Source organism: Phaseolus vulgaris, chromosome 10, assembly GCF_051622355.1.
Source record: "Phaseolus vulgaris cultivar YP4 chromosome 10, ASM5162235v1, whole genome shotgun sequence".
Taxonomy (NCBI): Eukaryota; Viridiplantae; Streptophyta; class Magnoliopsida; order Fabales; family Fabaceae; genus Phaseolus; species Phaseolus vulgaris.
Genome location: NC_143507.1, coordinates 38,200,527 through 38,253,180, shown reverse-complemented (window position 1 = coordinate 38,253,180; position 52,654 = coordinate 38,200,527). Strand labels below are relative to the sequence as shown.

The window sequence follows — 52,654 nt, the reverse complement described above, 5'->3', positions numbered from 1 at the left end:
CGGTACAACACAAAGGTCCAACCGAGGAGCTTTCAAAAGGAAGATCTTGTCTAGAGAATGAGAAACGAAGCAAGGAAGAATGACGACTTGTTCTCATCCAATTGGGAAGACCTTTTCCGTGTCCGAGAGGTTGTAACTGAGGGCATACCACCTAGAGTGGCTATCAAGAAAAATTGTATTGAGGACATCGAATGCCACGCACCTCAAGTTCTATTACGATTAAACAAGCAATAAAATTTACACACTCTTTTCTCATCCGACTGTTTTTTCCTTAAGGAGGATTTTCGCTCGAACAAGTTTTAACAAGGTGTTTCTCTTCATTTGTAATTAAACAAGTCAAATTCATACATCTCTCAATGCTCGGTTCAGTCAAAGACATAGCCCTAAAAAGCATACCCTGCCAACTCCCTAAAGACTTGGTGCGGTTAAGGATGTAGCCTTAATCGACATACCCTACCAACACCTAGAAGACTCGGTTCAGTGAAGGACATAACCTTAATTGACATACTCTGCCGACACCCTAAAGACTTGGTGTGGTCAAGGATGTATCCTTAACCTAGAAGACACGGTTCAGTCAATGATGTATCCTTAAACGACATACCCTGCCGACATCCTAACGACTTGGTGCGGTCAAGGAAGCCTTAACCTGCATACCCTACTGACACTTTGAAGAATCGGTTCGGTCAATGATGTGGCCCTAACTGGCATACCCTGTCGAAACCTCAAACCATTCACAACAAATGCAATCAAACTATTTACTTAACTTGTGAATTTTGTTCAATTAAGTTATTCCGACTGATTACTTAACTTGTGATTAATTTGTTCAATTATGAAGACAAAAATGAAGGAACAACTGATTCATTAAAGCAAGAAAGTTGGAGGTCACACCCCAGCCTCAGAGGACAAAAAGAAAGGGTCACATCTCGGTCGAAGGAAACAAAAAGCTAAAGTCTAAGGCTTACTGTTCTTCGTCTTCAGCACCCTCGGTCGGGGCAGGTTGAGTTGCACTTTGCAAGGCCTGCACCTTATTGCTCGGCAGAATCCGACCCTCAAATACATCCATGTTTGGGTCAAATTCGTCGGATGATGGTGGACCGTTGTAAAGGACGTGAGCCTGGCGGACGACCTGGAAAATACATTGGCTCAGCATGGTCAAAGTATCATCAATGTTTTTGTCAAGGTCATCCTCGATCGCCTCCTTCTCGGCTTGCAATTCAGAACTCTCGGCCTCCAATACCAAGATTCTATTGCCAGCCTTCTTCAATTTGGCGTTCTCAGCCCCCCTTTCCTTTTCTCTATGCTCGAGCTCGGTCGCTTGAGCCTCAATGATCTCCCGCTTGGCCACCTCCTGAGCGAGCCTTCCCTCGTAGGCAGACTTCGCCTCGAGGGACTGCTCAAGTTTCTCGAAGCCTCGATCAACTCATGCTTGAGCCGAGAAATCTCCTCAACTCAGTGGCCTCGGACGTCAGCACTCATGCGGGACAAGACAAGCCATGGACAGATAATCTCGATGCTGCCTTGAAGCAAGTCATCCTCGGGGACGACCCGAATCAACTCCTGCATGGAATGGATCAGACCGATCTTCAGCCCCTTGGAAAATTGTAAGTCATCCCCCAACACCAATAGGGGTGACCTTGAGACCTGGGGAGTAAGCTTAACGACGGTAGGGGGAATGGGCCGGTTGAAGTCATCAGTCAGCGGGGAGTCGATGTTGATGGGGGAGTGGCATGGAGGAGGGGGTGTCAGCATTGCGCCCGATGAGTGGGTAGTCGTGGCTATGTTACCCACCTCCCTCGACCTCTTTTTGGTCCTGTCAGAGGGACAAGCAGCCAAGGACTCGATGCTCAAACGACATTTTCGTTGCGCGACCTTCTCTTTGAAGGCGTTGATCAAATTATTTGCCTGAGGAACTTCCTTGTTCATGATTTCTGCATCAATAAGAAGAAAAACATTAGTTCAAGACTAAATATTCAACCGTAGGTAAAGACTAAAGGTGAAAAGGTCAACAATCTTCATGTAGGGAGTTTTCTCGTGAGCTTATTAAAAAGAGAGAAAATCTCTCGCTCCTCAGCACTCGGGGTCAGACGATGAAACTCCTTAAACTTTAAAGAATTCCTAGTCCAAAACATAGGAAACCTCGACCGACCAGCTTCATCAAAAAAATACTTCATGCCCTTGGGCTGGATGAAAACTTTAAAAAAAAATTCTTTGAAGTTTTTGTAAGATGTGGTGTATGAATTGAACAAAGCATTACCCGCCCGGCTGATTAGTGAACGCCAAATAACAGGCTCAAACGGGTGGGAGGTATAATAACTTAGAAAAGATGAAAGAGTAGGATACAGGCGAAAAACATCGCATATCAAGTGGAAGGCTTGAAGGGACGTCCAAGTGTTTGGGTGAAGTTGGGAAGGAGCCACGTTGAGCGCCTAAAGGATGCCAATCGTGAAGTTGTCAAAAGGAAGAGACACATGTAAGTTTGAGAATAAACAAGAATACATACAGAAAAAATGATGCTCGACAAGAGACCAACCCAGACATATGGTGTCGGCCAGCAAGCAGGGTTCAACGGTCAAAAAGTCAGGACGAGCATTTGCCTTTAAAATTGGGACTTACCTAAAAAATCAGAAATAGGGGTCTTGGTCCTAAAGGCATAGGTGATCCTAGTCACCTTAGGATCCACCCAGTCAAACCCTAGAAGGAGAGATGACTGCTCAGGAGAACCCGACCGGTTGGTAGCACCTCCCGGGTCGTCCCCCTAGCCACACTCTCTACAGGGTGCAACACTTGGATTGCACCGACTGGCAAAGGCTCAGTCGTGGAGGAGTTGGACGAAGAAGATGAAAGAGAAGAAGACGAAGGGTGCAAAGGACAAAGAGAAGGGGGAGCCGAAGAAGAAGAGGTAGGACAAGACAGGAAAGACATGACTAACCTTTTTGAAGGACGAAGAAAGCAGCTCAGAAAGACGAAGAGTGTTCGTGTGTCGGAACGAAAATTAGAATAGTAGTGCAGTGTCTCGGCACTGTTGGGACCACTATTTATAGCCCTTGGGAGTCTCGGGAGACGAAGCGTCCCAACCATCTCAACCGTTAGACCTCCCTCGATCCAACGGTCCTCGTTCATTGGCGCCAAAAAACCTCTCATTAATGCATGTCACGTCATTCGTTCAGGAGCCGTCAAACGTTACGTCAAGCCTTGGGAACCTCAATCGTCACGTCAAACCTCAGGAAGCCCAACCATCACATTAGTCTCAAAGACTCTTCGGATTAATCATTCTCGAGCCTGAGGGAAAATGTACGGGTGAGGATCGCACGACTGATCACATGTCTCGGTCCCCATCACTGGGTTGACCAATGTCAAGGTCCCCATCAATGGGCCGACTGACAACACGAATCCAGTTACGCTTAAGTAGAGTTAATGAAGCTAACCTATGATTAAGAGCTAGGTAATGTATTCCTAAACATGGTCCAACTCCTTAATCTAGCCCTAAAGAAAAGCCTACTAAAATAATATAAATAGCACAAATTTCAAAATCCAGGTACGCACTAGTGCAAAAAGAAGAAAAGGATACGCTTTATTTAGTGCGGCTTTTGAGCTACCCGCTTTCGTAAAAAAACGCGGTGGCATTTTTTAAATTATTTTGATTTACGAATGCGATAAATAACCGCACTTGTAAATCAAAGTGCTTGATTTACGAATGCGGTTTTACCTTTAACCGCATTCGTAAATCCTTTTTTACCCTAAATTTTGAAGCGCGCCACACATAATTTCAAACTTTATTTCTCGTCTTTGCCTTCGTTTCGCGTTCGCACTCTGAGTTCGTCTCCTTCTGCTGCATCTGCATTCCATTTGTGCAATGTAAGTTTCTTGAACTCTCTTTCTTCCTCTTCATCTTCACAAATATATGCATAAATATTTTTCGTTTTTCTTATATATGTTTTTTTCCTTGCATTGGTGGTCTCGGAGCACTGTTTCGTTGGCTGACATTCGTTTTTCTTACATTGTTTGGTTTCTCGCATTGCTCAGTACTCTTTCATTGTCTTCGTGGTTTCTTGTGGATTTTTTGGTTTGCTCCGTTGCTGCTTCCCTGTCCGCCGTCGCTTCTGCACCGTTGTTGGCGCTCCCGTGACTCTTCATCAACGTTGGCTTCACACAAGATTGACGATGTTTAAAAATTTTAATTTTTTTTTAATGATTTGGCATATACAAGTGCGGTTAAAGCAAATAACCACACTTGTAAATGGTATTTATAAATGCGGCTATATAGCCGCATTTATATTTCTTGATTTACAAGTGGGTGTTGATCAAATGCGGCTATAAAGCCGCATTTATAAATTCGAAATAGCCGCATTTGTTTTATGTTTCTGCACTAGTGACGTCATCATATACCGTGCTCTGACTACCGAGTGTCAAATATCATTACTGACTTGAGCGTCGGAGTGTCTTCTACAAGTACCATCCGAGTTTGGGTTACGAGAAGACCGAGAGGTGAAGTGAGTAGAGAGGAGGAAGGAGCTTGTAAGGAGGAAAGCTGAAGTACAATACGACCGACCGACTGATCGAGGAAGGAGAAGAGTGATCTCAATAGTTCTCTGAACCCAATCTTGTTCGAGAACAAGCTCCATATCAAAAGTGCAGGATTTAGGGTTTAGGGTTAGATATTGTTTATTTTTTTAAGGCAAGTTGGTTTCTGGATAGTTTCAAAATTGATTATTTATTAGTTTAATTATGAATAGTCACAAAATTTAAGCATAGACAAGGATATAATTAAAGTTGTTAAGATAATAAATAAATTGATGTAAAATATTTAACATGTGATAAATTTTAAGGATATAATAGATAAACAATCTTAATTCTTTTATATAAAATAAAAATATTCATGTACATTTTATTTTTGGACTAATATTTTGTAGTATGTTAAAGTCATCTTCTCATGTAGTATGTTAACATCATTTGGCTGTAACAAATTTTCTTAGGTTTCTCCATTTCTTTGAATTATTTAAAGGTTTTCATTCATACGTTTGAGTTACGTTTCATCAAACTTATCATTCAATCCAATTAAAATAGTTTGGATTGGTTTTATCAAATTTATTTAAAATGTTTGGATTGGATAGAATTAAGTACATGTCATTTTTTTTATTAAATCTGATTGAGTATTAAAAAAAATATTTTACAATTTAAAAAAGACATTTTTCTTTATCAATTTATTTTGATATATTTTTTAAATATTTGTATCATACATGTATTTTGATTAACTAATGTATTTAAACAAATTAAATTAATCTCAAACTAAAAAAAAATACAAATCTAAAAATCTAAGAAGAATACACATTTTGAAATTCATTTCATAAGTTAGGAAACTTTGATTATATAGTGTATAGAATTCCACACTGTATATAGAAGAACTCTTGTCTATAAGAACGAATTTTTAGAAATATATGTTTAGAAACTATTAATTAGAGAGAAAGTTGAGTGTATGTAGTAAGTTTACTATTAAAATAAAATGTAGACAGTTTTTAAAGATGAATTATTTCATAGAGATATTGAGATATTTTATGTAGTGTTCGTTTCCAGGATTTCAGTATTCATATAGATGGAAAGGCGAGGATGTTTTCCATGATTGTCAATTATTTGCGAGTTTTATTCTCATAATGTCCATGCTTTGGTGTATTTGTGGAGCATTTACCAATAATGTTAGATCATTGATGTAAGAACTAGTGAGTTAGAAAACGTTTGAAAGCAAGAAAATTGATGTTCTGAACATGAGCATCGATTATCCTTTGATTTTCAGTTTCATAATCGATGACCCATTAGCCTTCATGACTTACACTATTGATTGTCCAAGGTTTTTTTAATGAACATTAATGTTCCACAGACAATAATCAATTTTGGTTAATTTTTGTCTCACAATCGATGTTCCATCACCCATAATCGATGTTATTTATTTATTTTCTCTCACATAATCGTTGTTCTACTCCCTTTGTTGTTAGCATATTGTCCATGCTTTTTTCACAGAAAATCGATCTCAAGTGTCACATAATTGATTGTCAACCTTTTTTTACTTAAATTTTCATTAATTTTATAATTTTTAGTAATTTTAAATATTGTATAAAAATATTATGAATCCTATAAATTCAGATTGTTACAACTAACAATGCTTTAATCTATAAATAATTATGTTTAATGGTAATAAACTCATTAATCAATTAAAATAATATTTTTTTAATTTGTATTTATTCAGAATTTTAAAATAATTTAATAATTTTTTTATTTCATATTTTTATTCAAGTATGACATTAAATAATTTAGAATTTATATTTATTTATAATTTTTAATAATTTAGGAATTTATTTATGAAAAATATATGTCTCAAAATTTGTAAAATATTTTACATTAATTTTAATTTTTTTATATATAAAATAATTTAATTATACTTTATTTTAAAATTTAATTTTAACCACAAAGATAAATTTATAATATTACACTTTTATCTATTTAAAAAAATTATTTTATCAATCATACATATCATATCGTTTACTAACTTTCATAAAATTTTCTCTTAATTTTTATCATCTTTATCTTAATCCAAATAACCTCACTTTTCATCCACTTTTACCTCAAATTCACATCTTCAAATTCAAATAAAGTTTAAGAAATACTTAGACAAAAAAATTAAAATAAAGAATATTATGTAATAGATGCGTTAAGGTTATGAGCTCCACCATCAAAAATAAATATTCAACTTAATTAATAATAAATTTAATTAGATTAAGTTGTATTTCATCAAATATTCAAAAATATCAAATTTAAAGAGTCTTAGTTAAGATAATTTTGTACGTGTCTTGTATGTGTTTTTGTGTATGTGTAGTTCTATTATTTAGACACAATTAACACTTAATAGTTATTTTATTTTTTATATTTATATATTGGTTGGAATAAATTTATTATATATATATAGAAAAAAGTTGTCAATCTAAATAATTGGAAATGGAATAACAATTTTATAATGGTGTTATTTTAGTGAAAATAGGAAGTACATAGCATTTTTTTATATTAAATATAAGAACATATGAAAATTTTGGAAATATTCATTATTAATTTTTGTATACCTTAATGGATTGTCAAGTCTATTGATAAGATATATTTTATGAAATTTTATATGTTTATTGAGTTATTAATAATCTAAGTTATATGTGTTTGTGGGAAAAAAATTAATGTGCAATGGTTGGTTGAAAATGTTTGTTGAAAATTGGACTAATTTTTTGATTTAAGAGACACAATAATAAAGGATTAGAATAGTTAAGAGTATGGTTTGGTATGAAATATAAATGGTTCTTGCATCATGGTTCATCACTTTGTGCCACTCACATTTTGCTCATGATCTTGTCCTCCTAACCCCCACATGATGGTGTGGTGGTTGGTTAGGGTTTACATCACCCACCATCTATTTTTGTTCTCTGTCTCTTCTCCTCCCCCCATTCACCTACCCTTATGGACCATTTTCATTCATTTTCCCCTCCATCATCCTTGTCATGGACTTTCCACTGGGCCTGGCCCACCCTCCTTCAAATGGACCCACCCATTCATTAGTACATTCGTCCCACTTTTGTCTCCATCTTTCTTTTCACACTCCCCACAGTGCTTTGTGCCCTTTAGGATAGGCCAAGTTTCCATGTCAAAACCACATCTGCATGCAACTTTTGTCCTCCTTTATTTTTTAATTTGTTGAAATTATTAAGTCTAAAGAAAGTCTAGATCAGTTCTTTAGTGTGGATTATTATAAAACTCATTCAATTTCCACATTAGAATCACCTATAATGTATGTTGTATGATTAAATACAAATTGTTCTCTTAAAAATTAAATTAACATCTATCTACAATTTCAAAACTCAGAATCAGCATTTACCAATGTGATCCCATCTCTTCCAAAAGTGAAGCAATGGTGTGCTTTGTAGATGAACTTATTGTTCTTACCGTTTAGAGTTTGTTTGTTTTTAAAGTCAGAAAACTAGAAATGCAAAAAAATAATGAAAAGTTAGACAAACTTGATATATGATTCTACTATAGTAAAAAAATATTCACAATATAATACTCAATTAAGATAGTTGAGTGTGTATATCTGAAAAACTCGGATATATTAAAAAATAACATTTTATGTACAATAGAAATCAATCCAATATTTCATAACCTAATATTTGATAACTCAAATATTTGATAATTATTTTATTAGATATTTCACTATATCCAAAACGAGCATCAGCGTTGTAAAATCTTTTAGAAGTGGGTCACTTATAGAAAATAAAAATAATAGTTTGACAACTCTTGAAGTTATATACAACTTTTGATGTGATTGATTTAAAAATAAATATATATAATAAATAGTAAATTTGTACTTAAATGATATAAAAAATATTAAAATAATAGTATTGAGAATTGTAGTGTGGTTGTATAAAAAATTAGGATTATCAATGTATAATTACCCTATAAAAAAAACTCATCAGCTCTAGTAGCAACAAGAAAGTCAACTTATCTAATAACTTTGTCATCTACCTCAATAATTTCATCATTAAGAACAATAATCATTAAACCATGTGAAATGAAAAAGAGACATTAAATTTTTTTCAAAAGCATAATATATATTTCTAAACAAAATCAAATATATTTTTCATATTATAAAATTAAAATATTAATAATATATATATATATAACTTTTTATATTATGTCTTTTAATTTAAATAGTTTAATTTTTTTATTGCCACTTCCTTCTAGATAAAGCATTAATATTAATGAGATCGAAATAGAATGTGATTGGAGAATGAAGTGTCGAGTTGCGAAGATGTTGTTTAATGTTGGAGATGACTAAAAATTCTATAATAGATAACTTTTTCTGCATGCATGTTCTTTTTTCTTTTTTTTTTCTTTTTTTTTGTTCTTGAGGAGGGAATAAATACTATTTTGCATGTATTGGGGTAAGACTAGAGAATAAGATCAGCATATATGATTTTTTTTTCGTGGTGTTTAAAAGTTATATTTTATTTTTTCTTAATTTAAGTTGGACGGAATATATTCTTTTTTGAAATAAATTCCTTATTACTTATTCTGCTTATATTGAATATTTAGAAAGGTCCTACATAAAAGGTGCTTAAAATGTAATAGTATTTAATTTCAAATTGTAACCAATTAACTATAATAGTATTTATGACATTATTTTTATAACTTATTGAAAAAACAACAATTTACAATGTAATTTGATCAGCACAATTTTAAAATTAATTCATTTTAATAAAAGAATATTTTTCTATAGTGTGGTGGATAATAACCTACTTTTTTATAAATTATAATTTGCTTATTTCAATCTTCAATTATTACAGACTGTGTAATATTATTAGGCTGTCTAATGTTATTAGGCTTTAGTCTGGTCCTACTAGAATTTGGCAAATGTCTCTAACCTACTTGTTTCAGGGAATTGTATTTTCTCTATTGAAAGTTTAGTTATTTAATTTTCAAAATACACTTTTTATTTTATTTTAAGATAAACATGTTTCATAATCAAGATAATTTTTTTTATTTATATAAATTTATTCTATAAAAAAGTACAATATTTTTTACTTAAAATGTATAAATTAATTATATTTTAAATTTTATAATTTAAGTTGTAATATAAGTTTATTTATAACCATTAATTGAGAAAGAGGGTTGATAAAATAAAATGTACAAATAAAGATAACATAATAATATTTTAAAACAATTTAGAGATGTTTTTTTTATTAGTTCTGAGTAAGGTTGAGAATTGATTGAATCAATTCTAACATAATCCGTGACTCATAGTTTGATTATTCAAAAAAAATTGTGAAGCTAATTGATCGAAATTAAACTAGACATAATTATATATTAATTTAAAATTGTTTAACTAGATTACACAAATAGATCTTTACAATTATATTTGTTTTTTTAACTGTCATACTATACATATCTGCCAAGTCTTTAGTTATAATAAGAAACAAAAAAAAGAGTTAATGTATCACCTTGACGAAAGCCCTTTTTATAAAATAATTTTTTAGTCGGACTACCATTCATAAATATTGACATTGAAGATTATTTTAAACAACACTTAATCCAATAAATTCACTTTCCAAAAAACTAACCATTTCTGACATAAACTCTTAACTGACAAAGTCATAAGACTTTTCATAATAATTTTAAAGAAATCGGACATCCTCGTCATAATAAGTTATCATGGAATGTTATTTTTCTATTTGTGAAATTATTACAAAATGAAGATAGTTATGTTTGACTATTACAGAAATAAAAATCTATAATTTATTTGTGCTTTCTACATTGTCCTTATGTATAATGATTGTTCTTAGTACAATAACATTGATAATGCAAATTAAAAAAATATTATATTTTGAAATAGAGCAGTTTATTATTATTATAAGTTTTTCAAAATTCAATGTGTTTTCACATTATAAGTTTTTATTTATAAGTGTTGGTGTTTATTTTATTTATTCCATAGTTTTTTTTATTCATTGTTAAAAGATGTTAAAAGTTTATGTTATTGATCTGAATTTGTAGTTCTCTCTTATCTTATGAATTTTGGTATAATTTTTCATACTTATTTGTTTTTTTTTTAATAATGATAAGATGATTAACATAGAACTTTATTGAATTTAAAAAACAAAATAGAATTTGAATAGAAGATGGAAAAAATGAATTTGTTATATATTTACTTAGGCAAAAGAAACAAAAGATGTCGACATCTAAATGGCTTACCGCAATTATATATTATCAATAACGTGAATAAATTATTATTTTCAGCTATTAAATTATAACTAAACAATTTAAAAGTTATTAATAAAAAATATTATGAAAATCAAATAATTAAACGATTCTCATTTTCATGCAGTTTAAAAGTATAAACTACGTTGATTCTAATTAAAGTTTATAAGATATAGAAAAAATTTAAAATACTTTAAAATTATGTTAAATATATTTAAGTGTTGCATATGTGTCCATATATTTCAATTATTGAAAAAAATTATGATTTTAATTTAACTAAAAATTGGTATTGTTTTAGCTTTAGCGTTAGTTAGTTTAGTGTTGACGTAAGTAACAAAATATACCATATTAATTAAAATAACAAAGAATATTTTAAATTAAGATAATTATATTACTTTTAGGTGTATATATATAACTCAATTTTAGGTTATAATTCAATTTATTAATTTATATGAATGAGAACATTATATATAATTAAATTTTGATTTTAATATAACATGAACAAGGATTTTTATTGCTTTAATTATTATTATTATTTTTTAATTCACTGAATTATTTATAATAATTTACTTTTCTGAAAAAATATAATTCACATAGATGTTTTAATATATTTTTAATATTTCTATTCATTAATCTTAACTGATTATAACATAACTTATTTTATTAATATATCACCGGTGGTGATTTTGTTCTAATTAATACACCTTTTTATAAAATAACAATAAAATAAATTTATTTTATATATGAAATATTAAACTAAAAACTGTAAAACAAATAATGGCTAAAAAACACAACAAAAAGGAGTTGGATTGGTTGAATAATTGACCTATAGAAATTTGAAATTTGAAAGATTTTTTTTTTCTTAGACAAAGAGTTAATAATAAGAGCAACTAAATAAAACACTTAATAAACACCAAGAATAATGTGCAAAAGTAAAACTTAAGATCACACAAATTTTTTTACATTGGTAAGATTCTACCTAAATCTACAGCAAGATATTTTTTAAAATTTTAAAATATTCAATTAAAAAAAATACATATGCAACTAGATAAAAAAAAATACATTTACATATCCGTTTTGATGAATGTATACCACTTTTTTTTCAAACAACATGTAATGTATAATGCTTCAAGAAAACTTTTAATTAGAAAGCCATGGAGTGTTTTTCAAAAATATTGAAAGCTATTGCTGAAAAAACTTGAAGATTTATCTTTTTAAAACAATTTGAAAGAGATTTATACATTTTTTTATCCTTACTATTTAAAATTTATCTTTAAGACAAATCTAAGATCTTATTGATTTCTAAATTATTTTAAGTACTAGTAGTGAGTACTTTAATCTTTTATTAACTTAATTAATTTTAAAGGTTATGATAAGCGTTCCATGTTTAGTGTTTAAATTATGGAGTTATTTGAGGAGTGAAAAAGGAAGGCTATAAAGGAAAATATAGTGAAAAATAAAAAGAAATGGAAGAAAAAATTATCAATATGATTTGATTGATATAATAAAATTTAAAATAGTAGTTTATAAAATAATTAAATTATTCTCATTATTATAAATAATTAAATATTTTATTTTATACTATATTTATATTTATTTTTCTTATTAAAATTAAAACTATTATTTATTATTATTGTACAAATTTAGTTTTATTATTTTTATAAGTAATGATATTTATTAGTATTATTACTATTATTATTTTATAATTTTATTATTATTATTATTATTATTTTATTAGTAATATTATTAAACATTTTAATTAAATAAATTTACTTTATTATTTTTATTAATTAATATTTTATTTTTTATATTATTTAATTATTATATAAATCAGTTTTAATATTATTTAATAATATTTTATTTATTATTATATTAAATATTATATATTACTTAAAACAATGTAATATATTATGAATTATGTTATAACATAATTAATTATTTATAATATATAATGGATTATGTTATAACATGATAGATTATAGGTTTACTTTATACATTAAATTTCTGTTATGCATAATAAGGTTATATATATAATATTTTCTTCCTCCATCTAGCTTTTCATGTTTTTCTTTATACAATTTGTGAGGCACTTTTAGGTACTTTTCCTTCTCGCAAATTTAAGCGTCCAAATCTTTGTATATCTTACTAAACTTATTTTATTTCTCTTTCTGCATAAACAGTACTTACCAAAAATAAACAATGTTAATTAGTCGTAATAAAACTTAAATGGTTAAAATGAATCTGAATTATTACAAGCATGAATTAATGATAAACTAAAATCAAAACAAGTTTTTCCACAAAAATATTTAAAATAAATACACTAAAATGATGTATATGTTAAAATTAATTTATACATAGATTAATTTATAAATTTTATTTTATTTTACATTTATATACAAGCTTGATAATTTTTACTAAAAAAAATCATTAAATAGAAACTAATTTTAAAAACAAAAATAATTAGTTAATATAGTAACTAAATTAGAATTAGAGACCATTTTAAAAACTAAAAAAATTATTATTTTTAAATTAGTTTCTAATATTGATAAATAATTTTTAAATTGGTATCTAATTAGCTATCAATGTTTTAATTACTAATTACTTATATTCTAAATTTGGTAGTAAAAACATTGGTTGCTAATTAGATATCAATTTAGAAATTATTTATCAATCATAAAAATTAATTTAAAAACTAATATTTTTTTTAATTTTTAAAATGGTATCTAGTAAGTATAATAATTAATTTTATTTTTTTAAAATTAGTTTATGTAATATTTTTTTTTATATCTTTCTATTAAACATCCCCTGAGGTGACTGAAGATTTATTACACTTGTACCTTGAGCAGTAACAACCTGAATTATAGCCATCAATTTGAACACAAAATCCCCTGAGGTGACTGAAGATTTTTTTTTTTCATAGAATATTTATTATTAACTATCTAGTGATATAAGATGCTTGTTTAGATTGTGATAAGGTAGAGTAAATTTAGTAATATTGATTGAAGTTTGTGAATGATAGGATTGTGAGAAGTTTTTAGTAAAATATGTAAAATGTAATTTTACAAATTTATTCTTTATTTAAAAATATTTAACTAATAAAATATGATATATTTTTTAGATTTGAATTAATTAAAATATTATAAATTATTGTTGGTATCGTTGAATAATTTATTTCGGGATCTTTAAATATTTTAAAAAAAAAAATAGAAGTTACTTAATATTGTCTAAACATGTAAATGATTGTAAAAATAATATTATCTAAGCATAAACATATACAAATTTAGTATTATATTTATTTATACACTTTTAGAGGATATTTTACAATGAAAAATGTTATATGTAAAGTGTATTGTACAACAAATTTATTTATAAAGAAGAGAAAATATATAAAACAAAGTATGAAATATCATACAATATGATGGAAAATTAATAAAAATAAAATATATTATTGTATGAATGACAAAACCAAAAACAAAAACAAAATGAAAAAACACCATCATTCTACATGACTTTCTCCTCCAATCTTTGCATCTAAGGAGTGAGAGAGAAATCGCGGATCAACTCTCCCACATCCGTGTATATCTCTTGATTCAAATCATAAATATTTCTTCACATCCTTCCAAACCCTTAAAACAAACATAGCTTTAATTATTCTTTTCACATTGTATTTATTCCTATATCTAACTTTTTGCAACTCCTTTGTATAAACATCACTGATTACAAACATTTAATATATCTTATTCCAATATTTCTAATTAATTAAAAATAATGTTGTACCATTATTACACTTTAGTGTAATAAATATTTAGTTTTATTTTTTTAAACTATAGTTTGCTATATGATTTAAACCACTTTAACACATAATAGTTGTAGCGAACAAAAAAGAGAAAGTGCAAACACAACCACTAGTTAATTTAATTTACTATTTAGTGAGAAATTGCTAATAGAATGTTCCACCTCTCTTATAATTTATATGGCTATATGACAACACAAAAAGTTTTATGACAAATCCACAGTCAAGGCAAGTAATGACAAAAAATAGAACTAACTCTATTAAAAACTCTTACGCTTTGCTTATAGTAATTACACTCATTAATCATGTCATTAAGTGTATTTTGTTTGAAAGCTAATTTTGGTTAGATATGTTTAATTGAATTTGGGCTTCCATTTTCAATCTTAGATGTACGTTAAGTGCTCTAACCCATTATCTTACCTTTTTAAAATTAAAAATTAAAATAATTTTTTTTAAAAAGTAATATTTTTATTATATTTGAAAAATATAATTTATAATACGTACAAATCAATAAAAAAATATTAAATAAAAATTAATTTTAAAAACAAGATATAATTAGTTATTCTATTAAATAAGTTAGATAAATTATTAATATTTAAAATATTTTTTTATTAATAAAAAATTATAAAGTAATTTTTAAAATAATATGATTTCAAGATTTTAAAAAACTAATTACTTTATATTCTATATTAATTATAAAATTAATTTAATTTTATTTAATATTTAACTCATTCGGACACTAGGCATTGCCCATTTGATACCTTGCCCTTTTGATTTTTCTATCATTCAAATATTACCCTACATGTTCCATCTATGTGTTGCTTTGACTTGTGTTCTCAGCTACATTACATAATCAATTGCTAGTATGATTAAAGTTTAGCTATTGTGTAATTGATTAGAGATTGAGTTTGATTAGATAGAGAAGGAGAGGAAGTAGGTAGATTAGTAGATAGGAAAAGTGAAGAAATAAAAAAAAAAATAGTGTTGTAGATAAACTTATTGGGTGTTTGTACATTTTCTTTAGTTTTAAAACATCTCTGAGATAATGTTGGAACTCCATAATTAATTATGAGATTCAATGATACTCTTTTTAATATTACTTTTATTATATTAATCATCTCCACTAAATCAAAAACTTGAATATTTCATTTAAACTTATTTTAATTTAAAAAATAATATTATCAATGTAAACTTAAAAACATAAACAAGTAATATTTTTAATTATTAAATTTTATTTAATATTAAAATAAATTTTTTATTTAATGACTGTTAAAATATTCTCACTACAAAAAAATCATGAAATAGAAACCAATTTTAGAGACAAAAAATAATTAGTTGTTATACTGACTAAATTAGAGATATTTTAGAAACTAAAAAAAATGGTTTCTAAATTAGTTTCTATTATTGTTAAATGATTTCTAAATTGATATATAATTAGCTATCAAAGTTTTTGCTACCAAATTTAGAATATAAATAATTAGTCGTTAAAACTCTAAATATTTTCTTGTAGTGTCTAGTTTAACAATAAAATTAAAATTTAATGAAACTAAATTTACCTATCTAAATAAAATATTTGAAAAATGATTTAATTTGAACTAAAAAAGAAAAACTTGCATACATTTTAATCTTCTTGAATTTATAAATGTCTTATTGAAATAAGATATGGTTACTATGTTTTCCCTTTTGTACCTAGCATAAAATATTTTGACAAGAAAGATGAAGAAGACTTAGTTTTGTGATTACTATTGGTAGTGGAATTGAGTATTCTATGTGACTATGAACCTGCTGAATTGGAAAGCACTATTTGAAAGACCTTTCAATTGACCATACAATGATTCTCTAGGGTTGTAGCATGTATTGTCAAGAACATTTGTTCTATAGCCATTGTTCAAGAACTATTGTACTATTGATTTTCAAGTCTGTAACATGTATGAATGGTCACTTAACTTGTCAAAACATATATACTTTTAAAAAGTTATTATTGAACGAAAAGTTTAACTATATATGTTATACAAATATTAATATAATAATAATAATAATAACAACAAAAAATATAGTATTATAACTAACAATAAAGTTTTTAAATTAAGTCAAGAATGATATGTTTTATTTGAAAACAAAAAGTTGAAACAATTTTGTTCAGTGTTTGAGTAGGATAAAAAATTTATCCTAGGTTGGATTGTTAATTTATTGACTAAAATAGTTTTTTTTTTATCATTTGTCCTTTTATTAAAATATTTTTTAATCTCTTATCTTTTAAAAGATTTATTTTAGTCATTAACCTCAAATTTAAGTAAATATTTTTTTAAAGTAATTAGTTATTATATTAACTAAATTATATATTATTTTAAAAATTAAAAAATATTAATATTTAAACCTTAAATCCTAAATTCTAAACCCTAATACTTGTGACAAAGGTTGATCATTATCAAGTTCCAAATAAGAAATTTTAAAAATATTTTTTTTTTTTAAAAAATAAACATCCTAAAAATCCACACTTATTTAATTAAGATATCATTTTGAGACATGTGTTGTAAGGTGTTAATATCTTCTTTACACGTAAGCTTTTCATAATTTTTCACAATAAATTATAATGTTAGGAAAAGAAAACCCATATATATGGTAAGAAAAAAGACTTGGAAAGCTTAGTTCCATGTGTGACAAGAAAGAATATAAAATTATAGGTTCCACTTGGTTGGTTTTTCAGGTTGGTTGTGAGCCTTATTTTTCATACAATTTTCACTATGTTAATGTTTTTCTATTTAAGCATTAGTTGGAATTTATGGAATTACTTCAATAAGATAGATTTCATCTCTGAAATAACTGGTGAAAGAGTTAAAATTATCCCAATATAAGAAATTACTATTTCAAAAGAGTAATATTGATCCAAATTTAAAAGTTAAAATAACTAAATTGAATCTTTTAAAAAGATGTGGATTAAAATGAATTTTATTACCAAGACATAAATAACCAATAATATTTTTTGTTCTAAAATACACAATCGGATTATGTAAAGATGAAAATAATACATTTTATTATAATTAACTTACATCAACTAAAAAATACCAAAACAAATGTAATTATACATAGAAACATAAAAAATAATATAATTTATTCAGTGTTATTAAGTTTTTTTATGTCAGAACCGTAAAAATAGTGGGTTAACTTGTTGAGCACATGTTTGGGTTGGATTAGTTAAAACTGAAATGTTTTATAATATATTAAAAAATTGAATCAAACTTACTTATACTTAGCTTACTTGGATGTGGTAAATCGGGTTGAATTTGTGATAGATTGAATTGATCTATCAATCCACTTAAAAAAGAGAAAAAAAATCAGCTAATTATATGTTAAATTAAAACCTTAATTCTTTAATTTATTAAATATTATCTAAAATTTTAAGCTTACTTGGATGAAAATTGATGTAAAAAAATTATGTTAAAACATGAAAACTTGAAATTTATGAGGATTGAATAGTAAGTTATTGTGATATTTTTAATTTTTAATTCATTATCAATTGTATATTATATTAAAAAAATATTTTTTAGTAATGAAATTTTAATTTTAATATATTATATTTTGTTAAATATATAAAAATTAAACAAAAGTATTTTCTCATTTATTTTAAAATTTATGAGTCGATCTGTTTAATTCGTACTAATATTTTAGAATTACATTTTAAGTATGTCAAATTAATCCAACATAACGCGTTTTTAATAGGTCAAGGGTTGAACTTGAGTTGGATTAGTCCATTTTAACAAGTATATTTTGAGTTAATAACTTTTCCATTTCTTAATTATATATATATATATTGTTTTTTGAATTTTTTTAATGAAATTGTGTTATTTCCCTTCTGTTTATTATTTTGTCTTGTTATTAAATAATTATTTTGAAATTTGAAGAGTAAAATTATTAAATGTAAGAGTGTCACTGCTTCCCTTCTTCAAAAGATCTCATTTTCTCTATCTTTTACTCTTTTCTTTCTTTCTAAGATTTTGTCTCTATATTTTAATCATTTCAAGATTTGATCATGTACACTAGTTGAGGAGTCAATCATAATTTTTACTTGATCAAATTATAGAAAAAGATAAAAAAAATATTGAAGGGTAAAGTAGTAAAATGACAATGGGATAAAAGGGTAAAACATATGTGCATAGGTTCAAGCTTTCACTGTGTGTTTCGGAAAGAAGAGAAGAAAGGAAACTGATGACCCCTAGAGTGTAAGGTGCAACGATTGGAGAAAAAAAAAGAAATAACAAGTAACAAAGCAAAGATGAAACTCTTTGTTTTATTTATGTTATTATATTTTATCACACAAAAACAAAGAGTTGTTACCCTTTTTATAGGATTTTACAAAAACTTAAAACTAAATGTGGTATATATAATTGTATATGTGTATTACTTTCTCAATACAAATTTTCAAACAGAATAAATTTTTATTTATTCTAAAGATTTTTTGTTATCGACTTTTCTTCATGATTTTGTCATCAATCTTGTTGGGGTCATTTGAGAAAATTGATTCTGTCAACTTGTTCTACAGTATACTAAAATTTGGTTATGTTTATATAACTTGTTCTAAGTATTTATAAGTATCTAGATTTTGGTATAAATAACTAATTGGTTTTGGAAACTCATTTGAAAATAAGTTTTCACCTATGAGAAGTTAACTTTAACTTTCAATAAAATCTTAGGTTAGAAGATTTGGATGTGAATGTGGTCACAAATTTCAATTTCTCTTGCGGAAATATTATTTGATAAAATTGTTTGATTATTATATTTTGTGTGAACATCTAGAAATAATAGATTTTGATAGTTTGGTAGTTAAGTGTTGTTTTTTATGTTGAGAAAGTTCTTAAATATTATGTGATTAATATAAATTGTATGTGAATGATGAAAGTTGTATAAAATTGATGATATACATTATGTATGCAATTTTGTTTTATGATACATTATTAACTATGAAAAAACTATATTTTAACAGAAATAATATAACTTTAATAATAAATTAACACACATAGATTAATGTATTAGATGGTGGAAAGTTGAATAATTGATTTACATTATGAATTATTTTGAAATAAAAATATTTATAAAGTAAATTTTTAATTTATAAACAATTTTTTTTAATTTTAAACCAGTTATACATATAATATTTTTATTTTTAAAGAAGTAAGTAACTTTAAAAAATGTTATACGTTAATAAGAAGTCACCCAGTGCATTTATATTTGGTCTTCACCTATAGACACTTGATGCCTGTATATTTTATTCTACGGGTTTTATATTTATTATTAACGTGACATGTGTAAATGCATTTTTGTAGACATTTTTCATTATTATTCATAGAAAAACTGCTTCTAGTTAGACCCAATTTTGTTAGACGATCTATCGACATACACCATCCATCCAACGGTTCTGTTGGGGAGTTAGCTCTGGTGAGAAGTCAACTAAGCATTGAGATTTGATTGCACCCCTTGACTCATAGCGGATGTCAAACTCTGAGAGTTCCACCGACCACCCTATCATGCATCCTGCAAGATCTGGCTTAGATAAAATTTTAAAAATTGGGTAGTCGGTTCTTACAGCGATGGTATGATTTTGGCAATAAGGTCTCATTTGCCTGGCTGTTAGGACTAAGGCAAATTCTACCTTCTCTATCCTCTGCTACCTCATCTCGGTCGCGTGGAATGTTTGGTTGACGAAGTACACAAGATGCTCCTCCTTCTCTACCTCTTGCACGAGGAATACACTTATCGCCTCCTCCAAGATTGAGAGGTAGACGATCATCGGCTCGTCAAGTCTCAATTTTTGAATTACCGCCGGCGAGGATATGAACGTTTTCAGTTGCTAGAAGATTTCTTCGCACTTCTCATCCCAGTTCAACTTTGCTGCTTTACAAAGTAGTTGCACCATCAATCGTGTTCGGTTGGATAGACGAGGGACAAACCTCGAGACGATGGTAAAATGCTCGATAATTTGTTGCACCTCCTTCACGTTCTAAGGGATTCTCATCTCAGTTATCGCTTGGCACTTGCCTCAATTCCCAACATGAAACCCAAGAACTTACCTCCCTCGACGCTGGAAGCAGACTTCTTGGGATTGAGCCGCATGTTCGTGCTTCTTAGAGCTTCAAAGACTTCCTCCAAGTCCTTGATGTGTTGGTCACATGAGTCCAACTTTACGACTATCTCGTCCACTTAGACTTCCACATTCTGGCCGATCATATCCCTTTGAAGACCTTATCCACGAGTCTATGATAAGTTGCCCCAACATTTTTCAGACCGAACGACATTACCTCATAGTAATAGTTTGCATCATCCGTCATGAAGGCGGTTTTCTCTTTGTCCCTTGAGTGCATGCTTATCTGGTTGTATTCAGAGTACGCGTCCAAGAAATTAAGAATTTTTTGAGTGGCTGCGCCACCACCAACCGGTTGATACTTGGAAGCAGATACGAATCTTTGTGTCATGCCTTATTGAGATTCGTAAAGTCCACACACATTCTCCACTTGTCGTTGGCCTTGGTGACCATGACCACATTGGTCAGCCAATTGATGTACTAAGCCTCTAGTATGAACCCGACCGATAGTACCTTCTCGGCCTTTTCCTTTGCTGTCAACCTCTTCTCCTTCTCCAGCTTGCGCTTTTTATGGGTTATCGAACACGTTTCCTTGTAGATCGAGAACTTGTGGGTAATGATGTCCGGGCTCACCCCCAACATATCAGATGTTGTCCAAGCAAAGCGGTCAACGTTTCTCTTCAACGCCTGGTGTACCAACTCGGCCTTGGCCACCGCTATGGTTGTGCCTACACAGGTGTGTGTTCCTCATCGAGTAGAGGAACTTATCGTAAATCCTCTTTATCCTTGAGCCTTGACTCGACTGTTCGGGGATCAAGGTCAACTAAAGCAACCATGTGTTCTCTATGGACCAGCTGAGCTTCTCTTAAAGGGAACTTCCTCCTTGAGAGGATTTCCGTCTAGGGGATTGGTCGCAATATTTGTCTTCTCGGGTACGTTCTACATTTAAACTTGTTGCGTAACACTCTCGTGCTATTTTATGATCTACATGCACAGTGAGAATGTCACCCGATGCCGACGGAAACTTCATGGCCAGATGAAGTATGGAGACGATCTCCCTCAACTTGTTGATGGACGATCATCCCAACAGGATGTTGTAGAAGGTGTTGACATCTATCATTAGATATCGGATTTTGATGGTCTTGCTTGCCTTACCCTTGCCGAAGGTGGTATAAAGTTCGATATACCCTTGGTGCCTACTCTCTCACCCGAGAAGCCGATCACATGATCATCATACGACTTCATCTCCTCCTTGGCTATCCTCATCTGTTTGAACGTGTTCCAATAGAGGATGTTCATTGAACTCTCCTGATCTACCCAACATCTTCATGATGGTGAATTTGTCGATATCAATCGATATCACCATAAGGTCATCCTGTGAAGGGTCTACACCCTTGAAGTCCTCATCGGTGAAGGTGATGGGCGACATTCTCGATCGAAAAGAAATGGTGTTCACCTGTTGCATTGCCCTCAAGTGTTTCTTCCTAGCATTGTTGGAGCTACCTCCTCCAACGATGGTATTAATGACCTCTTTTTTGTCCTTTCCTCCTCCCTCTTTTCTTGGAGGATCTCCTTTCTCAATCGACGCTCGGGTCGACAGTTGTCCACTCTCGTTCTCTGAGGGGAGTAGTCCCTTCGTCTCGTCGCCTCTTCCCTTCGTGGGCACCACTTCAAACCTCGGTCTCCCTGCACAAATCAACGAAGATGCCTGACTTAGATAAACTCATCGATCTTATTCTTTAGTGTCTGACACTCCTCAGTGGTATGTCCAATGTTTCTATGGTATCGACATCTACGAGTTAGGTCGACATTTTGAGGACTTGCGACCCTTCTTAGTGGTGGAATCAAATTGGCACTCAGGGTCTCATGTAAAATCCTTCACCTGTCAGCACTTTAGGGGGTGTATCTTGTGAACCGGGACCCTCAATTGTCCTTATGCTTATCTCCTTGACCGACGACAGGTTGGCTCTGACGCACTTTTTCCTTCTCTCTCCCTTTATCCTCGCCTGGCTCGACTCGGGCCTGATTTCTGAATTTCCTCAGCTCTTCCAACTGCATGAACTTAGTGGCTCTACGTTTGAGCTCATCTAGGTTTGCGGGTAGTTCTATGCACGAGCTGTCAGCAAACAGTCTCGACCGTAGGGTTGAGACCTTGGATACATAGCCACGTCCGGACTAAGATTTTGGATGTTCAGGGCTACCTTACCGAACCTATCCACGAACATCCTTATAGATTCTCCCTTCTCCTGGCGAATATTGACCATGGCAATGGAAGTTTGGTGATGTGACAGGCTGGTGGCGACTGTGTTTCAAACTTGGACACCGGCGTCTTAAAGTAGTCGATGAAGTCTGGGGGAAGCTTCGTAAACCAGCTCAAGGCTCCTCCTTTCAGCAAGGTGGGGAACACTCGGCACAAGACTGCACTGTCCGAGGTGTATAAGATCATGTGTGATGTACACGTCCATGTGCTCGTCAGGACATAATGGTCTTTGTTAAAGCCTTTCCACCTAGCCGGTAGCGGTACTTCGATTATAGAGTCCGTGAACGGATGCTGGCGGGTCTAGTCCAGAGTACCGATTGTAGGGACCGACCTATTCAAATAAAACTCACTGTATGCCTCTTGGGTGTGGATCTTATCCTTCGGCTCCTCAACAATTTTGGAATCGGTGGGGGTGGTGAAGGACCTCCCAACAGGGTTGGTCGGCACAACATATGGACCCTCTCCACAAACTTCCTCTTCATCTCTTCATTCTCCTTCTAAAGAGCTAGAATCTCATCCTCATTCTTCCGCTTAGTCTCCTTGTTCATTCTCTCCATCTCAACCATCTCTTTTTGCATAGACATCAAGAGCGTCATTTGTTTAGCATCATAAATCTTCTCATTCACCATACTTCTGGTTGACACCATTTACTTTCTGTTGATATTATGAGTCTAAGTTCAAGAAGGGGGTGAATTGGACTTAGAAAATTTTCGCAAAGAATACTATTTAAGAAATCCATACAAAGAAAGAACAGATTGATTTAAGGAAAGACATATTGATTTCCTGATTTCAAGAAGCTGTTTTAGAAATATAACATATTAGTTTTAGAATTAACAGATTTGATTTCTGACTTATCAATTTTAGTCTGGTGGTAACATAACCACTTTATGATTAGTTGAAAATTGACAGTGTGAACAAAACAAAATTTTGGAGTTAAAACTGAATTTTGAAAAAATTAGCAGTTTTGAAGCAGTACCAAAGAATCAATTGTTTTGTCAAACAACAAATTAAATTTTAGTAAAGTAAACAGTTTTTGAAAAACTTGGAGCAGTTTCTTAAAACTCTTTTCAAGAGACCCTTGTGCTTAAGCTCATCACTATGGCGGTGAGATATATATAAGGTAGATTCAGAGTACAAAAGATTATTTAAACAATTCTAACCTAACTAAGACCATGAATTACATGTTTCATAAACCTTCAAACAATTTGTCTTCATGCTTAGGAATGTATTATCTAGTGCTTGAACGTTGATTAGTCTCGTTAATCCTATTTAGGCGTAACGATTTTGGTTGTGTCGGTCAGCTTGAACCGAATGCTGAGTCAGAGTGTCGATCATGCGGACCTTACCGATACAAAACATGTGATTAGATAGAAAATTTAAATAGATTGTCGTATAAACTAATTGAAGTTATTAGTTATATAAGTATAAATGCTAGTTATATTTTAGGAGAAAATGAGTATAAAAAAAATATTTTTCAAATTACATAGAGGATCTGTTTTTTAGTGATAATTAAATTTAACTTATGTTAAATATTTGTTTAATTTTTGTGTTTGTAAGTATACCTTTTGTGTGTATATATATATATATATATATATATATATATATTATATATATATATATATTAGTTTGAGATATTTGTTAGTGGAAAATTGTTTCTAAGTTTACGGAGTGAAAAAAATATTTTAGAAGGTACTCTTATTCTGGAGATAGTTGGGCTTTAACTCGTTGCGGGCATTGGTTTGTTTGAGGTTGCTAGAATGGTGAACATAGTAGATAGGCAGGGGTGCCACAAGTAAACTATAAAGGATATCTTTTTATCTTCAGTAAAACAAAATGTGGCCTCCTTATTTATAAAAAGGATTTTCTGTCACTTTTGCTTCCCCTCTTCTTCAATCTCTAGATATCTTTTAGGCATAAATAATATATTAAGGTTAGAAACTAGTTTATTAAATTCAAGGTTAGGTTATAAATTCAAAGATTTTTGTATGTGAAAACTTATAGATTAAATTGGTATATTTTTGTTAGATTGTTGGTTTTTGAAAGTTCTGTTTGATTTGACTACTCATGGATTAATTGTGAGGGAGTGTTAATGTTAATGTTTATGTTTGAAAATGTAAAATATGATAAATTTATGTTAAGATATGTTAAGTGCCAAAAGTTTTAACCTAATGATAGGATTGATTAGTGATTATAAAAATTAACTTGGTAAGTTCAAATTTTAATGTATTTAACCAAAAGTATAATTTATTAAGTATTGATTATGGTTTAATTGGTCACCTATGTGATCAATATTTTGATTTAAATTGATTTTTGGATAAAAGGTATAGTTTTAAACTTGTCATATTAGATGATGTTAGTTTGGGAAGTATAGAATATGTTGGATAATTAGTTTGGTGTGTTTTAGAAGAATTATCATATGTATTTATCTTTTAATGGATATTATTACCGGACAAAATCATTATTAGACTTAATTAGACTTAATTACAGGAATATAATCACTATTAATAAGTCTATAATTAGACTTAATTATAGGAATATAATCACTATTAATGGGTCTATAATTAGTCTTAATTACAGATGTTATGTTAGAAAAAGAATCTGTACGGTTCTGTACGGTTCTAATGCTATGGTTATATATATGTATCATTGCTATAGATGAAACACAGATTGAATAAAACAAAAAATATTCTTTCATGGTATCAGAGCACAAAACTCTGATACCCAACAAACACAAAGCAAAGGCAACGGTGCACAACCATGGCAGATGCACCAGAAAAGAATAATGCCAACAAAGCAGAGCACGAAGGAGGAGGTGCTAAGAAGACCTACTCGCCATATGATCTCAACGCGAGTGACAATCCCGGAAACGTAATCACACAAGTTCAATTGCGTGGAGAAAATTACGACGAATGGGCAAGAGCAGTAAAGATCTCGCTTCGTGCCCGGAGAAAATGGGGCTTCATTGATGGAACACATATCCAACCAGAGGATGAGGCACCCGACCTTGAAGATTGGTGGATCGTGCAGTCCATGATTGTCTCTTGGATTCTAAATTACGATCCACAGTAGCATATGCTGAGACTGCACATAACTTGTGGGAAGACATTAAAGAAAGATTCTCGGTCGTGAATGGACCTAGAATTCAACAACTAAGGTCGGACTTGTCAAGATGCAAGCAGGAGGGAATGGTGGTGGCAACTTACTTTGGAAAATTGAAGGTCCTTTGGGATGAGCTTGCTAACAGTGACAAAATTTCATCTTGTACGTGTGGTGGATGCAAGTGTGGGATTGGTGCTCAGTTGGAAAAACGAAGGGAGGAGGAGAAGGTTCATCAACTCCTTATGGGGTTGGATGACGCAAGCTACGGGACAGTAAGATCAAACATTCTGACCTCAGACCCATTGCCGTCTCTGAACCGCGTATATGCTATGTTGGTACAAGAAGAAAGAGTGAGAATGATGGCCAAATCAACGGAAGAAAGGGGGTTGGTCGTGGGTCTCGCGATGCAGGCCAACTACAAAGAAAAAGGGCGTGGAGATATGGTAGAAAAATTAATGACGTGCAGTCATTGCGGTAAAAATGGTCACGACATGAAGGGATGCTTCCAATTGATCGGATATCCCAAATGGTGGGGTGACAGACCAAAAAGTGAAGGCAAATGGAATGGCAGGGGACGCCAAGGGATGCGAAACAAAGGTAACCCGACACGTGCAAATGTGGCACACGCTAGTGGAAGCAACAGTCAAGCCAACAATGACGACAAGAAACTTGAGATGGCAGGTCTGACCAATGAACAATGGAAGGTACTGGTTGATATGATCAGCAAACAAAAATCAAATGAATCAGGGAAAATGACTGGTAAGAGCATTTGGGATTTGTGGATTATTGACAGTGGGGCATCAAACCATATGACCGGGTCACTGGAAAATTTGAGTGAAAAGGAAATTATACAAGGGTGCCCTGTAGGGTTACCCGATGGTGAACGTGTTCTAGCTTGCGAACAGGGAACAGTGACTCTTGAAGAAGGACTTGAATTGAAAAATGTCCTTTATGTTCCCAAATTAAAATGCAATTTACTTTCAGTACCTCAATTGACGGATGAAGAAAATTGTGTTGTAACATTCACTGATAAATTGTGTATTATACAGGACCGCACTTCGAGGACGCTGATTGGAGCAGGTGAACGGAAAGATGGGCTTTATTGGTATCGTGGGGTACGGAAGACTCAAGCATGTCATGTCAAGATGGAAAATCAACTAGCACTTTGGCACCAAAGATTAGGACATCCGTCACTTAAGATTGTGCAAATGCTTCCTGATATAAGTGGGAAATGTACTCGTGATGAGTTGAATAAAGTTTGTGAAGTTTGTGAAAAATCGAAACAAACGAGAGATAAGTTTTTCTTAAGTGCGCATCAAGCTTTGAATATTTTTTATTTAATTCATTGTGACTTATGGGGTCCTTATAAAACTCATTCATCCTGTGGTGCTTCATATTTTTTGACAATTGTGGATGATTGTTCACGGGCAGTTTGGATCTATTTGTTAAAAGAAAAAACAGAGGTATCAGTGACTTTGAAAAAAAAATTTCACACTCGTTGAGAGGCAATACAACAAATGTGTTAAAATGGTTCGCTCTGACAATGGAACCGAATTCATGTGTCTAAAACAATATTTCATTCAACAAGGTATCCTTCACCAAACTTCCTGTGTCGGGACCCCGCAACAAAATGGACGCGTCGAACGCAAGCATCGGCATATTCTGAATGTTACTCGGTCATTACGGTTTCAAGGCAATCTTCCCATTAAATTTTGGGGGGAATGCGTTTTGACTGCAGGCTACTTAATCAATCTCACACCATCCTCCATTCTAAAAGGAAAAACCCCTTATGAAGTGATCCATGGATGTGTACCCAGTTACGCGCACTTACGAGTATTTGGTTCATTATGTTATGCTCATAATCAAAATAGATAGCGGGATAAATTTGATAGTCGTAGCCGAAAATGTGTGTTTGTCGGGTATCCATATGGCCAAAAAGGATGGAAATTATTTGATTTGGAAACAGAAACTTTCTTTGTCTCTCGTGATGTACATTTTTTCGAAAATAAATTTCCATATTTTGAAGCCAAAAAGATGGACACTGCACCACCATTGCAAAACCCAATTATTGCCAACTCTTTAGAAACTGGAACGGACCCACATTTTCTTCATGAAGTTGCCTCCTCAAACCTATATGAATGCATCGTCAACCAACCCATTGCATCTCCCATCCCAGCCAAGGAGGATGCTACCCTCATAGATGATTTCGACCACACTATCAACGACTCCGATCCGTGTATAGAAGCCTCGACGCTACCCGCGGATCCACCGCCGTGTCCGACGGAGACGGCGCCGTCGGTTTCTTCACCACCGCTGACGGTCGCGGTTCCCCTTGGGCGAGGGCATCGCGCGAAGCTGCCTTCTGTACGGTTACGCGATTTTGTCGCAGCCACCACGATACCGTCAAGCCCCTCTGTTCCGTCACCTCCTTCAACAGAATCCTCAGGTGTTTCGTATCCTATACATGATTTTGTGAATTGTGATTCCTTTTCTAAACATCATCAAAGTTTTCTTGCCTCTTTACACACCGAGCAGGAACCCCTGTTCTTTTCTCAAGCGGTCCGAGAACCCCGGTGGCGTGATGCTATGGCACAGGAGATTCATGCTCTCGAACTCAATGACACCTGGAAACTCACCGCTCTCCCTCCTGGAAAGAAGGCACTTGGGTGTAAATGGATCTACAAAATCAAATACAACTCCGATGGAACAATTGAAAGATTCAAGGCTCGATTGGTAATTCTTGGCAATCATCAAGTGGAGGGTTTGGATTACAACGAGACGTTTTCTCCTGTCGTAAAGACGGTAACCATTCGCACAACTCTAGCAGTAGCAGCCGCAAAAGATTGGGAGCTTCATCAGATGGACGTTCACAATGCGTTTCTCCATGGTGATCTTGATGATGAGGTTTATATGAAACTCCCTCCTGGCTTCCAAGAATCTCAACCAGGGGCAGTGTGCAAGCTTCAAAAGTCTCTATATGGCCTCCGACAGGCCCCCAGGTGTTGGTTTGCTAAACTATCTTCTTCTCTCACTCGTTACGGCTTCCAACAATCCCCGAAGGATCATTCCCTGTTTACTCTCAATAATAATGACATACAGTTGGTTGTGCTAGTCTACGTTGATGATCTTGTGATTGCAGGGAATAATGGTACTGCCATCCAATGTTTTAAAGGCTACTTAAATCAATGCTTTCATATGAAAGATTTAGGCCGCCTCAAGTACTTCCTGGGGGTTGAAGTTGCTCGCTCCCCCAACGGAATCTTCCTTTGTCAGAGGAAATATGCCTTAGATATCATTACTGAAGTCGGATTGTTGGGTGCGAAGCCCGCCACTACACCATGTGAAGAAAATCACAAATTGAGCTCCGCTACTGGTTCTTTTCTTTCTGACCCGGCTACTTATCGTAGACTTGTTGGGAGGTTAATTTATCTGTGTTTCACTCGACCTGACCTTGCCTACAGTGTCCAAGCTTTATCTCAATTTATGCAAAATCCACGCTCCGAGCATTGGCAAGCTGCTCTTCGTGTTGTTCGATATTTAAAGGGGCATCCTGGACAAGGAATACTCCTACCTCGAGAGAACAACTTACAACTCTTTGGGTGGTGTGATTCTGATTGGGCAAGTTGTCCACTGACACGGAAATCTCTCACCGGATGGTTTATTCAACTCGGCACTTCCCCAATCTCTTGGAAAACCCAGAAACAACAAACGGTTTCTGCCTCCTCTGCTGAGGCTGAATATCGATCAATGGCTAAGACCACCCGAGAATTAAAGTGGATTAAAGACATTCTCGCTTCTCTACATGTTCCTCATCCTGACCCAATTCGTCTTTATTGTGATAGTCAAGCAGCACTTCACATTGCTAAAAACCCGGTCTTCCACGAACGCACCAAACACATTGAAGTTGACTGCCACCTTATTCGAGATGAAATCATTCACAAGCGCCTTCTTCCATCCTATGTGCCCACACATACACAACTAGCTGGCCTTTTCACCAAAGCTCTCGGTGCTAAAAAGTTTGGAGCCATCTTGGTCAAGTTGGGCATTCAAGACTTACATGCTCCAACTTGAGGGGATATTACCGGACAAAATCATTATTAGACTTAATTAGACTTAATTACAGGAATATAATCACTATTAATAAGTCTATAATTAGACTTAATTATAGGAATATAATCACTATTAATGGGTCTATAATTAGTCTTAATTACAGATGTTGTGTTAGAAAAAGAATTTGTACGGTTCTGTACGGTTCTAATGCTATGGTTATATATATGTATCATTGCTATAGATGAAACACAGATTGAATAAAACAGAAAATATTCTTTCAGATATTCATAGGAGAATGTCATTAAAGAGATATCTCAATTTAAGTGATATTAACTTGTATTTTATGACATGTTTTTACTTGTGTAAATGAATGTTTTTGTTCAAAACTTGTACACTTATATTACAATGTTTTATGTATATGTAGATATATTACTAATTTTATTATTATAAATAATAATATTAATGATAATAACAATATTATTATTATAAATATTATTTTTATTATTATTATAAATAACATTAACAATAACAAGAATAACATTAATAGTATCCATATTTAATATATATATATATATTATTAAACTTTAATTATTAGAATAAAAGTTCAATCGATATTCTCTTTAATTTTGATTATGTGTTTATAAATATTAAATATTGATAAATACAAATGCTTCATTAACTTGAATAGACGCATAATTTTTTTTATAGAATTTTGTTTGATAAATCTTTCATTGATTACTTATAAATGTTTATTTTATGTCTGTATATAATTATTTTTCTTTATTTTTTATAAGAGAATCTCGCAGTGAAGTGTATACGCTAAAGATATCTTGAACAACATGCCTAAATTTGTTCCACGTAAACAATTTTTATGAAAAAATGGAATGTAGCTCTTAAAAGGTTGTCAACATTGTTAAGTCTTATGTTTTATTTAAGTTTGAGAAAAGATATCTAACCTAGCACGAATAAATCATGACGTGTACCATACGTAAGGAAAATATATGCATTTAATACTATATAAAGACATTTAATGCATATTCAAACTTAACATGGAAAAGACACATGACGACGAAGAAGAAAAACTTCACATGACCTTAACCTTTGGGAAAAGATATCTAACCTAGCACGAATAAGTCATGGCGTACCATACGTAAAGAAAATATATGCATTTAATATAACATAAATATATTTAATGCATATTCAAACTTAACGTGGAAAAGACACATGACGAAGAAGAAGAACTTCATATGACCTTATAATGACTCCAAAAGGATTTGCATTGACTCTTTATTCTCAACATCTATATATAGAAGATCTTTTTGAAGAAAAAAGGTTAGTAACGACAACAAAAATAATAACAGTTTTTACAATCTTTATCAATCCTTAAACTACAATTTGTGAGAAAAAAATATCATTGTTTCGTTAGTAACCTAATTTTTTTTGTCAATATAATATCTATTTTAAGAAATTACCTTCTTTTAGCTAGCAAACTTGTGATCATTTATATTCCTTTTGTGTAATGAAAAGTATTTAGTCAGGAGTGTCTAAGTCTAAAGATTTTTCATTGTTTAGCCAAGAGTTGTATGTTAAAAAAATACTCAATGTTTAGCTAGCAGTGACTGCAATTCAAGTAATACTTTCTATTTAACTTGGAGTGACTAAGGTCTAAAGATACTTGTATTTTGCAACATTAGTCTACTAGTAGAACTTTATCGTGTTGATAGAGATAAACCAGTATGAAAACACCTAATATAAATATCTCTCTACAATTATCTCTTTAAATTGCATATTGTTAATTTGCAACTATCAAAGAAGGAGAATTTTGCTAAAATAAATTTCGAAAAGTGTTCTTGATCTTTGTCAGCTTAGAAGTTACATTTGACAATATTCATAAGACACTACTTTTACAAAAAAAAAAACTGTTTATGTATCTATCAAGTTAAAACTGTTTGATTACCATTATCATACGCTGATTTGCAAAGAATTTCAAAAGTCTTAAATACATAATTTAATTATTTTTTTATTATATATTTGGTCTATTTTTACAATAGATTATTACACGATAAATATCAAATTTTAAATTTAGAAAACCAAAATTAAACTTATTCTAAATTTAAAGGTTAAAAAACGGAATTAAAAATTTAAATTTCCTATTTGTTTTTGAAATCTAATAAATACTTTAAAGAAATTGAAACTCTTGTATGAAGAAATATAGAGATCAAAAGGCATATTCCTAATTGGCCTATTAGAGATAATCAACCCACTTTCTTCCCAAGCCTAATATTATAATAATAGAAAAAAAAACTCGGGGTGCCACCCTTAAGTGCAAGGCTATAAGTAATCACATTAGAAGAAAACCACGTTACAGGACTAAGCAATCCAATAGCAAAACAACAAAACCAAAAATATTTATGGAGATCTAATTTAAGTTCACTATTCAAGTTCAAACTATTTTATTTTTACTATTGTGTTCACCTTAAAAATAAAAAATAATGATGAATGAAATCTAAAAAGATTTGATAGTTATATTATATGCGCGTAGTTGGCAAGGGACCTTTCAATAATTGCCCTACGCACTAAGGTAATGTATTTTCAAAGTCTTTTATTTATTTTTATATAAATAAAGAAGCTGCCACTATTATACACGCCACACTCGCTTCCCAATATCGAAGCTTCTGTTCCTCACTTCTCTCTCTCTCTCTCTAAGGACACAGACAAAAAACCGTGTCTCTCACATCAACATATTCTTCTCCGATGGGTTTTCCGGTGGGTTACGCGGAGGTGTTCTTCCCCAACCCCTTCCTCCACACACTGGCCTTCCTCGGCCTCCTCCGAAACCTCGTCTTCTTTCTCTTCCACCTCCTCGGACTCTCCGACTTCCTCGAAACCGAGGTCGCATGGCCGGACCCCCGCACCTCCGCTGCCACCGCCGCCGTCTCCAGGCCCCCCTCCGTGTCGGCGCTACTTATCCGGGACATCCTCCCCGTCGCCAAGTTCGGGGAATCCGGAGAGAACTCCTGCGCCTGCGCCGTCTGTCTGTTCGAGTTCTCCGAGGAGGAGGAGATTCGGTGTATGCGGAACTGCAAACACATTTTCCACCGCGCCTGCGTGGACCGTTGGATCGATCACGATCAAAAAACGTGCCCTCTATGTAGGACTCCCTTTGTGCCCGATGACATGCTTGATGATTATAATCAACGCCTCTGGGCTGCTTCTGGGATCAACGAGTTCTACGCCGATTACACTTCTTCCTTCTGATTCTCAATTTCTTCGAACTTTCTTCTCTCTCTCTATAATTAATCATGAAAGTGAATTGTACATAACAAAACCCAAAAATAAAAGAAAATTTTTAACCATCATACACTTTTTACTTACTATAATGATGATTATTATTATTAGTGGTGTTATTGGAATTTCATCCACTACTATGGTGGCGGCTCGTGTATCATTGAATATAATTTCTGTACCATGCTATTATTTTAATTATACTATTATTGATCTATGGTCATTCATCGAATATTTTTTTTTTCTTTTTTGAAAACTATATTGATTCAAGGTAATTTCATCCAATACTTTTTATGAAGCTATATTTTTTTATTGTACAGATTTATAACAATCTTTCAGGAGTGATGATTCTGTTTAAATTCTCCACAGGAAACTTTCTACATGCATAGGTTTCAAATTTGAAACATCTGTTTGAATTGTAATATTTTACATAGTTGATGAACTTGTTTTGTTTGGTTAGTGTAAACATTAGATTTGATGAGTGTTAAAAAAAAGTCTTAATATGTACACAATCCTATAATAAATTACAATAAAAAAAAGAAATATTTCTTTTATTAAAATGACGTTATGCAATCCTATAATAAATTATAATTAAAAAAATAATATTTTTTTATTCAAATGAAATAATTTTTAACTTGTATTAGTCATATTATAATTATAAACAAATATCTTCAAAATATATATATATATATATATATATATATTAATTAGTGTCGACATAATCTTCTAGTTTATTTATAGCTCAGTTTTTTTTTCTTTCTTAATTACAAATTTTTAAAAGGAAGGAATAGCTTTCGGCATATATATATTTTCAAAAGGACTTAATTATACCTGCAGTTGGTGGTGAGCTTTCACTTTTTCTCCTACTTTAATAGAAAATTACAAATTTTAACTAGAACATGACTTGCTTAGATAAACTCCTTATTAATAAAAATAATATTTTAATATAAATTTTTACTTACTTATATACCAAACTCTTTTAACTAAAAATATTACTTTTATTTACAAGCAACTCATATAAACAACCTCACTTATATTGTTATATAATAATAGCCCTTTGAATGACAACTGCATTATTCTTTTTTTCTGTTGTACTTGTAATTTGAAGAGAAAATTGTAGCTTGCTCCATTCTTATAATATTTGTTGTCTCTCGATATGGCTAATGTTATAACAGGGAAGTTAAAAATAGAAATTTATAATAATATTTATTATTTTGTTAAAAAATATAAAAAAATGTTATTTTGCACCAGTGGGGGAGATTTAGCTTATGCTTTACCTTTGCAAATTGCGATTTATTTAATTTTCAATACATCCAAATTAATATTCAGAGATAGAAAAGTAGTGTTTAATAGATAATATTTTTTATTGTTTTTAGCAATAGCATGCGTGTGCAAATGATATTGTTCTATTAATTGATATACTTTTTCTACACCTGAATAGTCAGATCTACGTATGACGTAGTTAAAAGAAAGTGTTAAATTAAATTCAGTTTATGTGACCATTTCTGTGGACAAGAACGATAAAGAAAAACTTAGGCAATCTAGAATTATATTTATTTTTTATTAGAAAATATATTTTCATATTTTTACCTTAATTACGATATCATTTTCTATTATATAATGAATACGTGTAAATGTCTGGATTAAATTTTTTTCTACCCTAATTTAAAAAGTTTGCCTTTTAAAGTTTAAAACCAAACTCGTCTCGGTGTATATTAATCTCTTGTTTTTAGTTTAAACGAACACAGTGCCATTTGTGGAAAAAAAATAATACAAAAACAATCATGTAACGAATAAATATAATTTAATCTATCTTTTTTATAAATTACGAATCTGTTTCTTCGAAGAGAATAAAGTAAAATTCTCAGGCAGTCAAATAGATGAGATTATTGCCATGTCCTTGTGTTCCTCTTCATCAAAGGTAAAGAAAACATACCATTTTCATATTAGTTTTCAAAGATTGCATCATTCAAACATTTTAATCTTCAAACCTTGATTTATTTAATAGAACGTGATTTCTTTCTATTTTAATTTTTTATTTAAACTTTTTTTTATCTGTACCACACAACACCGATGATTTTTCATATAGAATCATTAACCGAATACGCATTAACTAATATTTATTATTCTCACATATTTTATAACGAATTCTAATTTAAGCATTAAAGTACATTTTTCAGGTATTCACCCACACCAATCAAAGATCGAAGATCTTGAAGTATTATAACCAAGACCAACAATAGTTCAAGGAGATAAAGATCTTCCCAACTTCTTGTAAGAACATTATCATTTTACTTATTATACTTATTAGAATATTTAAAAAATTACCCAAATAACATTTTGTCAAATTTGGAAGTAAAAAAATAAATCATACTTAAAAAATTACCCAAATAACATTTTGTCAAAGTTTGGAAGTAAAAAAATAAATCCCATGAAGTATTTCCATACTTGACCCTCCAAATTCCATTTTATCTTCAACCTTCAAACTCACAACTAAATTATTATCAAACAAAGTTTAAGGAAAGAAGTTGTCCCATTTGAAAACCAAGACATGCCTCAATTATTGCTTGTGAGTTACTTGAATAAGATGGACAAAACAAGTACTGTTTTGGAGTCTAATTATAAGGTTGAATACTTTTGACACTGAATAAGTATTACAGGGAGTAAAACATGACACTCAAACAGCTTTTACTAGGAAGTTAGTATAAATTACCAGACATAATATGTTTGATGTTGCTTTCGGCTATAATTATTGTGCATTGGTGCTTCTACTAGTGTCAAGGACATGACCTAATTAGTAGGGTTGAAGTTGGAATAACATAAAATCTCTGTATCATAATGTTGTACAAATACCTCAATTAATTTGTAAATCATTTTACAAATTTTAATGCCAAAATTCAAAATTGAAAGTAGTTGTAAAAAATAAGTATACCAGAGAAGTTAAAGTAACTTATAAACAGTATAAATGATTTCCTAAACATATTCTTAATTGTTTAAATTTTCTTTCTGGACTTCTTAAAGAAGAAGTTTAAGAATTGTGCTGGTAAATATTACTGAAATTGTTTCTTAGAAGTTCTTAATCTTCTGATTACAGTAAATATGTACCACTATCAACTTGGGCTTTCCTTGGGGCTTTTGACTGATAAAATGATCAGGAAGCCCAAGCCCATCTAGATCAATACCTATTTTGGACTTCACCCAAAAGATCTATTCTAGAGAATTTGCATATAAGCTCATTCTTCTCACTATTTTCTAAACTAGATTCAGTCACATGTGAATGTATCTGCATAGTAATAAATGAACTGAAAATTAGAAGAACCTTTTTCCACCACAGATTTGAACAGTTGACTTACATATATAAAGCCTCTCCCAATAACTCCATCAAACAATGAGCTTCTATTCTATTCTAATAAAATTCTCCTTCCATATCAAAATTTTCATCACTCAATTGATCTTAACCACTTAACATATAATTATTAGTTGATGCCAAATCTTAAAAATAATGGGGTGAAAAACCAAGTATAATCCATCAAAATAAGAAATTCTTTTTCACTTTCCTAAAATTTCCTTAAAATAGCAAATATAGAACATGGGGAAGCAAAAATGGAGATGCTCTAGTTGTTTACTTTCTTGGGTGTTATATTCTTATCCTGAATCCTACTATATTGACCCTTTTAGTTGAATATTGTTGTGTTAACTTTTTTATTGATGCTACCTAAAGGGACTAAAAGGGTAAGTTTTATGAAGAAATGAGGAAGACATGAAGTGTAATGTTGGCTGAAGCCAAAGATGATGTTTACCAGAGCCAGCCTGATTTGAAAGAAAGCGACAGTTGCTATCTCAAAAGCCCTTTTGTTTCCTTCCTTCCTCACACAACTCAATATGATTAATTAACTAACAATTGCCAACTTAATCACAAGTTCTTAGTATTTTTGCATAAACATTTGGTTTCACTACTTTCTTTTTTTCATACTTATCATGCATAAAACTTATATTATGATTTTCTTATGTTCACCTGCATAATACAATTATCAGTTTGGTGAAAATTTTGACAGGAATGAATTTGCTTCAACCTCACTTTGGAATCCCTCAATTTGATAGATACTTGAGCCTTGGACTACAGACAAAAAGGAAGAGCAGAGAAAGACAGAGAGTGAGTCAAAATTTATTTGCTTCACTAATTCACTTTCATCACAACCAACTACAGATTCAATGTAATTGTATAATACAATCACCACAGTGACACCACCCTATCATTTTACAATCAAATGTTGCTGTGAAATACAGAGGACATTGACAATCTGAGATGTAGTGAAATTCCTGCAGTTATGTGATAAACTGTGGACTCATGGTGTTGGAAAGTGAAGTATGAGTTAAGAAAGAACTGAAATGAAGAATGTATATAAGAGTTGTAATACCTTTTACAATAAAGTTTTCAGTGAAGATGTGATACATACCTGGTTTTCTTGATGATCTTAGGGAGTCCATTAACTTTTTTAGGGTGGATGGTAATGTGTTCTCCAGTGTTATACACTATACTTATTATGGGATGAAGAAAGAATTTTGAGGAGGGTTCATGTACATATCTCACACATTCAGTGTATGTAATTTTAGTTTTGAATATGAACACATTCATGTTGTAGTCACACTAGAGTTTTAATTTTCTCTACAAGGCTAAAGTTTTGTTTTGTCATGGCAGATCCTAACATTTTAGATGAGTGTGCTTAATAAACAGACATCATGTGCTTAATAAACAGACATCATGTGAGCATGTCTTAGACAGTGAAGTGTGACACTGCTCTTCCCTATTTCCCTCTTCCAATTAAAACTAGCACTCAAAGGAAAGTGAATAAATGTACCAATTGGAGGGTTCTTTAGGTGAAGACTGCAAGGTTAATTGTAAATGTATAAAAAAATATAAATAAATAAATTCACTTAGTTGATGTAATGAAGGTTGAACATTCAAGATTCATACTACTTGCTTGAAAAGGCAGTTTTGTGCAGTTTGTCTTATGTTTGAACACCTCATCTGCATGTGAGTTTATGTTGTCACTATTTAATTAATTAACTTTTAATAAGTCAAAACCAGTTAAAGTTTCTGACCTACAAAAAATAGCAGGTTTAATCACAGAACTATAACTTTTTTTTTTTTTTTGCATTTTACCATTTAAGTTTCTATCTTACCTATTTCATCATCATATCTTTTAATTTCTGTCCATTTAAGATGTCGGCCTTTCGTTTTTATTTTTTTAAATAACCCCAACTAAATCCATCTGATCAAGAAGCTTTAGATTAGTTGAATATTCTATTATGTAAATTTGTAAAAAATATTTTATAAAAATAAAATAAATGTTTTAAAAGTAAAAAAAAAATGTAAATAATATTTTATTGCAATTAGCTTAGACCTACTAAATAATAACTAAAATTATTATTGTTAAGGGTATTCAATGAAAAGATAAAATAATAATAATAATAGTTATGTTATTTACTCATTTATGTGTTATATAAATAATAATGCTTGAAAATTAATTAAATTTAATGCATTTTAATTTGATAAATGTATTAATATTTTTATGAGCAATTGAATGGTATATTAATAGCAGGCAAAATCTATAATTGAAATTTTATAGTGATGAAAATTAAAAATTCGCAAAATTGTAAAGAAATAATATGGATTTAAACCTACTTATTTTTATTATTATAAGTAATTGTTAATAATATATTATAGACTAAAATAATTTTAGTCTCTTATTTCTATATTAGGTTTTAACTCATAGTTTATTAAATTTAAAAAATTGTCACTTTGATTTTTTTTAAGTGTCTTGTTAGACTAATTGGTTCTTCTGTCAGTTTTTTTTTTTACATTAATTATTTCAATTTTGTTTAACATGACATCTTACAGAATTGAATACCTGTAACCAAACTTTGATGAACATAGTATGAAAAACTAATTAAAGAAATTGGTAGCTTAATGCAATAGAAAATTTAAAAATTTAAAAATTTAAAAATATTTTTCTTAAAATTTAAGTATTTTTCTTAAAATTTAAGAGTACTGATAAAAAATGTTTTTTTTAGAATGAGTGAGTGTAGGGTTTCAAAGGAACAGGGTTGAGTTTGAGAGATGTTGAGGCATTATCACTGCACCCTACGAAATCTACTGGTTCTGCCTTTCACCATTGTCTGTGAAAAAGATTCATCTCTTGGGTAGATCAATTGCAGAACCCTCTTGTCCCCATCAAAGAGAACAAAGGATCTGTAGACAGAAAAGATAAACGAAAATCAGAAAAAATAAATCATTTAGAAAGATACAAGTGTGTTTTTGAAAAAAATAATAATTATTAACATACTTATTAATTTAAGTGAAAAACTTTCTTCACTTTTGTATATTTTCATCTCTCAGTATAAATAATAAAATACATTTGAAGTAAGGATATTTTATAATATGTAAATTAATTTTGTATCAAAATTATTAAATGTAACATTTGAATATTTCTGGTTGAATGAATTTCGAATACATATTAGTTATAACAAATATATTACATTTAATAGATTTAACATTTATATCTATCTATATTTGTTATACGCAGAATATAACTAAAAATTGAAAAAAATATATTAAATACTATACTTGTTAAATATATTATACTTTTTCTTATAAAATAATATACTTATTATATTTTTTTTAAAGTGAAATGTGATTCCCATTTTCAAAATCTGTATTTAAAAATTATAATAGGTATTTTTTATTACTTTTTTATAAAAGTTTTAAGCATCATTATGCAATTTAATATCATAACAACAATCATCTTTCACCACATGCCACATTAATGTTGTATGATATAACATTAATGTTGTATGATATAACTATGAAACTACAAAATAAATAAAAAAGTTAAACAATTTTTATTTTAAGTTGATAATTTACTTCATACGTAGATGATACACAACTTGAAAATAAACTTGAATTGACTATAAATATGGAGGTAAAATTATATTTGTGTCTATTAAACTTCACAATGATATTCTAACTTCCACCCTAATTATATGATTAAAAATTCATAATCTAATCAACCAATTTCTATATATACCAATATAGATAAGACATGTATTACTCTTTATTACTATCATTAATTTATATATATATATATATATTTTATTAGATGAATGTTGTTTATGAAATATTTTGAATGATTATTTACTTTTATATATTATTGATTTCAATTAAGTTACCTTGTGTTTTGTTATAACTGAATAGGAGTATCTAAAAATATCTAAAGGTACATCTAGAAATTTATAAATTACAAGCATTTTGAATTTTTTTTTTCTTTAAATGTAATATATTTAGATAATTATGTAAATATTGATGATAATAAATTTATATGTTTGTGAATTTTTCAATCCTTATTTTGAAATATATATCCCTCATTTAATAAAGTTATTGAAGTTGTTGGATAGGAGAAATATTTTTTATTCTAGAAATTATCAATAATACGCGCACATGATAGAACAACTAATTTTAATGATTAAAGTTATAGTTTCAATAACTACTTTTACTGAGTAAAGACTATGGAAATAGAGGGAAAAGAAGAAGAAATAAGAAATTGTTAGAAAGAGATGTTCTTCCGTTGGAAAGAAAATATTTTTATTTATTATTGTGATTTTTTAATATTATAATAACAAATGGAAAAATATCTAAAATCAGTTATGATGTTTCATAATAGATGAGAACTACCTATAATTGATTTTGTATAAATAAAACACCTAATTCTTTAAATTATCATTTATCGATAATTAATAAATAAAAAATAATTTTAAATATATAAAAAATAATTCTTATATTAATTAAATTAAATATTATTTTAAAAATAAAAAAATTATCATGATCTAAAATAATTTTTACCATTAATAAATAATTTTTAGATTGATAACCAAAATTTTGATAGTTAATTAATTAGATACCAATTTAAAAAATATTTTAAATATCAGTAATTTTTAAAATAATATTTAATTTAATTAATATAATTATTAATTTTTATTTAATAATTTTTTTATTGTCTAAAAACTGTCATTAATTCTCGATCAAAATTGCTAAAATTTGTGAATCTAACTACGTATCTTTAAATAGATAAAATGGACTATTTTGTTTGTGTTTTTTAAAATGAAAGAACTTAATTGTTAAAAAAGACTAAAGAACTTTAAAATTTTTTGTTAAAAGAAAAATTAAATTGAATAAAATAAATAAATGATAAATAGGTAATTTAATAAAAATTAAATTCACAAAAACATCAAGATTTTTTATTTCACTTCTAACTAATTAAATTATAGTAAGTAGTATATAGTTCTACACTGTGAAATATGCTTATAGAGATTTGTACTTTTAATTATATGAAGAGTAATTTTGTTATAGACATACCTTATTAAAAAATATAATTTGTAATAAATCAAATTTACAAGAATTTACAGTTAATAGTTTATTATGGTCAGGTTCCTTAACCCTCTTCAACTGACATTTTCTATTTAAATTTCTCATATCTAGTAATATTAAGTTTTAATGGTAAGTGAAAGAATGAAAAAATTTAAATTAACTTTAACCCTTTATCACAAGGTTTGTTTGAGAATCTCACTACTAATTATTTTATTATTATAATGTTTTAAAATATGTGGTTATATTCTTATCTATTTGCATGTTTAATATAAATAGTTAATAGATTTTTTTATCCATTGATTCCACACAAAATTGTGAATAGTCAAGGGGAATACCATTGATTCACCAAACAAAATGGTGAATAGTCAAGGAAATAATTACAAAAAGAAATACTTATTTTTTAATTTTTTTTTTTAAAACCAAATTCAAGAATATAGTAAAGAACGTAGTAGAGGTGGCTATACATTTTTTTACTATGATTTTTTTTTCAACTTTAGATTTAAAACTATAGATATTGTTGAAGGAAATTTTGAACTCGAATTCACTTGAAGTTTGATTTTTTCTACGAATTATGAGCCATTTCATTTTAGGGATAATGTATAATGTTTCTCTTACTTCAGAAGCTTCCAGATCTGTTGTTGCACATCTTATTGGAATATCTCCATGGTAGAGGCGTGGAAGATTTAAAGATGAACAATGTGTGTGGAAGGTGATAATTGTCGTTTTGCTGTCAAATTAATAAGATTCTAGCGTAGACTTGTCTAACACTAGAGAGATAATAGTATAATTGTGGTCAAATGACCCCAAGTCATCTCCCAACGAATCCAATAGTGATTCAATTAACCGAATTCAAAACCTATATGCAGGTAATGAAAAGTTAGTAATAACAATAATAATAAAAAGGGATTAAGATAGTTATGCATGAAATATAAAAGAGATTTAAACAACAAATAAATAAAAAGCAGTTGATCCCCAAGTTCTTCCACCATTGAATTCTTCACAAGTTCTCTAAAGATTAATCTTTTCTCAATCCTCCAACAAAGCTAAACCAGATTGAACATGCGCCAATCTAATTCAACTGAAACTCACTAGTAAAGCATGTGTTTACTGGTTTAATCATTACCCACTTTGTTCCATGCGTATACTCCATGGAAATGCTTACCAAAGTTTAAGATAAGGAAGACTTTTAATCATGCGTTCAAGTACAACCTTTCACAAAAACCAGTTTTCCAGGAGATTAGACTATCAAAACAACTGTTATAGAGAATTAAAAATTGAAACTTTTATTGAACAAAATCTCAAAACTCAATGGGAAATTACAAAAGAATCAACTAAAAAGGTTTAGTCTTTCATGTGGAGGCAAAACAAAAGAATTACAAAGAAGAAAAAAAAGTAAGAAAACCCTATGAAGTTGTCCCTCTTCTCCTTGATGCTTGTGTCCTTTTATAGACTTTTCTGTCCAAGGATCTTGGAAAAATATTGTAGTTTATATTTTGTTAACAATTTCCAACTTTCCAGAATTCTTGTATTTTGCAGAAGATTTGCTTCCAATTTTGTTTATGAGATATTGTAGATTTTATTTTCTCTTTCTTCTCCTCAGAATTTGTTTTCTGTTTTGGTTCAAGAAGCAACTTGGATTTTTGAATATTTGGCCCATTTACAAAGGTAGATGCTTCCTCCGGATAATTTACTCTAAAAACACAAAATTAACAAAAATAATAGTCAAGGCTCAAATAAACTCAATTATAAGAATATTAATTAAAGCAATGAATTTATTTATTATTATAGTCCAATAATATATTATTAAGGCTATTGAGTGTGAATAAATATATGCTTATCAGAAGCAGTGACTCTGCACAAAAACGGATATGTGTAGATGCAAACACAATACGTGTTAAGATGCAAAGAAAAACATAACAAATAGAAGAGACACATAAGGGGAGAAAACTCTTAATCTTGTATTTTGTATATATTGTTCTACATTTACAAAAGAGAGAAAAGCCTATTAAATAGGCAACATAAAAACAAAAGTAACCAGGAAACCGCCCAACCGCTTCAAGGGAAACGCAATAGCCCCTCTTAAGTTGCATGATATATGTTCATTAGACCCAATTTTGAAACAATAAGATCAAATATAACCGGTTCAAGTGGTTTAGTAAATATGTTTGCAGTTTGTTGAGAATAAGGTATGGGAAGCAATTGAAAGAGCTTTGTTGGAGTTTTTCACGAATGAGAAGACAATCAATTTCTACGTGTTTCGTTCACTCATGAAAGTTTGGATTTGAGGCTATGTATCTCGCATATTGATTGTCACAATACACAACTACCAGAGAATGAATAGTGACTCCAAAATCGTCAAGAAGGTACTTCAACCATTGTATTTCACAAGTTAAAGTTGCGAGAGCATGATATTTTACTTCAGAGGATGATCGTGACATAATGGATTGCTTCTTTGATTTCCAACAAACAAGGGATGATCCAATGAAAACACAGAACCCTGTGAAAAATCGTCTAGTTTGAGGGCATGTTGCCTAGTCTAAATTTGAGAATCCTTTCAATTGAAGACTAGAATTGTTGGGGGAAAATAGACCTTTTCCAGAAGCATTTTTTATGTACCTCAAAATACGTTGAGCAACATTATAATGGTTAGTGGTTGGAGCATGTAAAAATTAACTTAGAAATTGAATAGCATAACTTGTATCAAGTATAGTATTTGTAAGATATAATAACTTACCAATCAATTGCTGATTCACATTCATATTTTCCATAGGAGTCCCATCTTCAAACAATTGTTTGATATCTTTGGTTTTAGGAGTTGAACATGGTTTAGCTGCAAGTAATCCTATTTCTGCAAGAATATCTAATGCATATTTTCGTTGTGAAACATGTATACCTGCACTGGATCATGCAACTTCAAGACCAAGGAAGTATTTTAACTTTCCTAAATCTTTTATCTTGAAAGCTTTATCCAAGAATAAAGTAACATGTTGTATTTCAGAAACAGAACTCCTAGAGAGTATAATATCATTTGCATAAACAAGAAGAATGGTGAAGGAGTTATCAGTTTTCTCTGTGAACAAAGAATAGTCAACAATGGATTGAATGAAATTGATACTTTTGAGATAAGAGGATAACTTTGAGAACCATTGTCTACTAGCCTGTTTTAAGCCATATAAGGATTTTGTTAATTTGCAAACTTGACCAGATTTAGAAATAGTCATTCCAGGTGGTGGAAGCATATAAACTTCTTCATTTAAATCTCCATGCAAAAAAACATTATTTACATCTAATTGTTGTAAATGCCAATTATGAATGGAAGTTAAGGCAAGAAGTAGCCTGACTATATTGCGCTTTGCAACTAGAGAGAAAGTATCCATGTAATTAATTCCTTCCAACTGGGTATAACCCTTTGCGACAAGTCTGACTTTGTACCTTTCAACCTTTCCTTTTGGATTGTATTTTATCTTGAAGATCCATTTACATCCAATGGCTTTTTTTCCCTGTGGTAAATCTGTCATGAACCAGGTTTTGTTCAACCTGTTGCACGTCTTGTTGGAATATCTCCATGGTAGAGGCGTGGAATATTTAAAGATGAACAATGTGTGTGGAAGGCAGCGACTCTGCACAAAAGCGGATATGTGTGGATGCAAACACAATACATGTTAAGATGGAAAGAAAAATATAACAAAGAGAAGAGACACGTAAGAGGAGAAAACTCTAAATCTTGTATTTTGTATATATTGTTCTGCATTTACAAAAGAGAGAAAAATCTATTAAATAGGCAACATAAAAACAAAAGTAACCACTTAGGAAATCGCTCAACCGCTTTAGGGAAAATGCAATACGTCTCATGCTCAAAGGTGCTCTTTTTTCTCCTTTTCATTCTCAACTTGAGTTCTTCCTCAATCTATATATAGGTGGTTCTACACTTCGAAAAATACACACTTTTTCACATCTTCTCTTTTTTTACTTTCACAGTCGTGAGTTATTTTTCTCTTAGGAGTTTTCTTGCTATTTCTGAGATCCTTGAAATTATTCGATAAATTTCTATTGTATCCTAAGGAACTTGCGCAATACATCGTGGATAAGTCCTTACGAAGAGTGATCATCATGCCTGAGGAAATAATTTTTGCTTGTGTTCTCGACCTTATTTTACTATAGTCTTCACTCATATTTAAATGTTTTGTATCTCCAAGTTTTAAAGATTAGTTAGTGCAAAATCTAACCAGGTGTTTCAACTTATCGCTTCATGTTAGAATTATGGGTTGTATGAAAAACAAGAAAAAGACAATAAGCAATAATTGAATTATGTTTTAAAAATTTAACGGTTTTTTTGCATGTATCGTCTAATACTTCACAATTAGACGATATGTTTAAAAATGGTCAAACAATCTGATAAAGATTTTTACAAATTAAGTTTAAAAAATATCACCTTCTTTAATCATCTTACTAAATAACACGCAATGTAAAAGGTTAAAGGAAGAATGATTACTCAATAGTTTTATACTGGTTCCTGTGATAACGCAGACTATGTCTAGTTCTTGATCAATCAATCAAGTTCTACTAAGCGGACTACTCCTATGAAGTATAAAAAAAATTCTTTTAATAAGTCACTTTTGACACAATCCAAGTATTCTTTCAACAAGTCACTTTTGGTTCAAAAATAAATAAAATTGTCTTTGTGATCAACAAATCACAAGGTTTGCTCAGAGTTGCGCCTTTTGATGTTTACAAGGTTAAACTTTCTCTCTTAATTTGCCAAATTTTGAACACAAACTGTGTTCTTAAAAAACTTTATGGTGTAAAATAAATTAGCTGAATTTCAACCCTTGCAAATAATGATAATTTTTCTTTTCTTTGAAGCATGTTTATATATAGGCTTGAATAATGTAGTCGTTGCATTTTATTTTCTGCTAGTTGAGTAGCTTTGAACTCATTTGAATGTCTTTTTTTCTATCATCTGTCAAATTTGAACATTGAGAAACATTAAATATGTTTCGTGAAACATTAGTTGTTATTCTCTTCTTCACGTAACTTCTTTGGTATTTGTCAATATTTATATTCCTCAACGGAGTACCTAGTTTGTATAATAATTTTATTTTTCTAACATTATATGTGATGTGGTTTAATTTTAACTAATATTTGATAATATTATTTTAAATAATGCTATTTAACTTTATTTTCTCAACTGAATATATAGTTATTTATGAGCTCTTATTCTTCTAAATCTCTTTGGTTTAGTATAACAGTATTTTCTTCGTTATTTTGAGAACAAAACCTTGGTTAAAGTAATGAAATAATTCTCTTGCATTATAAATGTAAGGTAATGTTGCCAACAATAACGACCCTTCCTTAGAATCTTTGGTGAGGGAAGTTTTGCAGCAAAGGCTTGTTGATTTTTTTGGATAAATGCTTTGGTCATTAACTTTGTTGGCAATTGCAAATTGATCACACTTTTGGCATTGTTTCTTTGTCACACATTCCCTGCTGTATTTAGGTCACCGAGACAATAGGTAACTTGTATCATATTAATACTCTTATTTAATATATTTCCATTCATTTTAAGCTATTAATGTAGTTTGGTTTTTAACTGATTAATGAGTTTGTCTTTTCAAATTTTACCAACTGCTTCACTATTTTAAGTATTTTGATGATTTAGGATTATGTATGTTCTTGTGTTTTCGATAATGGAATATTGATTATAAATTGTATGAAACTATAAATTATTTAAGAATGAAACAAGAGCAAAATAACTTAAATGATAGTAACAAAATTAAACCAAATTAATTTGGACAGACTGAAGAATATATAAACATGTGTATAAGATATTGGTATGTTGAAATTGTAGCAGTGGAAGCTAGCCAAGTGTCACAATTTTAACTAAAAAAATGGCACACATCTTTGCTGCCCACAAATTCTTCCCTTCACATTTGCTTAAACTACACGATGAAATAATTATGACATAATTTTCAATAGGTTTAAAATAAAATTAAAATGACACATTTTTTAGATTTTTTTAATTTTTTAGAATTAAAATAATATAACTATTCTTTAAGTTAAAAATCATTGTTTTCAATGAACTGTGTAAATACATATCTTTGTGATTTTTTAATTTTTTTTTGTAAATACATATTTTTATAATTTTTTAATATATTTTCGTATGATTTTAAAAAAATTAATTTTAGTAATTGATTAGCAAAGGAATAATTGATTTATGTTTACAATTTTCAATAAAATACTAAAACATAAATACTATTGTTTGACATATTTGATAATATATTTATATTTATTGAAATTTAAAAAGAGGATAAATATTAATTAAAAAATATTATTGATTTGAACTATTAAATATTTTTAATATTTATTTATATCTTAACATATAGCATATATAACATAAATTTCTGAAAATTTGACATTAAAATTAAAATCAAACTAAATTTTAAAATATGATTTGTATCTTTTAAAAAAAAACATAAAATTTCATTTAATAGATATAAGTACAATTATATATTTTATAGAAACATTAACTTTTTACAGTTGCAAAGATATTAGATAGATATTAGATAGTGTTAAAGAGTCACATATCCAATCAATGGTGGCTAACGGTTTATTATCTTAATTGCACAATTACATTCTCATCCTTTGCATCTTCGTCAATATTTTAAAAGAAAGCAGCTAAATAACAAATAAATTAATGATTACCCAAAATTTAATTTTCTATGATTATGATTATTATTACTTGGAAAATAAAAAAGGTAGGTAAGAGTATCAGAAAGAATAAAAAAAGAGATTTAAAACCAGGAAAAAGAAGTAACTTTCAAAATATGCTGCAAAGTGGCCCACAGTATATTTATGCATGGATATAACTGCCAATTTATAAAGTCCAATACTCCCATTCTGGATAAAGCTAATATATATATTAAATATTAAAAGGAAAAATAAAAATACACTAAAAAAAGGCTAATTTACGAATACACCCTTTGGCTCCAAAGTCACACAGTTTTTACTGTCCACCTCATTCACACTGGAAAAAAACCCCTACCGTCATTCATGTTGGCAAGGCTAACCTCACCCCTCCTCCTCCTCATGTGAACCCAAAATTAGCACCATTATTTTCATAACCCTAAATATCCCATTCCAACAACACAACACCCAAAATAATACTAATAAAAATAATAAAAAGACAAGAACAAATTACGATAATCACAAAACACATTCAACCCCAACCCTCGATCTTACTATATCACTCCAATCTTCACTTCTTCACATCAGAGATTTCAACGATCTTGCTTTCACAGGCTTCCTCATTCGCTTCTTCCCGCTATCGTCCTCCACCACCACCTCTTCTTCGTCGTCATCCTCCTCCACATAATCAATAATCCCCTCATTCTCCATCTCCGAAACCAAACCACCAACTTCACCGCCACCCACATTATCATCACCACCCCCACCCGACTCCACCATCGTCGAATTCTCACTCCCCACCATATTATTCTTGCTCCCCTCCCCATTTCTATCGCCTCTTCGCTTCCCCCACGATGGCCCGAACCCAGAATAGTAGTAGAATTCATACGGGTTGGAGCTGGCCGCCGCCGTCCCCGCCGCCTTCTTCCCCGCGCCCCGAGTCTTCACGCGGCGAGTCCCTCCTTGCGATTTCTTGCTGGTGTAGGAAGCCAGCAGAGACAACGACAAATGTTGCTCGCAGAATGATTGCCCTTGCCTGGCTTCATTCTTACATGCCCAACCCTTCTCGTCAATCCCTTGACAAGGGTTCAACACAGTGGCGTCCAGCGGCGCCACCACCTTATTATCATCATCATCGTCACCCACCGCGGGCCATTCCGTTTTCTCCACGCTGTGAGACGACGACCACGACAACGATAATAATAATAATAAAAACAACAACAATAATAATGATAATAAGAATAAGAATAAGACCCCGATAATCATATGCATGACAACGATAAGGAAGAATGAGAATAATAAATAATTGGTAAGAAAATCTAGAGAATTTGAGTTGATGTAAGAAAAAAAAACCCTAACCGGGTGGGGATTACGTGCGTACCTCTGGACGGCGGCGAAGGAATGGGCATTGCTGTTTGGCGCGGTGGTGTGGTTGAACTGGAGAGAAGTAAGAAAGGGGAATGGTGAAAAAGAAGGGATAGAGATAAAACCTAATTGGGAGAGTTGGGAGAGTTGGAAGAGAAGAAGAAGAAAAGGAGGAGAATTTAGCGTGGGTGAAGAAAGGGGAACCCTAAGAAATGGAAGAAGAGGAGAAAGAAACCCTAAAGAGGGAATAGATCTAAACGGGGAGGGAAAAAAGGAAAAGGAATAGAAGGAAGAGATTGGAAGAGGGAGTAACTAACCTGGATGGAGTCATACTGAAAGGGGATGACATCCCATGGAGACTGGTTCAGCTGACAGACGTGCGTCTCCACCGGAACGGAACCACCTTCTACACTCCACGACGACGAGAACAGAAGAGGGGAAAGCTTCGCGTTCTTCCGGATCCTCATCACCTAGATTTTCTCTCTGCCCAATAGATACATATATATATATATATAGAGAGAGTGATTTTATGCAATATCAGGGGAATGGAATGGAATGAAATGGAATGGGCATGGAAACTGCTTCCTTTCTCTTCTCTCTCAGATCTCACTCTCTCCCTCACCTCGATGATGATAATCAGGGTTTTTCCTTCGCCTTGCTTCCCCTTCCATTCATATGTTTCTGTTTCTTTTTCCCTCTGACCATTTCGCCCTCAGCTTTCATCCTATTTACTCCCCCATTCGCCATTTGCCAAAGGGAACCCTGCCGCTACCCACAACCACGTCACTCTTCGTTGTCCAAACCCTATTTTTTTATTTTCCTTTTTTCTTTTTCTTTTTCCTCACTCCATCACCTACACACACTCCCACCGTTAAAGCCCCTGCATCCCCAACCATCAAGATAAAAGGAACAACATTCACTGTTCATGAGTATGCACCAAACTAAATGTTTTATTATATTATACTTTTGTTTCCTAAATTTTCTTCTGATTTTCTCTCAACCAAGGCGCGTATGTTAGACGCAGGAAATCATAGCCCTGCGTGCGGTAGGAGTGGCCAACAGGACTGGCCCACACAAAAATTGGCTGGACCATTGTACTTGATGGGGTCCCATTTCAGCCTAAAAGGATCAACGGTTCTGATCATGGAAAAAAAACGCAACTAATACACTTAAGCTGCATGAAAAGTTTAAACTTTGGGGGGTATCTGATACCAAAACACTTCATCTTTGTAATTGCAACATCTCACATACGTGGCACCAAAACCTCATCCCTTAGCCCACACAATTATAGGACATGTCTTTTATCATCTTTTTACACTCTTTTTTCCAAAACATTTAAAACAGTTGGTGAATTTATTGATACCCCCAATGGTCAATTCAGAGGCCACAAGCTATTCAAAAAAATTGAAACTAAATAAAAAAATAAACCTATTCATAATTACTGCCATGGCAAAAGAATTAAAAAAAGGACCATTTTTTCAGTTCTCTGTCTCCGGAGTACTATTTATTATACACAAGCTGTGTGATCCGAGCCATTGCAAGTGTATGGCACTATATATATCTGATCCTTTTTCTGTAAAAATGACTAAACATAAGCACTAGTTTGTGGGGCACACGGGATGAAAAGAGTTGCAGCCAATTTGTGCAGCAGGTGTGGGTAAAGACTAAAAAGAGTAAAATAATAGAAAGCACACACTTTTTTTAATCTCTTTTTCTGTCCCTCTTTTCTTCCTCAGTCTTCCCCAATAATTATAAAACAAAAAACAAAATTCTATAACTCTACTTCTTCCAACAAGGCTACTACGTGTCGGCATCCTACAAGATCTTAGCTCATCATCTGCATTTTCTTTTCTTCTTAGTATACTAGTCTTACAGAATACACCCTTTTAATACCGAAGCCACCAGAATAGTATATTTGGCTTAGTTCATAAAGTGATTTCAACAATCATGACGATAACATTTTCAAAGAGATTGCTATAACAACAACCAAAAAATGCTTTATTTTAGAAACAACAAGAAAACCCCTGATCCAAAATAAAAACATGGCAACTCTTCCACGTAGAAGAAGCTCATGTATGCAACCTTATATATAATACCTCTCACCATTCTTACCCTCAGAGTTTTATTAGAGATATGTCGCTGCAGATTCTTCATTTTAACTATATCTACATAAATAATTAAAATTAAAGCGGAATCAAATCAATCTTTACCTGATTATGGTTTGCTGTTCTTGTAAAAATAAGTGATTATATATGATCCACTTGAATTTGTTTTCTGTTTCTGATTATGGTTCTGCATGTCAACACTGGAGATGCAGAGGTTGGGTTTTGGTCTATATCATCACACAGAGATGTCCCTGTCTGTTTTTTAGTTCTCGTTTTTTGCTATATATAACTTCTGGCTTGGTGCTGTCTGGCCTCACTATTTATCCACCTAAAGAAACAGGGTTTCTTTCTTCTCTGTTATTTTGACCATAATTTACATGCATGGAATATGGAATAGGATATGCTATTTTACTTTTCCTTCCTATATATTAGGGAACCTGATCATATGGAGAGTCCCACAATTTCCCAGGTAAACTTTCATTTTTTTTTCAATTTTTCTTGTACTGATATGATGATAATAATGATAATGTTGTAGAGAAAACATAGAAGCTGTTCACTTCAGCAGTCAGCACTATTTCTAGGATCTCATGAACTTCGTGGCAGCAGATAACATCCACAGAAACACCAAGAATTCCATAAATCTGATCTCTGCTGTTTCTGTTTATAGCTGCAGAAAATACTATGCATGAATATAAAAAACAGAGCAGAATATAGAGTTGCACTAAATGTTTGAATC

At 30.9% G+C, this 52,654-nt stretch overlaps 2 protein-coding genes across 2 annotated transcripts; one reads left to right on the top strand and one right to left on the bottom strand.

The window, feature by feature from the left end:
* The first annotated feature begins 32,691 nt into the window (after window positions 1-32,691).
* On the top strand, window positions 32,692-33,413 carry LOC137819326 (brassinosteroid-responsive RING protein 1). Its single transcript, XM_068623132.2, has one exon. It carries the CDS (start codon window positions 32,809-32,811, stop codon window positions 33,310-33,312), a length of 504 nt encoding a protein of 167 aa, XP_068479233.1. The 5' UTR covers window positions 32,692-32,808; the 3' UTR covers window positions 33,313-33,413.
* Window positions 33,414-48,659: 15,246 nt separating this feature from the next.
* Window positions 48,660-50,509, bottom strand: EDA8 (Putative membrane lipoprotein). Its single transcript, XM_068623185.2, has 3 exons — window positions 50,131-50,509; window positions 49,830-49,885; window positions 48,660-49,619 (listed from the first exon to the last, which is right to left on the bottom strand). Exons 1-3 carry the CDS (start codon window positions 50,278-50,280, stop codon window positions 49,028-49,030), a joined length of 798 nt encoding a protein of 265 aa, XP_068479286.2. The 5' UTR covers window positions 50,281-50,509; the 3' UTR covers window positions 48,660-49,027.
* Between the last annotated feature and the right edge of the window lie 2,145 nt (window positions 50,510-52,654).

Coding starts and splice junctions, on each gene's coding strand:
- LOC137819326 (XM_068623132.2), top strand. CDS start 32,809: ATGGGTTTTCCGGTGGGTTACGCGGAGGTGTTCTTCCCCAACCCCTTC.
- EDA8 (XM_068623185.2), bottom strand. CDS start 50,280: ATGAGGATCCGGAAGAACGCGAAGCTTTCCCCTCTTCTGTTCTCGTCG. Junction 49,886..50,130: donor TTCAGTATGACTCCATCCAG/GTTAGTTACTCC, acceptor ACTTCTCTCCAG/TTCAACCACACCACCGCGCC. Junction 49,620..49,829: donor TCCTTCGCCGCCGTCCAGAG/GTACGCACGTAA, acceptor GTCGTCTCACAG/CGTGGAGAAAACGGAATGGC.